The following is a 72,089-nucleotide window of genomic DNA, read 5'->3' as shown; positions in this document are numbered from 1 at the left end:
TGAAGGTGGAAAAATGTAAGCCCTCCAAGTTATCCTTCAGGTGTCTGCCCACGTACATTAAGAAGATGTCACTCAAGACCGGTTCAACGCTCGACCCAATGCATACTCCAGCCTTCTGCGTATACAGCTTGTTCTTCCAGCCTATGAAGGTGGACTCCAGGTAGAACCTCAAAATTTCAAAGAAACTTCCAACACTTAGACCTGAGGCGCCAATGAAGTCACATTCATTAATGTCTTCAGTAATGCACATTTGAACACGCTTAAGGAGGCAGTCATGGGGGAGGCTATAATACAAATCCTTGACGTCCATGCTGAAGCCAACACTTGTACTTTTGAGGTTCTACCTGGAGTCCACCTTCATAGGCTGGAAGAACAAGCTGTATACGCAGAAGGCTGGAGTATGCATTGGGTCGAGTGTTGCATCGGTCTTGAGTGACATATTCTTAATGTACGTGGACAGACACCTGAAGGATAACTTGGAGGGCTTACATTTTTCCACCTTCCGGTATGTGGACGACTTTTTAGTATCCACAGATCGTGAAGGATTCAATCAACGAATGAAGGACATTATGGATGTTTTTACTGAGTGTGGATCCGGGCTGGTATTTACTGTTGAAGAACCAGTGGACGATCGGTTACAGTATTTAGATCTATTGATTCAATTCGGTGATGATCATGTTTGTTGGGAATGCAACCCGAGATCGATGAAGCCGTTGCTAAGCTCCAATTCGGGGCATTCCAAATTAGTGAAGAATGGGATGATCAAAACATGCTTATTAACTGCGTTGAAGAAATCTTGTTACCACGACATGGGCAAGAGTTTTGAAAGACAAGTGACAAGAATTGCAAAGGCCGGTTATCGGGAGTCGGTTATTATTGAGGCCAGTTGCCGGGTACTGAAGAGCCTTAAAAGAACGCACAGACTGAAATCCCTGCCCAGCATGGGTGAGAGGAAGAGGAAGGTTGCAGTGGTACCGTATGTTCACAGAATTTCGCATGGCCTCAAAAATGTAGGCAAGAGGTATGGTGTTGACGTCGCATTGACCGCCCCGCTCAAGATGAAGAGGATCTGCCTGGCTATTCAAAGGGAAAGAGAAGCGAAGAAGCAAGAATGTGGAGTGAAACATAGAAACCCATATGTTGGATGCAAGACAGGTGTTGTGTACAGGCTTCCACGCTCTTGTGGAGCCACTTATATAGGACGAACAGGACGATGTATTAATAAGAGACTACAGGAACACCGGACCAACTTGGAAAGTGGAAAGGACAAAACGTTTCTGGTATCACATTGCCATTCATGTGAAATAATGAAGAAGGAGAAGAAGAAGTGCACTCCTAAGTTTGACGGAAGAAGTCAGGGAGCTGTCAGGCTGCCTGCTCGTCTCTGCGAAATCTGTTTGATTTTCCATTTAATACTCGATATATATGCCCCGATAGCCTATATTGCAAGATCCTGACATGTTATCAGCGCCGGGTGCGGCTCCACCGATGCCGCACCCTGGATCATCACCTGAGTGTTCTTCTGGCATCGCGTCAGGCCTACCTCTGCAGACTGTGCCAGCTCTGCAATCATCACCCGTCATCCCAACCTGTGTATCATGCGGTCACCTGTCATCACCAGGTACTTCAGGACTCTCACCCTCTGATGCTCATCTACAACACGCATCTGGTCCTTCCACCGCAAGCTGGGATCGGCTGATGCCTACAGGTCAGGATGATTTTCCTGATAGCTCAGATACTTCGTCTGCCATTACCTGTATAGATGCTGCGGCGAAGTCTGCTCAAGAGCCAGACAAATTTATTCAAGTGCCATCGAAGCGTCGCCGCAGCTCGAGGCGGTCGAATTTCAATGTCGACGCAACTAACGCTTCTAAAGCGCCCAAGTGCAACCTCACAGTAATCATAAAACCAGTAGATACCGGATATCGTATTACTCGCTTTAATCCGCTGGCAATGAGGCAAGCATTTGAATCTCTGGGTCCAGATGCCGTCCTTCAAGTTCGCCCCAACGAGCGGCTTAATCTTCTGGCAGTTGACACCCGAACCGCGGTCGCTACTGAACGCCTTTTACAAATACGATCAATAGCAGGAATTGCAGTGCAAGCATACGAGCCCCGACCAAACAACTCTGGCGTAGAAGTAATCAAGGGTGTACCCCTGGATCTTTCTCAAGAAGATATCTACTCGGCACTATTGCAGAGAGTTCCTATAAAATCGGTGCGCCGTCTGGGAAATTCCGAAAATATCCGCATTGTGTTTGTGACAGAATCTGCGCCAGAATACGTTATTCTTGGATATACAAGATACCGTGTGCATGAATACATCCAAAAACAACGAAAATGTGGTAGATGTCAGCGCTTCGGCCATGTGACTACTGCTTGCCGACTAGCCTTGCGCTGCCCACGCTGTGGGGAAAATCATGACCGTACCACGTGCCCAAGTGACATCCCCATTTGTCCCAACTGCGGAAAGCAGCATGAGGCAACGTTTTGAAAGTTGCTGGCACTCCTATACCGTACGTCAACCATCAAAAATTTCTAGGTGTGACCTTTGATAGGTCTCTTTGATGGTCACCACACGTTCAACAACTTAAGACCAAACTTTCTTCATACGTATCTATATTCCGTATGCTCTCAACGACCAGAAGAGGCTGCTCTACCGATTCCTTATTACGGCTTTATGGAGCACTTTGTCAAGGTGTTCTGCGTTATAGCCTCCCTGTTCTTCAAGGCCTCTCGCAGTCAAGCATTAAACTACTTGAAGCCATGCAGGCCAAAGCTTTGAGAGTGCGCCTTGGTCTTCCAAAAAACACTTCCACAGTGGGAACTCTGGCGGAGTGCAGACGTCTATCTGTAACCGTGCTGATACCGCAGGAGCTGCTTCGTGCCCAGCTGCGCTTTGCACGTGAACCTACCCACCCGTTTTCAGAGCAAAGCATGACATCACTCTCCAATCTACTGCCTGCGCAATATCAACGCGCAGTACCGTCATCTTTCCCACCATGGAGGTTTGCTTCATGGCAAATTTCGACAACTATACCTGGCATCAAAAGAAAAGCCCACACCCCAGGATCCGCACTTAAATACTTCGCCCTTGAGCACATCTGTGCACGCTACAGTCATCATTGCCACATCTATACTGATGGCTCTGTCACAGCTATTTCTTCATCCATCGGCGTGTGGATACCATCAATGCACACCACAATCTCGGCAACACTCAGTCATCGCACTTTAGCTGTGGCTACTGAGTTAACAGCTCTGAGAGAAGCAATTATATATATTCTACAACAAGGCCCTGCAGCATGGGTTATCTTCAGCGATTGTCGCGCTGCACTACAATTGCTTAAATCATCAAGAATTCAGGAAGAGCTCGTCATTGACATAAATAAGCTACACTCAGAGGCCTATGACCTGAGTCACAGCATTGTGCTACAGTGGTTACCTGCTCACTGCGGCATCGCGGGCAACGACCTCGCAGACGCCGCTGCAAAAGAACTAAAAGATTCCGCAAGGACAATTTCAATACCATTCTCACGAAGAGATGCAGCAAGACTTGTAGCAACTGAATCATGGCGATTGCAACGCTCTCTGTGGTGTGACCCGAACCATCAATATCGATCTCTACACCGAATAGATCCCACTTGCGTCTTTCGAATTCCTCACAATTTGAACAGGTGGCATCGAAACTGTCTACACAGAATCCGCTTAAATGTGTCATACACAAACTACTTCCTACATAAAATAGGCATAGCGAGCAGGCCTCTGTGCTCTACATGTGATGTGTGTGAAAATTTTGAACATTTGGTAACCTCCTGTCAACGGTTTACTGCACATCGCAGGACACTGCGCAATAATTTAAGCTTACCTAAAGAAACAACCTTGCGCCTTGAACATGTCCTGGGTCCTTGGTGCGACGGATCGTCTGCTGCGCGAGCTACCAAGGCCTTACTAACTTTTCTGAAGGACACAGGGTTGATTAATACCCTTTAAAACTCATCTGTGTGTGATTATGTGCGTGTGAAAGTTAACTTTTCTTAAGGACACAGGGTTGATCAATACCCTTTAAAACTCATCTGTGTGTGCTTATGTGCGTGTGAAAGTGTGCGACACCGATTCTCTTTTTTTCTCATTTATTTCCCCTTCCCCTCCCACACTCTGTCACCCTCATCCCTCAACCCTAATCAGGAGTAGCATGCTAGGCTTACCACCAGGCAGACATCTCCTGTTGCCATTAAAATATATATATCTCTCTCTCTCCTAAGTTTGACAGTATAAGGATTTTGTATCGCCACAAAGAGAAGATGACGAGAGAGATAGTGGAATCATATTTTATTTCAACGGACAATAAGTGTGTCAGCAAGACTTCTCTTGCTCTTTGAAGCAAATAGGTGTTTTTTTTTTTAAGTGATTTTGTGTGCAGCAGGTGAACCCAGGGGTTGTTTCACGTGACTGTTTCGTTTTCTTCATGTTTGTTTTTTCTGGACCTTGGAGTAAAGGGCTTAGGCATAGTTGTGAGTCAGCGCTTGTACTGTGGCTTTCTTTTATCTTGTCCGTTGTCTTCGTGTTCGCGCTGTTTATATTAATAATGAATAAGTACCAACTCGCCATACAAAGTATCTTGGTAAACAATTTTTTAAAGTTCTTTATTACTTGTTTTAGCAGGCCTTCCTTTACACTCATGCACACATTAGGAATGCAAGGCGTGCAGTGCAGGTTACTAAATACTCTGGAAAACATGAAGCCTAGTACGCACGAAATTGTTTAGCTTTGAAACAGATGAGAGCAGCTCGAAAAAATGTATAGAGCTAGGAGCAGACGACACTGACAAGAGCTCACTCACCGGTGAAAGACAGGCGGCAAGCGGTGTATAAAGACACCGACTGCATAATCCATGCTGCCGCAATGTGCCTCAGAGCCTCGCTTCCTCACTTAGCGCAGGCTCATCAAAGCGCTAAGCACTTCTAACGAAGACCGAAAAGCGTAATACAATGCTGCAAAAAGACTTCGCACTGGCCGCACGCCGAAGGAGACGAAACCAAGAAACCTCGGCTGCAGGGACATATTAATCTCACCAAACGGCGACAGAGCAGCCACCAGCAAGGGCTTCAAAATATTGGCAAAAGGAACATTTTCAGACTTGCGAGCTAAAGTTATACGATTTCGCGGCCGCACCACAGTAGACAGCGGTAAGAAACCGCTCCGTGGCTTCATCAGGTTCGTTGCATTGGTTACCTCCGTAATTGCCTACTTCGTAAGTTCGCAGGAACCTAACATGGTCTGAGAAAGTTTCACCAAGAGCGATGCAACATAAAGGGGGGCGCAATAAGAGTGTTGCATGATTTTTATAACTTGAATGTTTTAATAAAATACCTGATCTCATTCACGTGCAAAGTTATCAAAATATATATTCTTCTTATGCTGATTAATACTTTTTCAATTTGTAGTAATATATATTTTTTTAATTTCAGTGTTTGGCCTTCCCACCTGTGACTATGCTACGGTACCGCTAAACCACTTTCCCAGCCTTCGCCACTACTCTACTTCCGCCATGAAGCAGGGTGATACGTACTGCCCGTGCCGCTGCTCATGGATCGCTTCTGTGCCAGAGCACGCTCAACAAAACAGAGCCAGAATCGTCCTATGAAGGAACTACCGCACGACAGAGGAACTAAACAACATGAGAATGTTCACCTCGTTCTGATGATTCGATTCTGCGTCAACTAGAACTCTTTCTGCAATGAATAGAACTGGACACAGCTTAGTTTGCAAGGAAGGCGCTGAAAGTTAGAAAGATGTATCCTCTTTTAGACAATACAAAAAAGGATCCCAGTTCCAGAATGATTCGATTTCGTTGTACTGAGCACATGCCGCCATTTACCTGCCAGGTACTGCGCACTTCCAGCTATGGAGCAAATAAAAGATGGCTGTAACAAACAAAAAAGCGTCCTTGAAGTGATTCTAGTTCCTTAAAATGGGTGCACTGCCAATATATTGACGTTTTTGAATGGATTCAGTAAATTGTTTTAGCATGACGGGCGTTTGCTATTCCCGCCATTCATTGAGTTTTATATTATAAACGGCGAGCTTTCACAGAAGTAAATTTGCATCTTCCTTAAAAAAAAAAAAACAGTTACCCGGAATATCCGGTGGTTCTTGGCCTTAGGTTTTGGTTAGTGTTTTCACCGACATTTGGTTACTTGTGTTACGTGGCTCGCCTCTGGCAGCAATTATGGGCAAAACTGAATTCAAAACAGCACCCGGCACCCTACCAAAGCCCACGGACTCGATTCATTTCAAAGCTGCGTGGATAAGGCTTTCGTGATCTTAGCCACATTTCGGACACATGCGATCGTTCTCGCAGCTTCAATGCCACCTTGTTCGCACTCTAATTCTGCTCTTTTTGTAATAACGTATCTTACTACTGCTACTAAAAAGGAATGCTTCAGCAGCCTCACGGTAATATTTCCCGGGTCCCAGACGTCCAGTCCCGGGCCTCGGCAAGAGCTCAAGAGGTCGCTGACAGACTTAAACTGCCAGCCACCTTGAGCAGCTGAATGCAACCCAAGGCAGCAACCATCTAAATTCCTGACAAAGGAAGTTTTCTCTCTCCCTCTCCCCTGAGGCGCATTTATCTGCGTAAATTGCCGTTACACAGATAATTGCAATTGGCTTTGCAACAATCGTGCGAGCGGGCTAAGAGTGGAGGAAGCGCTACCACACAAGCGGGAGTGGAAAGGGTTCGCTTTTCGCCACGGAACCCCAGCAAAGTCTACAAACTGACCAGGTAATCTAGTAACGTTGCATTCAACGAACGCGAGCGCGCGCAAAGCGAGTTGGCTCCGCGTGCAGACAGCGCAAAAACACAAAAGTCTGCAGTCGAGCTATTCGCTCGGCCCGATGAAGTATGCGACATTACCCGGAGAGGGCGCTGTTCACTGGCGCCCGCGGTTTTGTGCCTAAAATCAGAGGTACAGTCCACATTAGAAATAAATCAGAGAGCCGTCGGACGATTAGCACTAGGGGCCCAAGGCAAGACCACAAATGAGGCGGTACAGGGAGATATGGGCTGGGCATCTTTCGAATTGCGGGAAACTCAGAGGAAAATATTATATGAGGAACGCCTGAGGAAATTGGACAGTAACAGATGGGCAGCTAAAGTATTTAAATACCTATACTTAAAAAGCGTTGACTCACAATGGAGGAAAAGAACTAGGAAACTAACCAGTAAGTATGCTAGTCACAAGGACGAAGAAATTAAGAGCGTTAAGCAACAGGTGAAAATCACAAAAGATAAAAATTTGATAAATTGGATAGAAAAAAAGCAGTGTGTGGAATTATACCCAAATTAGAAAAGGCAGATCAGGAAGGAAGCTTTCTTAGATAACTCAAGAGGCAGTGCCCTACTTTTTGAAGCTAGATCAGGGTGCCTTAGAACACGCAGCTACAAAAAGAAATTTAACAATGAAGATGACGCATGTGCTGTATGTGGTAACTCCAGCGAAACAATTGACCACGTTATACTCGAATGTAATGGTATCCATTCGGAAGTTGATGCAGGCGCAATCACTGTTCCTGAGGCTCCGGGCTTTAGAGATACCAGTGGCCGGGTGAATAAACCGGCGGTGGAAGCTAGCAAAAAACGACTGAAAGATTGGTGGCTTAAAAGCATAAAAGGGGCATAATGTTAATAATGTAGAACCAAAAATTCAATAAATAGAATGATGGTATAGTTAACCAAAACAATAGTTATAAGGTAGAGGGAGAAAAATGAGCATGATAGCTACTGCTACCACCCCGTTCCAAAGGGGACGCTCCTCTATTCCATCCATCCATCCGTCCATGCATCGCAGGGAATCTCAAGAAAACGCGTTTTGACTCTGTGGATGAAGCGGAAGGCAGTGACCTTTTCTGTCGGTATTGCGTGCTGAGTGCGTGCCTAGATAGATTTGAACGAGAAAAGGGCAGTTTAGTGTCTCGTGTCGACGATTTATTAAATGAAGTAGGTTTGTTAAGGGCAGAAAATCAGAAACTGCTAGGACAGCTTCCTCAAATGGAAAAACAACCGGCTGACTTTGTCCTTGGAACCAACGAGGACGGACGGGACCAGTGCTGGTCCCTGCGGGCTACGTGGCAGGGACCAGCACTGGCATGGAAGGCATAAGCAAAGTAGGTCAGGCGGATCCGAACCGACAGAGTTATTTACAAGCAGCTACTAAGAAGTCGGGAAAAAGGGAAGAAGTAAGGAAGAATGAAAATCCCAGATAGAAGGACACAGATAACCGAAAGCCGGAGCCAACAGTTGGGAGAAAGAAGGCCCAGGTGCTTATCGCAGGAGATTCTAACATGAACAGGTGCTAGCGAAATATCTTGAAACGTGTAAAGGGTGATAAGCGAGTGTTAGTTGGAACCTTCCCAGGGATGACAATGAGGGCAGTGCTGAGAATAAAAATAGGCTGTTGAAAACTTGAGCAGAGCGCAATATGGTGATAGTAGCCACGGAGCTAAACGATGTCCTAAATGGTGAAGCTGCAGGAGTGGTGGAAAGTTTAGCTAAGGGAGTTGACGATATCCGGGAGATAACACAGCAAGCGCAGATGTATGCACAGTGCCGGAGGCGCTAGGATCGAACGGAAAGCTGGAAAAGGACGTGGTGACAGTTAATCAGGACATAATAAAGTTAAGCCAGGAGAAGCGTTTCGAAGTGGTTGAGGTAAACAGGGAGGTGCATAAAGCAGGTTTTGGCAAGGCTTTTCAGTGCGATGTCATTCATTTTAACAGAAGGGTGGGAGCAGAGATCGGCTGGCGCCTGGCAGGCAGGGCTGTAGCTTTTTTAAGGGGTCCGCGAGGGCTCCATGCACAGAGGTAGTTAGTAGTGAAGCAAAAGAAAGCGTAATAACGGAGACTGAGCCCCCAAAAATGGCAAGGAGGAGGTCGAGAAAGAAAATAACGAAAGAGAGATTTAAAACTAGGATCAGTTACATAAACCTGCAAGGCGGCAGAAAAAGAGCGAGATGGCTAGAGATAGAACAGCAGTTGAAGGATGACAAAATAGATGTGTACGCTCTATGCGAGACTCATCTCGTGGATCTAGAAGATCCGCCGTTTATAGAAGGCTACGTCTGGGAAGGGTGCAACAGAACGAGAACGAAAAAAAAAAGAGTGGAGGGGTAGGGATGTTGATACACCAGGGAACAAATTAGCAAAAACTAAAATCATCTTGTAAAGAACGTATCTGGGTATCGGGAACAGTTGCCGGCATAAGGACACGACTAGGGGTAGTTTATTTAGGAACAGGACACCAATGCAGGCAAGAAAACAAGGATCGTGTTGAATGTCTCAGTGACGCTATAAGCCATTTTGAAGACGGGGCCGATATTATTCTGCCGGGGGTCATGAACGGCCAAGTCGACGATCTGAACGGTTACACAGATTGTAAAGGGAAACTAATGCTAGACTTCTGTGAGCGACACGATCTAGTTATAGTAAATAGAGAAACAAAATGCGAATCACAAATCACGTGGGAATTCCGCAACAGGCAGACGACCATTGACTATTGTCTAATGTCGCAGGAAATTTATAGCAAGTTCACAAAAATGGAAATAGACGAAGAAGGGGAGTGTAGTCTGGGTAGTGATCATAAACATATTAGTCTGCAGATGGGGCCCTTGATGAAAAGAGAAATGGAACTTAGACAAAAAGTAAACGCAAAATTAAACGACGATCAAATAGCGCCGATAGCAGCAGACATAGAGGAAGCAAGAGAGAAAAGCCCCATGGTAGACTGGGATTATGAACAGGTAGAACTACTCATAAGGAGTAAAATTAAGGAGGTTAAAGTAGCAAGCCGTTCGAATGGAAAGAGGAAGCCACGGAGGTGGTGGAATAAGGAAATCAGGGAAGGCATTGAACAACGACGGGCTGCTTCAAGGGAACACCGAGAGGCAAAGAAAGCACTGGTATCTCAGCAGGAAATCGACCAAAAATGGGAATCATATCGAGAAAAGAAACGATGTACAGGCCCTCGTGCAAAGTAAAATAAAGCAGTCTACCGATCGCTGGATGGCTGACATACACGATGCCCCTAGAGGCGGACCAAGAAAATTCTGGAACCAAATAAGCTGGCTAGGGAAGAAGAATCAAAGAAAGCAGGATCGGATTCAATATAACGAGGGAAATTGTTTAAAGGGAGCCAACGCAGTGAACTACATTACACCAATTATAGCCGAGTCATTTACGAGCGACGATAGTGTAATCTCCGCAAATCAGGAAGCAACACAAAATAGCAGAATACAAAGCAGCTCAGAACTGACCAATCTAAACTGGAAAAAGGGCAGAAAAAAAAATATTCCTAAAAGCACATCTACAGGAATACATGGACTTTCGATCAAGCTAAATAATGAACTTCGTCCAAGCAGTAAGGAAACGTTGTTAAAACCTTTGGAAACAGTCATAACAAATAAGCAAATTCCGGGCAGCTGGCGGCCCCATAATAAAATGAATTTGATCTATAAAGGCAAAGAAGAAAGGATGCACATAAAATCCTACAGGCCGATTACCATAACATCTGTTATGTACAGGTTAGCCATGCAGGCGGTGAAATTAAAGGTGCAAGCATGAGTAGAACGTAACAAGATACTCGGAGAACTTCAGAACGGCTTTAGAAATGGTAGATGCTTAATGATAACCTGTTCGTGGTTACCCAATGCATCGAAATATTTAGGGTGGAAAATAGACCTTTGTATTTGGCCTTGTTGGACATACACGAGGCGTACGACAACGTACACAGGGAACTCCTGTGGAACATATTAAAAGAAGAAGGTATCGGTTATGAGATAACAGAATTCCTGCAGGAAGTATACCGGGATAACAAAGCAGAAATTACATGGGAAGAGATAAGAAGTACGTAGCTGTCAAGGTATGCAAAGTATTAAGACAAGGTTGTCCTCTATCCCCGCTGCTGTTCATGCTTTATATGATAAACCTGGAACGGAGAATACAAGAAAGTAACCTAGGCTTTAACCTGTCATATAGATTAGGTGGAAAAGCGGTATAGCAGCGCCTCCCCGGTTTGATATATGCAGACGATATTGTGCTCAGGCTGAGAGTTTGGAAGAATTGTAAACTCTATTTGAGTATTGCGGAGACGAAGGGGAAGCTCTAGGCTCAAGTTTTAACGCAGTTAAGTCGGGTCTGATGATTTTCAACGCCTCAAGTGATCAGGGTCTTAAAATACAAAGCCATGAAATACCCAGAGTGGCAGAATATAAATATCTTGGGGTATGGGTAAACGAAGGATTGGCATACATTGGAAAGCATGCGCAATCACTTAAGGCCAAAGGGCGAAGAAACGCCGGGATAATGAAGCATAGGGCATTCTGGGGATACAACAGATATGAGGTTTTGAGGGGTATTTGGAACGGAATTATGGTGCCCGGGCTGACTTTCGGAAATGCAGTTTTGTGCCTAAAATGGTACGTACAGTCGACATTAGAAATAAATCAGATAGCTGTCGGACGATTAGCACTAGGGGCCCATGGCAAAACCACAAATGAGGCGGTACAGGGAGATATGGGCTGGGCATCTTTCGAAGTACGGGAAGCTCAGAGTAAAATATTATATGAGGAACGCCTGAGGAAATTGGACAGTAACAGATGGGCAGCTAAAGTATTTAAATACCTATACCTAAAAAGCGTTGACTCACAATGGGGGAAAAGAACTAGGAAACTAACTAGTAAGTATGCTAGTCACAAGGACGGAGAAATAAAGAGCATTAAGCAACAGGTGAAAAACACAGAAGGTAAAAATTGGATAAATTCGATGGAGAAGAAACATATACCGAAAGTGGAAAATGCAGATCAGGAAGGAAGCTTTCTTTGATAACTCAAGAGGCAGTGCCCTACTTTTTGAAGCTAGATCAGGGTGCCTTAGAACACGCAGCTACAAAAAGAAATTTAACAATGGAGATGACGCATGTGCTGTATGTAGTAACTGCAGTGAAACAGTTGACCATGTTATACTCGAATGTAATGGTATCCATCCAGAAGTTGATGCGGGCGCAGTCACTGTTCCTGACGCTCTGAGGGGTTTAGAAATGCCAGTGGCCGGGTGAATAAACCGGCGGTGGAAGCTAGCAAAAAACGACTGGAAGATTGGTGGCTTAAAAGCAGGGAAGTGACTTAATGTTAGTAATGTAGAAACAAAAATTCAATAAATAGAATGATAGTATAGTTAACCAATATAAAACAATAATTAAGATATAGGGAGAAAAATGAGCATGATAGGTGCTGCTACCGGGACAACGGCATCAAGGACACAGATTCTGTGCGAAGTGGGACCAACCACAGCAAGGGAAGAGGACCTTTCTATATGGCTCACCGACAAAGCTAAGAGCGAGAGCCTGCTCCGGTTCCGCACGGAAAACCATTTACATGAGTTTCTATAATATGCCTTATGGCGAGCTTGCGTACACACGCACAAAAAAAAAGGTACTGCTACCATCCCGTTTCAAAGTGGCCGCTCCTATAATCCATCCATCCATTCCGTCCATCCAACCATCGCAGCTCCACCCTGCGATGCTTGCGACCTCTATAGTGTTTGGATCCAATGTGCACGGATGCAGGTTGAAGAAGACGACTAGTTGGAATGCTCATAGCGAGGAACCAGCAGTTACACAAGCGAGGTGATCGGCTTCTTTTGTAGCTGTGGAGTTCCGCACTAGCCTCCCCCGAGAAAGTCCTGGGTCTCAACTCGCCCCACTGATTTTTATTTGAAGGTCGAAGGTCGACGATTCCCACATACCTTCTAGTTTTCCAATTTACCATGTAAAGAAATACGCTAAAAGTGAGCCAGGTGAAACCTCGGGGCAGGAATCGGCCGAAAAAGCCTAGCCGTTCGCATGCGGACTCAGGAAAGCCCGCCGGGCCGACTACATCTAATAGCGTACCTCGATGCTATAACTCCGACTACTAACAGCGCTACCGTCGAATGCATTATTGAGAGCGACTCCACATCTTCAGGCTTCACAGGCGAGTGCCTTATCCACTGAGCCGATACGGCGGGCTGCACAGGTGTAAATATTGTATATTCTTAGTGACATTAGTTTTCAAAACGATATGCAAGCTGCTTTCTAAAATTCATGCCTTTATGATGTCACAAACTGGCAAATGATAGCAAAAATAGCTTCTCTTAGTAAGCTCTTACTGTGCGAGCTAAAAACGGAGGACGTTTCTTGAAGTGCACTCCGTATTTTCATGGTTGGAACGCAAAAGACATGAACGGTTCAAAAGCGTGCATTCATTTTATTTACAAAAGGAACAATAAATAAGTAACTGCATGCCGCACCAACTGTTCTCTTTCACTCGCGCTGCAGCAGCTTCAGCAGCAAAACCGTCTACTCCGACGTTAATCGTTGTTTCACTGGTGGTCCCGAGCTCTTTGCTCCACTGGACATTACGCAGTCCCGCCATCAAGAAAGCGACCAGAGCTATCACGTACACTGTGGCGATGCGTGCAGACCACTACAAGATTTCACTGCATACTGCTTTTCGCTGCCCAGCGGGCAACACACTGGGCACATTCACATACTAAAGAGTATTTTATGTCGAATACAAAATTCTTTCCCCTGAAAAGTTTTACTCGCAAAGTGTAAGTTATCTATGAGCCGAAGAGCGTAATGCGCCCACAATAGTCGATGTGTTTTTATTACTCAAGTATTCCTTAAAAACTCCTTCCCCCAAACCATGGCAATAAAAGAGGCGAATAGTCCACATCGTCTATGGGCGCAACTAGCTACACGACGTTATGGTGAGGGTTCCATATTCAATGAGGGCGCATAGAATTTTTCAAATGCTCTAGTCTTTCGCGGCCGTTGAAGTACGGATTTAAGCAGCAGGGGAACCCTACCTGCTGCACCGGTACTTGGGGAGTAGGCCATGAGGCCCTTTCTGCTTGGTCCCAGTATCAAGTGGTGTAATAAATTTTCCTTGTCCACATTAGCATGGTATGCTAACTACTCGCAGTCGAGGGTGAGCGTCACAAGCTTTTTCCCTAAATATAAAGCTGAAAATTTTAAATAAACCCAAACTCAAGAACAGTGCGTGCTGATAAGCTACCGAGAAGGATATTTGCGAAAAATATGTGACTGAAGACCCATTATATGTTGGCATTCGCTAGCGAGCGTTCTCTCTGAATTGGACCCAAGCTGCTACTGCTAGCTTGTAAATGCGGCGTTAATACACTCTTCCGCGCCGTTCGCTCCGGTGTGCTAGTGACATGCAGAGACAAAAGCTATAAGGGGCCGACTCGTTAGGGAACTGTGAAATAAATGAATCGAGTTTTGAGTCGCATTATGCACCCTATGCTGGGGGAATTGTCAGGGATGGTCCTCAATATCATGAAGAGTAGTGAACGCCAAGAAAATTTTGGTTCGAGCAAATTGCTGTAGTGACTCTTAGTATCGAGGCTGCGTCCTCACTCAACGCTATAAATCCCCACTTTCCTAGCATTCGATGCTTTGAGCGGTGTATATTTGCGCGCAAGAGTGAGCGAATGAATTAGTAACGGTGAACCAGCTGCGATGTGTCGTTTCCATGTATTGGTCACCAAACAGTTTACGATGTATGTTGGACCCTTTACTAGAGTGTGATCATTGGTGCTCAGCGTATGTTGCCCGCCAGCTTGCGACCGCGCAAGGCAAACGGACGATGGCTGCTCTTCTTGGTGTCCCGGCGTTGGTGTGGATAGCTCATCGGCGCAGGCCGAGCCTTTCGTATATCCAGGTGACGTAGGGTGATACGCGTGTGAACACGGTCGGGTATTGCGCCGTGCCGCTGCACGATACGCCGAAGCTATACAGCCCGATGACGGTCCAGTGACTTCCATCCTTTACCATGAGAGGGCTTCCCGGGATGCCCTGTAAAAGAGGAGGATTGAATAAGTAAAAGCACTAACACCTAGCTATGGCAAAGCCTGACGCCTCGTTAATATAGCAGCACGCTCATCCCATTTTGTGCACAAACCTCCACAAAAGGACTGAACCACGAAAAGAAAAAGATATATAGCTCGTATATAAGCAATCTTATTGTTGCTAATCTATGTATTCCTATCTTTAGAGGTTCTGTTCATGTCTTTGCGATTTTTATCTAACGTTTTGGGCAAATTCACTTAACATTTTTACTCCGTCTTTCGAGAGCCAAGTTCTGTCAGCGATGTTTTCATTTGAAGCACATCGGATCTTATCACAATGCGCTATGAATATTCAGCGCATGGGGTTGCGTGCTTAATTAACAGTGCGTGTAAATTAAGACGCACAATATGATGGCGGCAATAAGGCTGAAATATGGCGTGAAATTGACTAGTGGCAAGCTCTGTCTTCATACGGTAAAAATGGAAAGGACTTGAGCTCACACTCACCACACACTCCTCACCGACGTTGGTGGTCAGCTGGGTGCAGATGAAGTCGTCATGGTTGATGCCTTGCGGGTACGGGGACAGGTCGACGCCGGCGTACGTGTTGTTGCAGCTCGACGCGGAGATCACCTGGTAGCGTTTCTCGCCCATCGAGCCAGGGTGGAAATCTGCGCGAAACAAGCAAAAGAATAGTGAGCAGCTCTTCAGTGTCCACAACTGGCTACCGACGCACGAAGGACAGGACGAACTGCTACGCCTACCAGTGCTGTTCTGAGTTTCATGCATTTAGTCCTGAAAAGCGACTGCGCGAGAAGTATTTAGTCTATTCAAGACAACTTTTTGCTGCCGTTCTGACTCCTCGATACCTATTGTATAGCTGTGGGCGCACGGGTGAGACTTCAAAGGGCTCCAGGGATGGCACACCCAGGACTCCTCGATACCTATTGTATAGCTGTGGGCGCACGGGTGAGACTTCAAAGGGCTCCAGGGATGGCACACCCAGCCTCGACAAAAACAAATTAGACAGCTGAGCTTAGCTCGCTATCACGGTATTCAGCGAAAGCTGATTTTCATCAGTGGATTGGCATCAGTGGGCATAACTTCTGGAACGTGGGAGGCTTGTTTTAGCAGTTCGCAGGCGACTGCCTGCTAGTCCGTCAGACTGGCACGTCTTAGCGTGTCTGCGCTCGCGTACACCGTAAGCTTTATTTTTTTTTTCATCGGTTGTGTCGTCTATTCAGCTCCGCTGGCCCGTTTATTTACGAAGCATCGTGCGATGCGTTCTTTTTCAATGTGCATCGGTGCCTATTCATCCTGGTAAGGAGAACCGCCTTTTGTCTGCACTTTGCAGCCTCGTGCGAAGCGGCAGCTTTTCTGGCGACGGCACTGATAACTTAAACATAGTGGTCCCGCGTGTTCTTCCACTCGTAGGTCACCGACTCCCAGTCGTGGCAACTTTCTGAGACAACGGCTTCTGTCACATCGGCATACAAGAATGCAAAAGCAAAATACACTACGTCAGCATGGTTGAGGTATTAGGCGTATATGCAGCTCGTTGGGTCGAAAAGACGTCGCCGTACCTCACGTTCAGCTCGGGTGTTGTCGGAGTTGTCGGAAGCGTTCGGAACGCGGCAGGGAAAATGGAGGCCTGTAGTTGATCATTAAATGCTAGGAAATGGATGGAAATTGTGTTGAGTAATTGTTGATGTTATATTGAAGCCATGATTGATTGAATAATTATCGATACTGAAAAAATATTTAAAGTGGATAAGAAATAAAATGAAAAAAGAATAGTACAAATAACAAACAACAACCGTAAAGGGATGAGTGGTCATCTTGTAGAAAATCGTAACTAAAAAATTGACTTTATTAGTCATTGTGCTGTACGCTGTTGTACTAAATGTGCTGAGTCATTGCGTCATATTCTTACCGTCGTAATAGAAAAAAAAATGTAGATGAAGTATAGCAACCGTGATTAGCTTTACTCTCTGTTTAGGTGGACGTGTTTCACCAGGATTTCATTATTCCCTAACTCTCAGCCTTCTTTCCAAGCATGATGCTCAGTGGTGTGAAATAGACCCTGGCCTTGTTACCTCTATATTTGTCTCCTAAAAGAGTTAATAAAGCTTTCCGTGTAAAATCTATTTTCTAGGTTATTTAAGTTATGCCTTTGCGGGAAAAAGGAAAGAAAAAACCAGCAGACGGGAATCGAAGGCACTCTTGCTGGAATACGCGCAGCTCACCTCTCTGTCGGTTGGACCAGCTGACGGCGTCGAGGACGCTGCCGTTTAACACGCGCCTGGCGTTGAGCACTGTGGGCAGGCATATGGGTGCCAGCTCTCCAGAAGCGAGTGCGGGCTCGAATCTCACAAGGGCCAGGTCGTGGTAGCCGTCCGGCACGCGAAACATGGGATGCGCCTCGACACTGACCACATGCCGGAGCGTCACTGGCAGGCCAGGTGTGTTCAGCATCACGGCGCTGTTCCTCCTGCAATGGCATTCGTGTATACCCGCCACGCATATTGGCTCGTTGTTTCCAAGCGAGAGTGTCATAAAGTGAGTGAACGTACTGAAGCCGCCGTAAACCCGAATGCTTTGCTTACTGCGGACGGAGCATGCCCCGCGATGAGAGGGAGAGCTCTTCTCGGAACGAAGTTCATATGATGCAAATATTTGGTAGTGTACGCAACACGATGTTGTACATTTGGCAGTGGCGCGAAAAAAAAAAAAAAACAAAGCACGCGAGTGGTGGTTGGAACTAGCCCACTGTGATTAGTGCTCTCTTCGTCTGTCTCCTATGCGATGCTGCCCCCACTCCATCCTTTCCCATCAAACTTGCGCATTTGAAGGCTTTGTTAGAGTACGAATTATTCGGTCACAATTTTCATAAGCTCTCAAGTCCCACAAACCTTTATCCCGTCCGCCTCCTAATGCCGTTCACATTTCATTAGTTGGCTATACATGTGAAAAGTATGAAGTAAAGTTTCTCTCTTCGTTAAAAGCCCTACTCAGGAACCACGTAGAATCATTTACTTATGCACAAACTTAGCAAATGCAAAGTGAGTAAAGTGAATTTTATTGTGACCCAGGCGTAGTAGATGTTCTGTGACGTCGTGTAATAACAAGCGGTTTATGGGCAGTCGAGCTCATGTCCGAACGACTCTCTTTACTTATAATTAGCATTGAGGTTTAACCACAGCTGGCCCAAAGAAAAACTATCACCACAGAAACGCGCACATCTGTACCCATCTAATCCTAATCCCGTCTAATCCACGCACTTAGTCGAATAACATTGCGCCGTCTCATTCTTATTTTCTGCTCTGTTGCAGCGCTTTATAGCCTCTTTGATAAGCCCATCTCGTAAAGATGGGCGCTTCTTTGAAAACAAGCATCTGACTTGGAATTGTTCTCACCCATTGTCTGGTCCGAAGCACTGTGCGGCTGTGAGCACGTGTTGTTGGTCTAATAGGACACCAGCGCATCGCCTAGCCGGGTTCACTTGGTCCACCACTGAAGCCTGCGCGGAAAGAAGGATATCATTGTTTTTCGAACATTTCTCTAAAGCCTGCTGTTCGTGAATACCGAGCCCTCTCCTATGGGGACATTAGCGGGTCGGTGTTTTCAATATACGGAAATTACAGCAGTCTTTTTTTTTCCCACTTAACTCTGTGTCTGTTTCGAGTGAGTTTTTAGGGAAAATGGACTGCGTTTAGTGACATTTTCTGGTGGCCTAGTAACCATCTGCTATATGTTCGTATGTCTCAACTATGCACTTGTGTACACCTCTAGGAAAATAGTTGTTATTTAGGCAGATTGCTGCACACCCACAAGTGGTTTTTCCACATGTAAAAATGGTCGGTTACACATTCTGGGGCTCACTGTCCTGAAGTGATATGCAAGCTTTGAGGGACGCTGCATTGGAGAGCTCAAGAATAATGTTGACCATTTGGGGACCATAATGTTTCGTTGTTATCGTACCACACTGGGATGTTTTTGTATTTCGCAACCACTGAAATACCGCTGCAGTGGCGTGAATCGAATGTGCGACCACGGGATCAGTTATCTATAAATATTTCCTAGTCTTCGCATAAAACGCATGTAGTCCAATGTTGCAATAATAACCGCAAAGGGGTAACAAATACTTGAAATCAGATTTCACTGTCAGTAGTAGAGCTCAGACCAATAACGAAATAGGTCTTTTGCGACAAATGGCCTGTTTCGCAGAACGGTAATTGGTGGATGACAATGTCGAAGCAGAGAATTCGATTCAGAGATTCGTTTATTCCAATCACTATGCTTCCGAAGACGTCAGTACCGCATTTACAGGGACGTCTCCAAGTCGATACATGATTTGTATAGAAGTGGTGTGACCCATACCTAAATATGGGAATTTTATGGCTGAATCAGAAGACGGAGCATCAGCCGGGCACAAATTTTTACCGCTGTTTCTACCGGTAGCGGTTACAAAGTGAGGGCAACAATTTCGAAGTGCTCTACTATGGTTCCATTTGAGAACCTGCACTTCCTTCCGGCTAGCAAGTCGCATCCTCCTGCGTAACAAACATCTTTACTACGAACTTTACCTGGCGAAGATTACAACTAGCGATGCTATTCAGTACCATGCGATGCGACTATTAGGCAGGGCGGAGAGCAACAGCCCAGACAAGGCTTACCATCCAGGGCCAAGTACTATCGGATGACGATGACTGCTGCTGCTGCCGCTGTTGCTGCTGCTGCGACTGGCCAGTGAGCTGTTGACGCGGCAGCAGTGACACCACGTTGAGCGGACGTCTCCGGCTCAGTCCAGGTCTTCGAACCCTGCGGGCGTCCAGAGAGTAGACGGGCTCATCCAAGAGCAGCCGCGCTGGTCGCTGTCGGGACTCGGTCGCCTCGGGTCGCAATCCGCAAGTCCTTACTGGGAGCGCTGTGGGGCCACGGCGGAAGTGTGATTAAGGCCCACGATAAAAGGTGGCACGCTTTTGCGCGACGTGCACCGACTGCGCGAGGCTTTGTTAATATGAACGCGGCGGGCAAGGCGTCAGCTGATCTCACGAGCGTGCTCCCAAGACTGTGTGTGCGACCTCACTCGAGACATTGGATCCACGAGTCACGGTACAATATGTGAATTGCTATCCATTTTCTACACTTTGACCACAAGGCCGTTATAAACGCAACAAAATAGAGTCGTTTCAGTCAGCCGCTAAGTGTGAAGACATAAGATAAGGAAAACCCCAATGAAATCGAGGCAGCACTCCAGAGTAAACCGGTCCTGCCTGTTATTCTAAAGGTGATGTCGCGACTGGAATACTTACACCAATACCTTATCTACAGGGCCTTAGCCACTCGGTCGATGGCCTAGTGCTATGAATGTTAGTAATAAATTTCTTCAGCCAAGCCCTATATTTAAGTTACTCAATATCGTTCTCGCTAGCATAATTTCCTGTACCGAGAATGGTCATGACGGAAACGCGTTTCGCCGGGTTTAAACACACCAAATGTTCCGTTGCTACAGAGACATGATACCGGCCACGCGACTACATGATGTGAATCGTCGTCTCGTCGGCAAGCGCTCGGGAGAAACCCACCCGCGTCGCTTAAATGCATGGGTGCCGAATCCTGACCCGAAGACATTGAGTCAGCGAAGCGTTATTCATCATCACCGACATCGAGGATGACAGAGGCATCAGGTTATCTGAGCGGCTACTGTTTACATGCGTTAATCACACCTTGACACTTGGAATGTACGACAAGCGCAAAAGTGAGTTCGTCGCGTCAAACTTGTGTCCCTGCAGCGCCGTTCTTTAATCGCTGTTTGTTTCTTTCATCATAACAAGTGCGTCTGTTCCTTATGTGCACTATACTAGAATGTCGATTATGTAAGCAGGTAAGTTCTGCATTCCATCTTGTGCAAAATTATCCTCTGGTCAGTAGAGTTTTGTTCTGTTGTGCTTTATGGTCGGGTACTATATTTACGTAAGCACGTTAACATTATTCAGGTTATAGCAGGTGCCGGTACATGCGACCTAGAAAATATTCTTCCCTAGACTAAACACACCGCGTTTACCCTTTTCTCTTCCTTTCTTTACTGTGGGGGGGGGGGGGGGGGCACTGTAATACAGATATACGGGCAAGATAAGCGTCCGCAAGAGCGCACCGTCGTCGCATTCGCAGTCTTCGTCTGCTGCTGTCGGTTCGCGGCCCTCCGAGGTTCCGTCGGGCTTGGTTCCGGACGAACCAGCGTTGCCCGTCAGATGATGGTCCTCTGGTTCCTGAAGCCCCTTGCTCGGTCGTCGTTCCGGTTCCCTGGTCTGTGGGCGGTTTTGGTTGAGGTTCAGGGGGAATGACTGGCGGAACAACAGTAGGAGGTTGGATGGGCGGTTCCAGAGGAGGTTCGACAGGTGGTCCAACAGGTGGTTCCACGGGCGGATTCGGTGACGGTACCTCTGTTGGAGGATCTAGGAAAAGAAAGGTGCAAGAAGTTTTGCTTTGCGCCAAGTCATACTCTGTAACGAAAAAAAAATCGAAACTAAGAAAACGGATAACCAATTTTTTTTTTCACATTTTAACACCATTCCTCGTCGGCGGCTTGCCTGCCGGCAACTTCATAGCCGTCAGTGTCAACTTATCGATAGCAACCAATTTTGAAGATAATGCACACTGTGGACGATAAACTAAAGCCTGCTGCGAAGAATGTGCACATTCAGTTACCGTAGCGTGAGCGGGATATGAGCAGAAAAGACAAACATAATTAAAGGTCAAATAAGTAAAGCAGGCTAAAAAGAGCCTTGCAGACTGCGTTCCTCGCTTCATTTTACTGCTGTGTGTCCACGGTGTTGTCGTGTTTATAAACGCTTTCTGCCGTTGAAGGTCGACGCTGGCTTTGTTTCCAACTCCGAGCAGTAGCTGGCACTAACCGGGTCATATTTTTACTTGTAATACCATTACGTGCATAATTTTCATCAATCAAGGGTCGAGCACAAGCGAGATTGTTGCTCGGCTCTGAGGATTATGTTCGTGCTACTGCACTAACGGTCTATCTCTCTAGTAGGTGGTGTATGCATACGAGCGCAAGTCGACCATCTACGAAAATGTGTTGTTCTCGAGCGGTCGCAGGTTGTACAGATTTTGGATTTGGAGGACTTCAGCTCTTCCGCTGCACAGCCACGAAAAGCTGCTACTAGCATGCTACGGGTGTAATTTTTAAATATGAAGGGAAGCTAGGTGGACCAGTGCGTCATCTGAGCGGCTTTATGCAGAAAAAGCGGGCACCCGTGGACCTTCACAGGAGATATAACGTGCAAGCTAGGAAGGAGCGCATTCCCCCATCACTTGCTGCTGTACTGCTACCCTGCCACGCTTGGAAAGCATGTCGCACATACGTACAAGGTTGGTTCGGTGTTACCGGCGGCAGTGCCGTGGGTTGCGCGCAGCAAACTAACGAAGTGGCTCCTTTCCAGTCGCAGATGGTGGGGTGTCTTCCACGGCGGATGTCCCTTTGTGCCTGCGGACACTGGGCTACAGTGACGCAGTGCGGCTCCGGGGCTGAACACTTCTTCTCCTCGTCTTCCTCGAACACCACTTCGCCTGCAGCGGATAAAAAGGGAACACACGTCAGCCACCGAGTTCGGCAACAGCACTTTTAATGAAACAGCTGTTAGTAGCACAGTGGATGGAAACCGCTTGGTAATGTGTACACACAGTTACAGACTGGAAGCGGGGAGCTGCAAGCGGCCACCGCCATGGGCGCTCTAGTGTCGCGTAAGTGTAGGCTATGTAATACATTTATCACAGGTAGAGATTTACCATAACGTCGCGGAAGAAACGGCATTTATTTGAGTTAATCTACTTGGAGAGAGACGAGGCGGCTCTGAATGCGAGTGTTGAGGGTGCGTGCGTGTCATACTATACATACTGCACACGCGCGGGCAGCCTGACTGCTAGCTCACGCCGGGTTTCGCCATATGGCGCGGCAAGCGGAAACGCTGTCTTTGTTTTGATGTCCCTAGGACTCTGATTAACTTTGCAAAAAAACGAGATTTGAATACGAGAGAAAAAGCAAGTCACACATGAAGGTGCGGGCAATTTTTCAGCTACCACCTTCTGTTGCTTCCTCGAGCACATATGCAACGCGCGATATGCTCGCTTTCCCCACGCGTGGGTTTCCTTGTTATAGACATTATGTCGCCATACATGTCAAGGACATGATAGATCAGCGGCGAAGAGTAAAAAAAAAAGAAAAGTCGATGCACTTTGACCTACATCGGTCGACGTTACTGCTATCTTATGACGCGTCGTCTGCCGTTTTCCTCATGACAACTCGATGCAAAATTAGCCACAATGCAATTAGTCCGTACGCCAGATAGTTACAAAAAAGCTCCATGCATGCTGAGGGATTATCGATGAGGAACAGCGCAGAATAGCCGCGGGCTAAAATAAAAATAATCCGCTTAACCTTAGGACTGCAACGACTGCAGCAGGGAACAGAACCCGTGAAATCAACGGACGATTATAGGATAGTAAAATTGCTGTTCCGCAACGTTCCGAGCCTTGATTCAACAGCTCCGATGCTGAGATGTTTAAATAAAGCGACCACCTCTAAGTGCAGTTCGTGCTTACCTCGCCTTTCGCAAGCTGAAGCTCCAGGAAGATTCAGCAACTGCAATGGACTTCATGTCATTGCTTGGCATTAAGTGGGAATTTAAGGTGCGAAGCCATCAAATGCTTTGAACGTAGATGCAGCTTGGGACTGTTACAGCGATTATCGCTCTCTCGCACGTAGCAAAAGGGCACAGGCAGGCTGCACTTTTGGCCACCTGGTACAAAGTACTGGTTTGAGGACAGGGCTTTGTGCATTAGTTAAGTTTTCGAATTTTGAAAGTAGCAAGCATGCAAAGCATTGCCGACGCCTTGTGCATGACTCTGCTCTGTTAACTTGCAGGGCCGTGAACAGAGTTTGATATATCATACGTTGAAGTGGTCGATGCTTGATGTGCGGAAAGAAAGTTCGGCGATATTTTGTGAGCCAAGAACCAATAGCCAAATGTTTCGCCGACGATACAGGCGTTCTGAAAATTTGACGCATCCTGGCAGAGGCCATGGCAGGCCGTTTGTAGGCAAAGAGTCAAATTGGTCCACTATCGATATATTTTGCCTGCTTGCCTCGGCAATGTCGGTTACGGGGTTCCACCTCTATGTCATTTTTTAGAGGAAGTGGCTTCCTTTTGAACGAAATCCTATGGCTTTCGTCTAAGCTACGCAGATCGCATCTGTCGTGTATAGGCCGAACTAGAAGAATGGTCAACGATGCGGGGAAACTGCTGGTAGAGAAGGCCTTGGGTTTCAAAAAGTCAAAACGATGATATGAGACGGCAGCGAATTAGTCGATCTGAATTTTTAATTGCAATCGTAGTAAAAACGGCACTGTAATAGGCTCAAAATCGGCAGAGACAAATGAAAATAAGTGTGATTATATTTTTTTACACAGGCGTTTCATTTCCTTACAGACGACCGCATGCGAGAAAGGACGAGTCGTTTTTAGCTTGCATGCACAGGAACTCATGCTTCATTATATTAAGTCGAAAGCAGATATATCGAACTAAACGCAGGTCGATAGGTCGACATACAGTTTAATTAGAATTTATCAAACTCGAAGGGGATCGCGAAATAGTTCGATACACCAATAACTTGATGTATACTCGCACATGCAAATAGATGAGCTGCTCTGTAACCCGTGCTATCAGCGCCGATGTTGCAGCGACATGGTGCCTATACCGGCATACTGGCAGCGCACCGCAATCCCCGCTTGGGCACTCACCAGTGCGCAGGGCGTCGAAAAGGGGGGCGCACTGGGCGCACTTCACGTGCCGCTCCGTGGACGCGAGCGCTCCCTCCGAAGATTTGGCAGAGACAGACCGGAGCAATGAGATCGCACTTTCCCCCCTCGCGTTTCGAGCCGTGTGGCAAACGTGCCTGGGGATTTAGGGCTTCCTTCAAAGCTCCTCCAGACCGTGCATTGAGAAAAGCCACCGCTTATCATGTGAGGTCTGTTTATCCTTACTGATGCGCTATAAACGCCATAATAACAAATGGAAATTGAAGCACGAGATCTCTCTGTCTTCATCAGAAGCGAAGCATGCCCGCAAAAGCCGCTGCAAGGCTTCGGTCACCTAGGCTGGCTTCACCACCCAATAACCATTGCAACAAACGGCGTTTTTTTGGCAGCAGGGTCCCGTTGAAAGAAAGAGGCCCTGGACAAGGCCTCTTTGGATCGGACTCGACTTTCACCTCGTTGCATGTCGTTAGTGCTGCCAGCACATCTCTAAGGCCGCGCAGCCGGACGAGGCTTTGCTCGAAAAGTGGTCATTAGGAGAGGGGGGGGGGGGAGGCACCAGTAGCAGAAGCGTCTTTTGTGGGGGCATCGCACGCAGCTTGATATAGCGAGTATTCTGTTGAACGGGAGTTAAACCGCGAACACCCCTGCTATACTTTTGCATGAGTTTCCATAGACTATTTCGAGTTCAATATAAGTAATTATTTTATATATCCGGGATCGACTACATCGGCAAGTTTACATAGTAAAATGCAATAGATATTCGTCTCTGAAGCCTACAAGAGAGAACATAGCATAGCTCTCGCAGTATCGATGCGTGCCGGCCAATGACGCGCCACGTGCTGGCAATGTGCACTAAGTGTTACTAGGCTTAATCTGCTTGGCATCAAAGAAGCAGCGGATGGTTCATTGCAGATAGCCATTGCTTATAAGATGTCTAATCATGTTACCCAGACACTAGAATTAGAATAATCTCTCATTAAAATTGCGGTTAGAGCGCAGTTTGTTTCCGCAACGGCTTTGGCAGCGAAGCACGCCAAGCGCGTGCCGCATCGTAAGGCATGTGTTGATTGGGTCGACTTCACCGCATGAAAGCAATGTATCTTGACAAATGCGTACAAGACACCGGAGGACTCCATATCAAACCCACTCCGCGCTCACCTCGTTCAGCGGTTTAGCGGCGCCAGCGTTGGCAGGAGATGGCCAACGCAGCGCAACCAACCCGATTCCACGCGCGAAGAGCGAACGCAGAACGCCGCTATGAGAATCTCTACTTGCACGAAATATACGAATATGTGTTGTACCTCTTCATGGCGTTATAAACGATGTTCTGATTGTGCAGTGTACGCAATAATTCTATTTCCACGTTCGATGTATTCACGCTAGTCTGTACCATAAATGAGTATAACTAAAGGTTGTTCAGAACCCAACACTATCGGTAGATTTCGACTGTTCCTGCACGCACGCGTCGAGACACATCGTCACAATTGCTGTATCGGTATGAGCACTATTAACTTTTTGTTCCAGAATTCTTTTCATGGACCGCACTAACCCTTGGCTGTTTCTTGGGTTGGTTGGTGGAGTTTACTCATTTTGGCGAAGCCTCAAGTGCCAAAAATCAGGGACGTGTCCCTATCTTTTTTTTTTTTCTGGAGGGGGGGGGGGGGGGAGGGAGGCTTCAGGCTTCGCCGAAAAGAGAGCACTGATCCGTTTCACCAGTACAGAGTGCGAATGGGCGAAGTTTCAAAGAGCGAATCGGAAATCCGCCTTTTGATTCGTCGCACGAATCAAACATTGCATGTTCAAACTCACGCGAAACAAATGAAATATGTTCACAAGTTTCCGAATATTTTGTCATAGTTGGCGCGAGGTTAGAATGATGCATGCCGTAGATTTTTTCTCCTGTACGAAAAACACCGCCCACTCTGACACCGCATAAAACCGTAGCTCGGTCAGTCTGCTCGGGAAGAAGAGCTCAGCCCTACGATGCGCTCTAGTCGCGTCAGGGCGCTTGTAAAGGTCTACGTGCTCTCCGATATGGGATGATGCGCCAGGGCTTAGGTAAGTTCAGCAAACCCTGTTTACCCGCAGGACCGCGACCCCACGAGAAAGCAAGGCCTTCTCATGGGCCTCAGAGGTCACTTCACGCGTTAAACGTAATGCTGGCCCTCACAAATATTCAGATATGGCGCTAGATTATTCCCTGTTGTCCTCACTAGCAAAATATAGGAATCCTATAGCTTGGCAATAATGTAATTATATATTGACTTCATGTTGCGTGGCCCGTACAGATCAGTGTTAAATTCTTTTCAAGCTAACCGTGTCCCGTCATCAGTTTTAAAGCTGTAGTGCCAGCGTGATGCTCACGCTTCCTTGCTTTCCGCCAATATTAATTTGCATTTGTTGTTGACATTCAATCTGTGCTCTGGTAGGCTTTATCTCTATTCGATTCGTATTTTCTAAAGAAATTCAATTCTGTCGTTATTCAGTACCTATTCGATTCGGCTTTCAGCAAAGCGAAACTACTCATATTCGACATTGTTCTTAAATATTATTCGTGCAAACCTCCGCATCGGACTGCAATTTCTTATTTATTCAGCACTTAGCACCTCTACCTTGCGACGGGGTCGGTTCGGCGTAAATGGCTAATGACCGGAACTTTCAAGCACTGGGACTAGGAGTAATTTCGTCCAAGATCGTCTTCGTTTCTTGATTTGTCTGCTTCCTTGCTAATTTTTGATACGATACACCGCTTAACAACGACTTTAAGTTTTATTTTTTTCTCTGTTTAGCTTTGTACAGAATTGACACCGGCAAGGTTTGCAATAGCGCAGTAAATAAACAACATGCTCAAGAAATAAGTGTTCGGAACTTTCCAAGAAATGTTTTATAGAAAATGCTTGACAGTTCGTTTCCAATGAGAACAACAAATTCAAGTGGCCTAATCTGTTTATTCCGCAGGGCAATCAACCGTAACCTTTATTCAAATTGGCATTTCTTCGGTGCAGGCAGGCTATTTATCGGAAGGTGAGGTACTATTTCTCCCCAGAAAGAAAGAAAAAGCGTTCTACTTAAAGAGGACAGGCAATATGTGTGACATGCCCGGAATCATAACTGTAGTCATTAGACTTGCATTTTGTTTTTGGCTAACGTCGCTCGTCTGTATCCGATGCCATTTTGGAAACACAGGACTGAATGATCAACACAAGAAGGCAAGAATGCTGTTGCCACGTTTTGCAGCAGACTTTAATGCGCTTCTGACAATTACTCGGCTGCAATTACGCGTTCTACGCTGCAATCATTACGCCAAGAGGGAAAGATTTCAAAGCCTTTCAAAAAGGAATTTTCGCGAGTAAAACTTTGCCTCGTCAGTGAGTGCCTCTCTTTAGTTCCTTACACAAAGCCTCGCCGCTAACATTATCGAAACGTTATGTGGGCTTTCAATTTCTGGGTGTTTTATTTGGAACTGCCTGTTTCGTTGGTTACGCGAGCGCCTGATTCCCCGCCAGTGCAAGTCGCCGTAATATAGCTTCCGCGGGTTCGCTTCACTTGAGATCTTTGATGTAATTCTTTCAAGACAGAAGACGTGCGGGTATGAAAACAATGCTTGACAGATGCTAATGACCCCGCTATCTCCCGCTTCACGCTTCACGTGGCGGAGCTTTCTTTTGTTGTCGGAGGCAGAAAGGGAAGAAGACGGGGAAGGGAGTCCTGCATTTTTTCTACGCCCACCAGCATTGCCACCGGTCCCACGTTGCCCGTATACGTATTGGCGTACGCCACCGACAGCTTCCTACTATCTAGCAATTAATCATGACGATCGCAGTTTGCAAGGAACATTTGCTTATATTCTCGTGGTAGTGTCTGATAACGGTGAGACGCAGATTTATTTCATCGCTTGGGTGGCGCAATCGCGAAGAAACTGCTTGATCGAAACAACGCTGCTCACGCGGTGCGATTAGGGGAAGATCGCAGCGCGGTCTTATATTCCATGTGTAGCGCAATACGATGCGGTGCACTATAGATAACAAAGCCTAATAAAATCGTAGGAGCAAATTTCTGAAGCTCCACGTGACTGACTGGTCGCTGAATCGGCACTGGCCGTTGTTTCCGCAACAAAGTAGAAATTAGAAAATCAATCGACCGGCGCGTTTGCGTGCCGACCAATCACAACGAGCATCCTTATATGTGAACTGCTGCTTTAATGCTAATCATGGATAGCTGAATGTCTGGAATTGTAGAAAAACGATAGAAACACGATAGAGAAGCGCAGTTCTGAGGGACAAAATAAAGATTGGTGCAGCAGGAATGGTAGCATTTCCAAAACGTCGAATGACGCCAGTTTTTTTTTTTTTTTTTTTTTTTTTTTTTTTTTTTTTTTTTTAACGCATGGGCTGCCTTTTAAAGGCGGTCCATAAAAGAGAGAGGTTACCTGATAAGTGATAAATAACAATAACGCAACGTCTGATCAATATAAAATATCCGCTACTACGCCTTGATGATTTCAGAAAATTCGCCGTTATGTATGGCACGCCAGGAAATCTTGCCGACTGATGCGCGCAGGTCAGAAATTACTACAATTACTTTGCAAAAAAAAAAAACATTAAAACTGCCACTGAAGGGATAGAACACTCGGAGCAGTGGATCATTTCAGACATATATTGATTTTTGAGAATCCAGGCGCAAGCCGCTAACCAAATTCTAGTTCCTGGCGGAGCTAATGCGGCTCATTTTGATCGTGCAAGAGCTCAAGCGGAAGTCAAACGGAAAGAGCAAAAGGTGAGCGTGCACAGAATAACGCCCAGCGTTGAAGGCAAGTGATTTCTGCCAGTCGAAATGATTGATTTCGCCACTGATAATGTCTTTGACGTAATTAACTGCAGTTATTAGATCAAATGAACTCCACAATCAAGTCACGGACTTCCAAGAAAGGAACCTGCAATCTTGGACGGCATCCCTGCCTTGTTACCTCCAAGCACGCACGCACGCACGCACACGCACACACACACACACACACACACACACACACACACACACACACACACACACACACACACACACACACACACACACACACACACACACACACACACGCACACGCACACACACACACACACACACACACACACACACACACGCACACACGCACGCACGCACGCACACACACAAAATATATACCAAGAGAAAGACATGTTTGTGACTGAGCTAAGACAGTTATCTTCACCATACGAGGTTGCATCGACGTCTGCCATGAGCGATGTTTTGTGCACACGAAAACATTCACTTGAGTACTGCATACCAATCACATTGACTCTCAAGCTAAAGGACTGGGCAGCAGGCTCGAAGGCCGAAAAATGACTGAGAGGCTATAAAAATGATCCTCGATGTTGCCAGAAATTCTGTATTTATACTCCCGGTTTATAAGCGTTCTCTATTGATTACAGTTTACTTATCGGATTGTGGGCCCATAAGCCGCCAAAATCTACCACATGAAGTGCGATCTCTCAGGAAAGACAGCGAGACAATGGTAGTCTTAGCAGAAATATTTACTGGCCAGAAGCTCCTAGTCCGCGACCGCGATAACTAGACTTTATAGAGATAACTTAGCGCCCAAAGGCCCAAAATAGGAGGGTCTAAAGCAGAGAGGGTTCTTACGCTTAAACTTGTGTAAACAATCCTGTGGGCGATGTCTTCAGGGAAGAACGCGTTGCGCAAAGCAAATCCATTATAATAGATATTTTATTTCTCGTTATGTTTTCATGCTGACGCCTGTATATATAATGCCATTCCATTGATTCCTTTCAGTAATCATTCTCATCATTATTCGCGTTGAATTAAACGCAGAAAAAACGGCTGTCTTTCTCCTTTAGTTATCCCTGTCGTGCGCAAGCGGTGATCAGTTTGTCATAATAAATTTCCTAATCTTATCGTTCCACCAATACTTTGGCGTTAAAACTTGCAAAAACGTCCTGCTTACTTTTTTTACTTCAGAGCGCTTTACAATATCGACGAGGCGTTCGTAAAGCTCATGTTATTGGCATGAAGGAACACAGTAAAAAGTGATATTCGAGTGTGAGTTCAATATTTATTGCATATTCGACTTCCTAGAACCTATCGCACGAAATGCATCAACAATTCTCAGTCGGCCTCTTAGCTTTTGTGAGAGCGAGGAAGTCACTTGGAGCGAGGTCAGCTGGATATGGACAGTGGGGCAATATTTTGTGTCCTAAGAGGGCCAAGTGTGCAACCGCCACCTGTGCTGGGTGAAGTGGCGCATGCGTTGTAGTGTTGCGGACGGATGTATTTTTCAAGCGCGGCAACCTCGTTATGTGCAAGCTGGTGTGAGGAAATTGCGTGCACTGAGCCGGTATATATTCACATTAACCCGTTCCAATATTTAATCGCCGGTAATCCGCCGGTCAGCAGCACAATCACCTCCCGTGCCGCAGCAAGTTATGCTTCATCATTAAACCACGGTCGGCCAATAAATCCGTCCTTGGTCGTACAGGCTTGTTTAACGGACTTAAAATTATCTGCGCTATTTAGCGATTTTCCTCTAAGCTGGGGCATTGTCGTTCTATACAGCGCCAGTAGTTCGGCATGAATCTTCCTTGAATGGAGACCCTTCAAATGGAGAAAGCGAATTTCGGAGACTGATTCTAAATTCCTCAATGAATGCCGCCATCCTTAGTTGGATGCTCTAACGGTGTGGCGCGATTCTATTAGAACGCAATTTTCGCATCCCGCTAAAAGCACAAAGATGTATGTCTATTTTGATGCATCTCGTGTACGCATGATACAAGTTTATAGTGTTGATGATACGAACTTTATTTATGAACGCCCCTCGTTTCGTTGAATTGTGTGTGTCTTAACATGGGCTCTGTATATTTTTTTTACCTGCTGCTTTAAACGCTGTTCCCGCCCAATTTTCCCGCCCAATAAGTTTCAATATGGCACCTCATTCACTATCTATCTTCTTGTCTGCCACCCTTCTCCTGCAGCACCCAGGCAGGGCCTTCCCTGCTACTCAGGACTGAAATGTATTATGCGAAACAAGGATGGAAACATCGAACCTAGTTATTATTCTATTTCTAGTAATTCGATTACTTCCCCTTCTTCGACACGTACAGGTTGCAGACTCGCAATTGAATCGCACGAAGGAGAAATTACAGACATTAAAGTGGCAGCCAAAGTGCACGCACGAAGCACCGTGTTTCCCATGGGCCTCCCCCGTAAAAACTTCGCCATGGGCGCCGGGTATAGCACAAAAACAAAGCGCAAGAAGAAGCGCCATCGCGGCGGAGCCCAGAACACGCCTAGCTCATCGAATGCGTCATGGTTGGGCTCCGATTAGATGGAGATGAGCAGAGGGCAAGCTTAATACGACCGAGGTTTGTGAGCACGCACAGTGTACTTGCCTCGTGGGTCTGGGAAGTATAGTTGCAGGGGAATTACCGCGATTATAGGACAAGTCCCTTGTGGAGACTTGTAGAACAGGCTATGCATAACGAGGCATCTGTAATCGCTAAGAAAGAGTAACGACCACCGTAGGGGTTTAAAAAACACATACCGAATACCACGAGCCTACCCAATGTGATATAGGAAAGAATGGACAGAACCAAAGCTGCGCGTATTTAACGCGGAATTTTCTGTTCATTTTGTTAGTTGCAGGGCTGATATGCGATGCTCGGGTGAGGAAAAATGACCGCTTACTGCCCTCAGGGGCCAAAAATGTTGGAGGCTTTAGAGGTGGTCACGACTGCGTATCGTTCTCAAGCAGACCACAAAGCGAAAGTGGAGAAAACGGACAAGAACCCCGTGGGGTGGTGCCTCAGCTCCTATAGTTAGAACAGCCTCGGTGCGGTCTGGAAATCGACATATTCGACCCCTCAGAACGTTTTCCGGGACGAGCACCGGCTTTGGGTATCTCTTCCAACTGCGCTGTTGCGGCATTTCTGGGCGGGTGTGTCTGGGTGCGCCGTATTACCGGCCCGAAGGCAACCACTCGGCTCTGCGAGGGCAAATGGCATCGTAGCGCGTCGCGGACGCCGTCGAGAGCAGGGGAAAGTCACGGCCATCGCACCACTTGCGCCAACATAAATATCCTACAGTAACTACCTCCAAAAAGAGACGATACAGAAATGTATCTTTTATTTTTTTTTACGTGCGCTTGAGGCAAGAAAGGCACCAATAATTGCCTGGGCAATGAGAAATGTCGCAGTACAAAAATGGAATACATTTTGACGCTCAAGCGTAACTGCATTTTTTCTTTCCTTTGCTTTCTCAGCGTGCACCCCAACTTAAGAAAACCATTGCAGGAGGAATTGCGGCGTCTGCTTTCAACTCGGAGCAGCTATGTGAGTGGGTGCTAAGGCTGGACTCACTCAAGCAATTTTTTTTTGTGTTGTGTTTTGCGTTGCCGGAAAGGTGCGGCGCCTAACCCTAGCGTAGGTTAACTGCTTACAGGGCCATTCATTTATTTCCCAGCCCCAGCACTTCAGTCGGAAGTTATTCCATGGGAAGAGAATAAAAAATTGCAGCTTTAAATGAGTCTAAACCTAGTATAAAGTGAGAAAGTAAGCGTTCCGGATATTTATTTTGCTAGACGGTATAGATGTAAATGTATACAACAGTTGCATCTTACCTGTACTCACCTATGGGGCTGAAACGTGCAGGCTAACCAAGAGGGTTCTATTTAAATTGAGGACAACGCAGAGAGCTATGGAACGAAAAATGGTAGGGGTAACATTAAGAGATAGGAAGCGTGCAGAGTGGGTCAGAGAAATAACTCAAGTTACCGACATTGTAGTGGAAATCAAGAAGAAATGGGCATGGGCAGGGCATGTAGCGCGAAGGGAGGATAACCGATGGTCGCTTAGGGTAACCAACTGGATTCCAAGGGAAGAAAAGCGTAGCAGAGGGCGGCAGAAAGTTAGGTGAGCGGATGAGGTTAAGAAGTTCGCAGGGGTCAAGTGGATGCAGCTAGCACAGAACCGGGCTAATTGGAAAAACATGGGAGAGGCCTTCACCCTGCAGTGGGTATGGTCAGGATGATGATGATGATGATGATGATGATGAGATGTAATTGACATTGTCGCTGTCTTCTTGCCAAAAGCACGATTTCGAGGAGGAGCGTAAGATGTCCAAGTTGGCAAAGGCAGCATATATTTAAAGCCCTGCTGTAATCCTGCTGTGAGGACGTGCATGTGTGGCCTAGAGAAATGTGTCTTTCTAGTGTCACGGGAGGCCGGATTCTGGTCCCACTCTCTCATTTCAGTGGCGAATCTCGAGTTGGCAGCGCTTACCAGTTCGACGACGTAGAGTATACTGAGCCGGTTAGAACTCGCGAAGCACTGTTTTTACATATTTCATGCTTATACAATATCATGTCTCGAGGTATGAAGTTGAATGATTACTGGGAGCAGTGATGATTATGAGCAATGAAGTTCAAATAACAAAGTGCACAGCAGCATTATAAAGCGCTAGAAGAGAGAAATAGAGACAAGTAATCCTTGAGGAGGTTAATAAGACGAAACCAACCAAGGTTAGCGCCGCACCAGTCTATCTGATTGTTCCGATTGTAAGCACTTTCTGTTACGCTGTGTAATGTCCTGTTGACACGGAATATTGGCCCATGTCAATAAATTATCGTCTCTTTTGAGTTACTTAGTCATGCGTGACAAGCGTGTGTGGAGATCGGAGCGCTCAGAGGTCCCTACCTTGACCGTCGAAGGAGGGCCAACAGGTTACGCCGGACATCGGGAGGTGCTTAATGCGGTCCAATGCCTAATTTTGTGTGTGTGTGTGTGTGTGTGTGTGTGTGTGTGTGTGTGTGTGTGTGTGTGTGTGTGTGTGTGTGTGTGTGTGTGTGTGTGTGTGTGTGTGTGTGTGTGTGTGTGTGTGTGTGTGTGTGTGTGTGTGTGTGTGTGTGTGTGTGTGTGTGTGTGTGTGTGTGTGTGTGTGTGTGTGTGTGTGTGTGTGTGTGTGTGTGTGTGTGTGTGTGTGTGTGTGTGTGTGTGTGTGTGTGTGTGTGTGTGTGTGTGTGTGTGTGTGTGTGTGTGTGTGTGTGTGTGTGTGTGTCACACAGTAATACCTTAAAGAGTTCTGTGAAAGACGGAACAGGAAGAGCTATTGAAGATATTATTTTTGGTGTCATAATGTAACCAATGAAACTGAAAAAAAAAACGCACGTTCTATGGACGCTTAAAATTCGTACGCTTAAAAGAACGATAAATTTCATAGAGACACTCAAGACTGTTCACGTATTGGAATTCAAAAGCATTAATCCTTGTGGTCGCAATGTGGCCTCCAACATGCAGTACAATCTTTTTGTACGAATTTCTGTGCCTGCGTATTTGCTGCGCACCTGAGCGAAAAGATATTCTTTCTTTGCCGCTGTAAGGCGACTGCGTCTGAGACGACACATTTGAGAGGCCTAACCGTAGGGGAATTAGCAGTAGACGTAGACGGTTCACTGTTCATTGCACACACGTTCACGCACAACCGGCCGATATTACCCCCGCGGTGATATTGGGTCTCATGTTAGCAACTCCTTCAAATTCGGAGATCACACGTGGTCTGGTCACGCCAGAGACACCACTGATAAATCAGTGCCTGGCCACATCACCTGCTAACTAACATCTGCCAGAGGCACACTCGTGATTTTTGTTTATACAGACAGACAAACGGCCGGCCGGCCAGCCAGCCAGCCAGCTGGACTGACGGGACTGACGGGAACGGACGAACGGACGGGCAGACGGACGAACACACTGAAGGATGGACAGACAGACAGATAGACAGACAGTTTTCGCTCAATTTGGTTAGCAACGTTTTGGCAATAATGATGAGCCGTGAGTGAATACAATACAACAAATTTGCACCCACTGCATTAAACTTCAAATTATTATAACCATCTTTCTATCGGCTGCGCATTACAAAGTGAAAGAAAATGTCGGGTTGTGAGGCGAGAGTATGTCGAGGCGCTTTTGTGCATTTTGTTGGTTATTTTCCGGGTACCATTTTGATCTAAATTTCAGTTTCACTGCTTAAATTATGTAAAAGTAACTGCGCTGCTTTGGCTCAGGACATCTTGGAATAAGCAGTTCTGCGTTTAGAGAAAGGCAGAAGGTATCCTCGAATTACATGTATGACTCGAAACGGAGACTCTAGTCTTAGTATGTACTTCGTCATGCAAGCAGCCGCTTGCATGGCGTACAAGTTGCTTGACCATGGCATTCTTGAGCGGAAGACGCAAAGGCTTTCCTGCGCATGAAACGTATGCATCTGGCGTGTTGCGTCCCATTTCAGCCTCCCACGAGCCCAGTGAATGACAGGAGGCGTTAGGCGGCACGAAGGAAATCACAAGCACGTGGCCTTGTGACGACGCGTCAGGCTAGCTTGTTTCGGAGTGCTTCCATCGGCTTGACAGCCTCTCTTTTTTGGATGTCGTCAAAGAAGTGTCGATGTTGCTTTTCTTTCTTTATATACTTTAGGAGACTGGTAAAAACATAAAAAGTGGGCATGCTGCCGACGCAAGTGCATTGGACGTGATAAAGCGCCTCTATGAAGAATCTTCTGCAACAATAAGACACGAGTCACACGACCACATGAATGTGCGAAAAATTTCTTTCCACTACACACGGGAAAAGAAAAAAAAAGCATGAGGTTGCCGTTAACTAATAATTTATTAAAGCCGCCCTGTCATCAGCTTTCGTGGTAAGAGGTTGGGTGCAAGGCTAGGCACAGATGGGGGTTAAAAATAAATTGAAGGCAACTCCATTGAACATTTTTAATTTCTTTGAATCCAACGACTAATGGCCGGGATAGCTTAGTCCGCTGTGTAATTCGCACAACCACAACTAGGTGCGTATATTCACGATTGCGTCAAGTGAGAAGAGTGAAATTTATTTTAGGCTAACATGGCCCTCCGTATAGTTTTGACAGCACCTGTACCCACCATTGTTGAGTTTAAAAATAAGTTAATGGGTCGAAGTGAGTCTTCTCAAAGGATATTGTACTATCGATCATATCCATATTATCAACCAGATTACAGAAAAATGCTCGGAATGTATCCAATCCCTGCACACAGCACTCATTGACTACGAAAAAGCATTTGACTCAGTCAAAACCTGTGCAGTCATGCGAACATTTTGAAATCAGGATGCAGATGCGCCGGATGTGAAAGTGCTGGAAGATATATATGGTGGCTGTAATGCAACCATAACTAATTTCTATAAAGAAAGTAATAAAATTACATAAGGAAGGGCGTTAGGCAAGGAGACGCGATCTCCCCAGTACTATTCACAGTTTGCTTAAAGGAAGTTATTCAGCGACTTAGAATATGAGCAGTTAAAGGTAAGGGTTGGTGAAGAATGCCTCGGTAATCTGCGATTCACAGATGACATTGCCTCGCTAACTCAAGGGATGAATTGCAAAGAATGATTGATGACCTCGAAAATAAAATCAGAAATGTATAGCCTAGAAATTAATAGGCAGAAGACCGAGTTAGTGTTCAAAAGCCTAGGGATGCAACAGTAATTTACGTTAGGTAGCGAAACACTGGAAGTGGTAGGCGAATATGCATCCTTAGGACAGGTAGTAACCGCAGATCCAGGTCATATGAAAGGGAAATAATCAGGAGAATAAGATTAGGCTGGAGCGCATTTTGCAAGTCCTTACAAATTATGGCTAGCAGCGCACCTGTATCGCTGAAGAGGAAAGTACATAATAGTTTCATCTTACCTGTACTCACCGGGGGGCTGAAACATGGAGGCTAACGAAAAGGGTTCTACTTTAGCTCAGTACAACGAAGGGAGTTATGGAACGGGAAATGGCAAGCGTAACGTTGATCGATAGGAAGCGTGCAGAATGTGCCAGAGAAATAACTCGAGTTAATGACATTCTAGTGGAAATTAGCAAGAAGAAATGGGCATCGGAAAGGCATGTAGTGCGAAGGGAGGATAACCGATGGTCACGAAGGGTAACAAATTGGACTCCATAGGAAAGATCGCGTAGCAGAAGGATGGGCGGGGCAGAAAGTTATGTGGGCGGATGAGGTTAAGAAGTTCGTAATTGTCAGATGGATACAACTGCCACTCAACCGGATCAGTCGTAATATTATGGGAGGACCCCTTGCCCTGAAGTTGGTATAAACTGGCAGATGATGATGGTAATGATGAACGGACAAAACACGTACGTCCAGCATTGGCTTCTGTAGCCAAGCGCAATGATTACCAAAGTAGCCAGGAACCAATTGTGTTTGTCTAGGATTAAAACACAATCTGTTCTTCGAGGAGTGAAGACAAAAATGCATAAAAACGGCATTTTTGGCCAGCATAAAACGAGCACAAAGAATAAGAGGCCGCGTTAACCATTACTTCTTGTTGCAGTGCTGAAAGCAAAACACTTCTGCAGCAAAAGGTAAAAACTTACAATCACCCGCAAACTAACGGCGTCAAACTAATAAACAATGGGTCGAAAAGACAGCTAAAATAAAGAAGTAAGCGTGCCAGCAGTCACTGTTGCGTGTATCAACAAAAATAAATTATTTACACGGAGTCCAGCATAACACCACAGTAGATTTGTACACCAATAACGTCGCAGTGAATAAGAAATTCTAAAAAAAAATCTTTCGGTATTCGGCATTCTTTTTGGAAGGAGGCGAGCGCCACAATAGCTTAATCTCACGCTTCCGATTTGATCGATCAAATGAGCATCGGTGGCGCTGACATTATTTTAGCGCTGTTTATTTTTATGCTTTCACACACTCTCTCTATTGCACATGTACAGAGAAAGTTCCTAGAAAATCTAACGCACGGGTGGTGACAACCTGCAGCGCCGTGTTGTAACAACGCTAGCTGTACGCAAGCGGTTTGTTTTTGAGACTCGGCCAGCGCCAATCTCGTCACTAGATGACGTCACTCTGACTTTATCCCGGAGCATTTTTCCGGGCGCAGAGGCCAGCTGGGAGGCTGAGGGTCAACACATCGTGTCACGAGGAGTGAACCGACTCATGGAGCTTACATTAGTCTTCTTTCTCCACATGGTGAAAAGACCTGGATCCTCGCTGCGGCCGCAACGCGTGACTAGGAGATAACATTAAATAGGAAGAACGAGAAGAAAAAAACAACGGAATTGAAGGCGTTCCTTTACGGCAAGGTGCGTGCAGTGCGGAAAACTACGGTGTTGCAAATGGACGGCGCCGCACGGTGTTTTCGCTGCTCGTCGGGGAGTCCAAGGCGACGCCACGCTCGCACACTCCACGTGCCCGGGCAACCAATCGCCGTGGGAGGAGGGACCGCGAAACCGCGCTCGACATCGATGCGGAACAGCTGCACGGCATAGCGCGTTTAGTCGTCGCACTCCTGGACGACCCTTTGACGCGCTTTGGTCACCTCGCCAGCAGGCGTTTCGCATTACTGCTGCCATGTCCACAGTGACGAAAGTGTGCGGATAGCGTCGCATGTTTTAGACGACGAACTGCAGGCACGTGACGCTTGTCCTGGGGCCGTTCCGTTCGTTCCGCGTCCCTGAAGCCGAAGGCCACGAGCGACAGGGCGAATGATACGCAATCTATTTGAGGAGGGACGTGGAGTATGCTAGATTTGAATCTTCCACAAAAGTAAACAAGCAAGGATGGAATATAAAGAAGAACTCCTGTGTTTACCTACTCTTCTACAGCTACCAAGGACAAACTCTGAGGGGGTCAAGGAAAGCTGCGTTCGAGCGGCGGGCAGTCACCACAGTCAGTAGAGAAGTGCAGAGAAGGGCTGCAGCCTGCGAGAACGGCAGCACGATATTTAGTCGCTCAAAGCCACCTTTCCATGCGAAAAAAAAAATGCTAAAATCGCAGCGCACCGCAACCTCGTCAGATTAACGGTAAAGATGCAATCGCAATTGTCTAGAGCTCTCAAGCGGTGTTGCTCGGAGGAAGTAAAGCGAAATTGTAAAATATTTACTGCTTTTTACTAATAGGATTTGACCTCTAGCTCAGCCACAAAGCTCTACGAATTTTATCAACACAAGAGCATTGCCACAAAAGAATGTAGCTGAATTAAAGTTTAACTTTATTTTGTGCGTAGCATACCACTCGCGCACTGTAGATAAGTGGGATCGACTCTACTGAAAATACCACGGAGCAGCGCAAATTACTACTTTTAATCGGCCGCACAAAGGCAATCGATAGTGCATTTGGGTGTGTATGGTCAAGGTTGTTTTCGCGCAGTCATTAACCATGTACGCTGAATCGGGTTGGCGTCTCGCAATTTTTCGGTTGCGACAGCCATGCTGTTCATTTTGTAATTTCCATTTCGGTATGTGCCTGTGCTCGTTATCACGCCAATTAGCGGTAATATCGAGAATTTGCGGGCGCTCTTCACTTCATTCTTTCTATCGAAGCTGCCGGGCAAATCCGCTGCTCGAGAGAGAGAGAGTGCTTACGATAGCAGATTAGAATCAAAAGTAAACGAATCTGATATGCTCGGGCACCTGACGTCAGTTTACGCGTCAAGAACGGTCGTTATGGCGCGCGGAGCAAGCGCCCACGTCTTCTGTCTCGCCTGCAGGGAACATCACGAGGTTCACCGGGTTGCATAACGCAAGCAGCACACCACTCTTGTCTGCCGCGGTCGCGTCATAGTCGATGCCAATTTGTGGCTTCAGATTTACACGCGCTTGTCGCAAGTGGTGAGCACATCTGACAGTTTAATGGAGCTACGAGGAATCTCAAGCGTGCTTTCGAGAAGTGCTAAAAAAAGCGGATCTTCAGTCAACACCGAACGAAGACGCCTTTAGAGTGTTTGTTCATTGTGAATCTTTTTGTGTTCTGTGCTTCGCCTTACAGCTATAAAGACGGGATAGAGAGCTTTTGTTGGGACTCAATGTAGTACAACATGCTTTGTAGGCGCATGCGTAAAGAGTGATACAAATCTTAATTACGTCAACAGCGACACCTGGTGTAAGGCTATTAAGACGAATAGGGAGAAAAATTATCTTTATTCAACACATAATCCATACACCAAAAACAGTTGAACCCATAGCCAAAGCTAGTTTGGGATATTAGTCATACAGGCTTGGCAGCACAGAACAGACTGGTAATGTAAAACTAAGAAAATACTGCATGTATCTACAGCATATTATCAAGAAAAAACCTTTTTTACAGAAAATACAAAGTTATATATTTTGACCTCAAGCGGAAGATCATTCCAGATTTTTGCACCGTAAAACCGCAGCAGTTGCTGGCCATAAATGCTGTGTGTTAATGGAAGATCAAAGTTGAGAAGACTTGCATTCTAGTGTTTCTGGTAGTCATAGCAAAAACATGGATTGTCAGTGAGTAGTTGTAGGATAAAATGTTATAAATTGCTACTGACACCTTGACCTGAAACACAAGCATGAATTGAAGTATTTTAAGTTCTTGATAAAGTTGACGGCTTGGTTGGTATCTGTTAGAGAAGGTCATACTACGTATAACGCCCGTTTTTAGAGGCGTATTATAGGATCCAAATATGTCTTGAAGGTGGAAAGAAGCCCGTGAGGTGCAACAAATTAGTCGAAGTGGCAATGAAAAATGGCGTAGTAAATGATTTTCAAAACGTATACAGTTGAATCCGGCCACAACGAATACCGCCACAACGAAATTTCCGCGACAACGAATAATTTTTTATTCCCCGCGAGTATCCTATAAGAATTAATGGCCTAAATTTCTCTGCACAACGAACCATTTTTGCAGAGCGTTTCCGCTTCAACGAAATTTTCGCGTTCAAAATAGAAACCGAAACTAGTTTTATTGGCGAGAAGTCCAAGTCAAATCCAAAGCCACATTAAGCATGAAATCACGTCATTGCAGTTCCGCCATTTTGGCTTTGTGTCGTGGTCGCGTTGTTCACTCGCTGCCTTTCTCTTCGACAACGACGAGTTTTCATCCGCAGGACACGATGGCAACGCAAGTGACAAAACGCAAAACTCTTTCCCTTGAGCAAAAAGCTCAAATAATCGCCCAAGCAGAAAGCGGAAGGAAGAAAGCGGCAATTGCTGAAGACTTCGGAATTCCTGCAAGTTCGCTGTCAACGATTCTAGGCAATAAGGACAGCGTGAGAATGGCACTTGCTTCAGGCACATCCTCGAAGCACAAAAAGGTGACGCGGCCCCTCCATGAAGAGTTGGACAAAGCAGTGCATGCGTGGTTTGTGGAAGCACGAGCCAGCAACGTCCCCCTGTCCGGAAGCATCGTCCAGCAGAAAGCCTTGAACTATGCATGCCTACTTGGCATTGATGATTTTAAAGCCAGCATTGGCTGGCTAAACCGTTTCAAGGCCCGCCATAACATCGTTGGAAAAGTGTTGTGCGGCGAGTCAATGTCAGCAGACGTGGACGGAGCAGCTGCTTGGAAGGCGAGTAACATGGCCGGAATTTTAAGCAACTTCGCGCCTGCAGACATTTACAACGCCGACGAGACCGGGCTATTCTACGAGATGTTGCCGCCTAGGACGCTCGACTTCAAGGGGCAGCGCTGTCACGGCGGCAAACACAGCAAAAAACGCATCACAGTGCTGCTTTGCACAAACATGGATGGCTCGGACAAGCGTCCGCCGTTAGTCATAGGCAAAAGTGCCAAGCCGCGCTGTTTTAAGGGAACTCGTAGCCTACCTGTGCAGTACAAGGCGAACAACAAGTCATGGATGACCCGCGCTATTTTCACCGAGTGGATGATGGCATTCGACCGCGACATGAAGCGGCAGGGCCGTAAAGTTTGCTTGCTTTTGGACAATTGTTCAGCGCATCACTCCGACGAAGTCAAGCTCACTAACACGGAGCTGAGGTTTTTCCCTCCCAATTGCACGTCTGTCTTACAGCCTCTCGATCAGGGCGTGATTCTTAGCCTGAAGCGCGCTTACCGCGGGAGGTTAATTCAGCGGCTGCTTTTTAACACTGAAACCGGCCGAGACACGAAGGTGGACTTGTACGTGGCACTGCAGATTATATCTGCTGCCTGGAGCACACTGGGGCGCTCAGTAATTGTGAACTGTTTCAGGCACGCCGGATTTGCCGAAGGTCGACCCGTACACTCTGCTGGCCTAACACCAGGCGTTACAGACGACGACGAAGAGGCGTCACCGGCTCCGGGGATCGCGGCCGCCTGGAAAACGCTGGGAGAAATAGGAACCGTGCCGCCTAATCTCGAGCTCGACGAATACATCGGCGCTGACGCTTGTGTTGTTGTTCACGAAGATGTGAGTGATGAGCAGATCATAAAAGCTGCCCGGAATGATAAGGACTCTTCCGATGAAGAAGACGACGACGTACAGGAAGCGCCGGCTGCGGCAACCGCCGTACAGGTGATGGACGCTTTTGATGTCATCAGGAATTTCGTTGCTGTCCGAGACGACGATGTTGCAATGGGTTTGCTGACCGAGTGCGAAAATCGCGTGACGGCGTTGCTCGCCGTGAAGCGTAAGCAAAGCAAGCTTACAGATTTTTGGCATTAAACGCCTTTGCTGCTGCTTGGGCAATTCTTTCTGCGTGTCACGTCAAATTTTTGCGATAACGAAGTTCCGCGAGAACGAATTTTTTTTCGTGCACCGTGAATTTCGTTATAGCGGGATTCAACTGTATATCAAAATGCGCTCTACTTTTAAGCAAAGAATAAATAACACGATAAAGCTAATTTTGAGCATACATGCTCAATGTGTGGTTTCCAGTTCAGGCTACAGTCCAACACAACACCTAGATATTTGATTGCGTAAACTTCCTTCAGGAAACAGTTGTTGCAATGAATTTTTCGTAAATGCGTGTCAATATGCCTGTATGCAGAGCGAAACACAATGTACTTGGCTTTGGAGGCGTTAAGTGTTTTTTTTTTTCAATTTTTCCTTAACCAGACAGACAAGTTTGCCAGTTTAGTGTTCACGACATAGCCTATTTTGCCCAATGTATTCACCGAAAAAAAGTAGTTCAGTATCTTCCGCATACATGACGGTTTTAGATACCCGCGTGAGTGAGGGTCATTCCTCAACATAAAGCGAAAACAGAATTGGCCCTAAAACGGATGTCGATGTCGACGTTAAAGATCCCCAGATGTCAAAATTACTCCGTAGCCCTCCACTACGGCTCCCCTTTCTCTCTATCCATTTTAACTCCCACCTTCATCCCTTCCCTTACGGCGCGGTTCAGGTGTCCACAGAGCAAGTGTGACAGATACTGCGCCTTTCCCTTCCTGTGAACCAATCAACCAACCAACCTAAAACGGACCCCTGAGGCACTCCTGTTAAAACTGTTAGGCGTGAGGATGAAAATGCGTTTATACAAACGCCCTGTTGCCTGTTACTTAGATAGCTAGTGAAAAGTTCCAGAGTTCTTGCTCTACACCTGTGCTGCTGTAATTTGCGCAACGAATTACCACTGTGCAACGAAGAGCAAACAGACTGCGTTAGTTCCATCACCACTGTCGCGGTTAACCTTTCACGCCTAAAACCATGCTGTGAACGAGTAATTATATTGTTACCGGGAAATGGGTTTAATATTTACAAAATATACGGGGAATGCATGAAAGCTACGTACAGTAAGTCTCAAGCACAGTCTCAGTAAAGCTTGCCCCGAATGAGTCTACGCGCCACCACTTCGTCCTTCTCTTTCACATGCGCAGCACCGCGCAGCGCAGCGTAATTGACGTAACAATATCACAGTCATGCAAAAATGTTTGTAGCCGAACTGATATTACTTTCTCAAGCCCAGCGTTGACAATGCAGTAAATTTCTAACCGCCGTTCCGCTCAACCAGGGGTTTGCGCGAACTGGTTCCTTTTCCAGGCGGGGGCCCGTTGCACTAGCGGTGCTTCTCCGTCAGGGACGGATGTCTTGAGCGAGACAGAAGGGTCTTGACTGATGAAGTTATGATTGTTATGAACAAAATATTTACACTGTACGTTTATACAGGATTGCAAAAGCCACAGCAAACACTGGAACTAGTTGGCCTGTCTTCTCGGGAGAGACTCCCAAATTCGGTGGTGGTAGTAAAAACTTTCATTTCCAACAGGTACAGGGTAGGCGTCAACCTACCCGCCTACACGACGGCCTGGAGCCCTTGGACCCGGGCGGCGTGTTCGGCCAGTCGGATTACACCTAGCTGAGTCTCAGGGTGTTAGCACAATAGTAGTGTCCCAAAATTCTTCTGTTTTTGTCTGTTCATTTATATTTTTTATTTCTGGGCACGTCCATATCATATATATCACATCCGACTTATCGTGACATAGTTTGCACCTATCTGAGAATTGCTCCGGGTACCACTGACTTAAAGTAGCTGGGTTCGGAAAAGTCCCTGTTTGTAAGCGCCTCCAAATGCTTTCTTGGATCTTATTCAGTGTCCTATCTTTCGGCAGAGCCGATGGTGCAGGCCACCGACCAAAGACACGACCCAAGCCAGAAAAAGCTACTCTCATTCGGTACCTTCCGTTTATAGCTCGGGCTCACATTCCTTTGCCTGAACTATCCAATCACTGGCTATAAGCGGCGTTATCGGGCCAAGAATATTCACCCTCTCCCCGTGCCCGGTCACCGCTGTCCACATCGCTAAAAACAATACAGGCAGGTGACCCCCTCCCCCCCCCCCCATGTGTCTTTTTTTCTCTCTTTATTTAAATTGTGGAAACTAACCCCGGTGGGAACTCGCAAAGATGTCCCCGCCCACGCATCTTCGCTCCTAACCCGTCTGACCATCCGCCGACGATAGCTGCCTTAGCCTTAGGCTATCCAATACAAGGTCCCGACACGGGAGTGATAAGGGTCGGTACCATTTCTTCGCGGCGCCTTTCTTGGAACGTGACACGGAGGGCACCCCCTTTCCATTCAAGGACTCGAGAGGGATTAACCAAACAATGACCCTCTGTCTGGGCGCTAGGTGCCGCCTTACCCCTCAGTCGCTTCTTGCTGGCTTCTGGTCGTCGGGGCAATGGACGCCCCCGCGCGCATCTTGACGATTCCCTACAAATACTTAGCACCGATATGGGTCGATTACTACATGGGTCGTTAGGATCTCCATCTTTATATGCGGGTGTAACTTTGGCTAATTTTAAAGTATCCGGATGTACACCCTGTAACATAGCCTTTTTTAACAAATTCGCCATTATCGGTGGCAGAACGTCAACACTGTCGTTGAGAACCTTTACGCATATGCCATCATAATCTGGTGCTTTGCGCTTGGCCATGCTGGAGGCTATAGCGGTGACTTTCAAAGTATCTGTATCATCGAGCTAGAAATTGTACTCAGCCGTCTTTGTCTAAGGCAAGGGAGGTAGCTAGTTGCGTTCCCATATTCAATAAGTGGGTATTAAAATTATCTACTGACTTGGCATCACTAATCTCAGGAGCTTTGGTTTTTTGTAGCTGTTTTCCTATTATTTTATTAACAACCTCCCACATTTGTTTTTAGTATTTTATTGGGCCAGTTGCGCAAGTGCAGTATTAAATTCTTTTTTCCTTTGTCTTATCGGGGCAACCACTCCTACCCGCACGAAACCTTTTCAGGTAGAAACCGTTGTTTCTGTGCGCCTTCCACTTCTGGTACCAGGCGTCTTTCTCTTTTATTGCATTAAATATGATTGTAGTCAACCATAGGCGTAATGGCTCGCTATACCTGCGGTTAGGATGCGTGGAAGACCGTGTTATTAAGTCACTTAAAACTGTAATCAGCTTTGAAAATTCAGCACGAACATCATCGCTAAAGTCGCAGCTGTATTTCATGTGCAGTATTCCATTAGCTGTAGCTGTAGTAGCAGTAGTTGATTCTGGGCTTTTGTGAAGCCTTTTCACGACGGTCATCGATAGCTTTTGATGTGAAGGAATGCAAATACTATTAAATAGTCTGATATGGGTACGCTATAGACTCCTGAGGATATATCGGCATTGTTGCATTAGACATGATCTAAAATTGTGGTAGATGTAGTAGTGATTAGGGTTGGCTCACATGTAGAATTAGGAAGACTGTAAGATCGAAGAAGCAATATATACTCGGGCGCAGTGCCTACAGAGTTATCGATGTTGAAGCCTCCTGTTATTAAAAGAAAGCCTTTGTGTTTAGCATGTTTTGATTCAAGAATTCCCTCCATTTCCTCTAGAAAACGATGTAAGCTAGAACCTGGTGGTCTGTACACCACGCCCACGATTATGCCATTGAAAACTCAACAATAAGGCATTCTAATGTTTGGTAATGGACAGATATGCCTGTAATTATCGTGTGTCGCAACGAGGGCTTAATTAAGAGAGCTACTCATCCTCCTCTAGATAGTGAGTTCCTGCAATTAGTTAGAACTGTATATACCCAGGCTCATATATCGCTTCGCCGCTTTTCAACCAGGTTTCCGTTAAAGCGATTACATCGAACTGGAATTCAAGTTCACATACCAGGGCTGTCAATTATTTATTCAAGTCACTTTTCTGGAACACAAAAACAACCGCATTCTTAAAATGGAGATTTCTTTAGATCTTCTACGAGCAGCATTCTGTCGCCAATAATGCACACTTAAATGAATATACGGCACTTATACAGTCTTCCTTTTTACTGTTTGAAGAATTCTTGTTAATGCTCAAACTTTAGTTAAATGCCTCCTACGAATTCGTTTTTACCTCCTACACAGTGCAGAATTTCTTTGCGGTCATGTTTTTTTTCCTGATTGCCAGGAATAAAAGAAAATCGCAGGAACCGAGACCTGGTGAATGTGGAAAGTGAGAAAGAACAGTATCCTAGATAAGTCATGCACTGTTTCACAGAGGAACCTTTGTAAGCCTGGAAATTGCGTGGGTGGAGAAACTAGACACAGGATCTTCAAAGTATCGGACGTTTTCATCATGCGTTATCCCTCAATCACCTAAAAGGATTTTAGTGAAATTTCTTATTATTTGCCGTTTCGAAAAAAAACTGATTGTCAGTGCACGATTCCTTCACATCAAGAAACTATCGGCACCGTATTCAGATTTGCCCTCCCTTGCAGTGTAGTGTATTTTCCAGTTTGATTAATTGACCGTCTTTCATTCTTATACTAGATGGAAGCTTGTTTGCGTCCACAGTCGTAACCAGAGCACCGCCATCCCTTCCGCGTGATGACCTTAAGAAGAAAACTTAGGTAACCTACTAGTTGTATTTTCAGGTATTTGTGAGAGTTCAAACGCTTCATTTTTGTTCCTGTGTGAGCAGTCGGATAAGAAATTTCTCCGCAGAGCATGTTATGCTAAAATAAACGCTAAAATCTGGTGACGTGAGAAGCAGTTCGGAAATTACCGCGAATTCCGCCCCGACAAATCCTGTATTCTTCATCGAACTTTTTTGCATACTCCTTGGTACAACTTGCTGAAAGGCACCAAGAATGAGGATTGCCTTCAATGCTTACATCTCTTCTTTTAATTCATGATGAAAAAGATGAGATACGGGCATGATATTTTTCATCCTTTCAAAACCTTCAACAACTTGCCTCCAACTCAGTGCTTCTTCCCTGAAGGCCATCTAGAGCATTTCGTGCACTTTTAAGGCGTTTTTTTCTATCTAGGCGAAAGCAAAATAGTATGCAGATTCTCAATTTGATACGATATATAAGACATCTCGACCTGGCAGCAGGTGTTTGACAGTGCTCAGAACAAGTGACAATACAAGGCGGACAGCTTTCCCTAACGATCGTCTGGCTACTGACTAGCTGGATAGATGGATGTTAGGATTGTTAGAAGCGTCCCCATTGAAACGGGATGGTGATAGTCATCACCATGCTAAACCTTTTTTTTTTAACTTGAATAATCTGTCAACATTAACGACTTTCTTTTTTAGTCCCGGGTTATCTTTAAATACCTGTGTTTATTATTATAGGTGGGTTGCAGTAACCTAGAAGTCAGCTTTATGCAGGGCAAAAACCCCTTCACCATGGCAGCCAAACCTGTTTTGGGGGCAGAAGTTGGGTGCAGCGCAGAATACTTCTATGTCCAGCTTGATGTCATGCACAAACCTGTTGAGCAGAATTCCTTCACTATTGAGAGCCTGGAGGAGGTAGGGGCGGGGGAGGCATTATGAATGGCACTCACAAACGGAGGGGCTCTTAATCCCATAATTACGACAACAAGAAGAGGGGTGCAGGAAATGGACATGACCATTATTGCCACTATAGACGTCTCCTGCACTGCACCTAATTTCTGCCCCCAAAACAAGTTTGGCCGCCATGGTGAAGGGGTTTTTGCTCTGCAGAAGAGCTGACTTCTAGGTTTCTGCAACCCACCTATTTCGCTTCCATATATCCCCTCCCTGCCATTTATCCACCAATTTTCCAAACGTCTCTTGCTTACAACACTGGCAGCCAGGGCCATCTGACGGCTGAAGACCACAGTGCAATTAGAAACAGCTGCCTGAAGTGTTAGTCCATTTATTTTCCTTTTTTGTGTGTTTAGGTGGAGTTATTAGATAGACACTAAAAAAACAAAAAAAAAAAAAAAACAGCGCAACGTGTCGCTCGGTACATTTCAAATCATGGTCGCGTCTTTTTCGCTCTGCTTACAACGATGTTTTAGTAAAACTAGCTGAAGATGGCAAATGACGGCACGACATCATTCGCCTCGTATATGACTGATTTTGTTGGTGGTGAAAACTCGGCCATTTCCATTCGTAATCGACGATACAGTTAAAGCGGATAAAATTTGCTAGGAGGGTAAATACGTTTTTTGATTGGGCTCTACTCAGCATCCCACGAATCCTTCACAGCAAATGGTAACGGTTAAGGAAAGCTATAAAGTGCACAAATGCTCCACACCGATCTGCACGCAAAATTTATTTGCTTATGCACACGGAAGAGGCTGTGGAATTTCCGCGGGCGAGGAAGTGATCGTTACTTATGGTATGAGTGAAATTATGGAAAGTACCAGTGTGTCTTCAAGCTTCAGGGTGCGCAACGGCTAGATTATTTGCCGAAACCGTCAGTGGATTCTACAGAAAAGCGGATGTTTAAGAAGGTTGTTTTTTGAATTTGCTTTTCCCGTATCGGTTATCCATCGTCCGACATTTGCACACTGTCGGACAATGGATATACGGAGTCAGTGGATGGAAAAACCTGGACTGTATAAACAACAAGCAAGATAAATAAAGAAACAAAAACAAGGAGAAAACGCGTACCAGTGCACAAAAGCAACTGAAAGTGCAGGGATGTAACGGCGTCTTTCCAGAGGTCAAAAGAGCGCGTGAAGACAGCACTTTTTCAAGAGTGCCAGTCACGTAAATATCACGCAGTGTATTGCGACTGTGTTAGAATAACGAGTCGAGAGCGCATTCTTGGCCAGCAGCTATGAGCCTGCGCCGCATGCTTGTCACGTGCACCGCATGTTCGTCACATCGGCGGAGAAACGGCCGCCTCTTTGAAATTCGCATCGCCGTCAGCGCACGTACAGACACTCGGTTTCCTTCTTCGATACTTTCATCTGCGACTGCACCAGAAAAGTTCAGACTCTAAAGAAAAGTTATTACACGATCATTACAACCAGTGCATATACTACATTGAGAGCACTGATCAACAACGGTGCGGTGCGTTCGCTGACTTACATCGAGTATCCCGAAGGAAATGAGTGCACAGTGCTAGAGACGCAAATGAAAAAATGACTGCGTCATTTTTTTTTTCTCGAAAGGTGCTTTATTAACAAACGAAATCATCACTGTGATAACAAAATGAACAAATGAATAAACGAGGAAACCTGAAAAATTCAACCCCTCTCCTCTCCATTCGCGCTCTTTCCTTTTTTGAATGAATGCATTGGAATAGGTTCGATTATGTTACTACACAAGCGACATCGTCGAGAGTTCCTTCTCTCAGGACTCTGCGTATTGGAGCGGAAGACTGCCTGAAAACCAACTGGAAGAGAGGCGGGTGACACAAATAGGTTAATTTCCGTAAAGCGGACACTAGCGTCTGAGTCAGGCGTCGAGTTGAGTAAGGCTGCCCTAGGTAACCGTCTGTGCATTTAGAAGGACAGGGCACCAGCGAGTAAATTGGAACATGTATAAAGCCGCCATTATATATCGCTTCGTCTCCATTTAGTTAGTGGCATGAGCTGAGGCATATTATTTTTCTTTACCTTTGGCCTGCCTCTCCATAATATATGTCTCCATATAGTTAAGACAGCCGCGGTGCTCCGTCAGAGGCCTGCGACGCGTTCTAACAATGTAAGCCAGCTGCTGCTCTCGCTCTTGGCTGCAGAGTCACATTTTCAGGTGTGAAGGGGACTGAGTGTCTACTAAAGGAGAAGGCTATGCGAATCAGTATATTTCCTGTTGTCGCCTCAACCCAGTCGCTCATCCCGACCTGTCAGCATATGAGTAAATCCCACACGAACATTTTAATGCAATCAGCCAACTTGAGCCAGCGTTGTCGAGATCATGTAAGTCCCCGGTGTGACGCCAATGGCTAAGTTTGCTACCATAGCTATTCTTGTAACACATAATATGGATGTCAGAGAAAGCAATACAAAAGTCTCCCGCACTCTCTCCCCTCTGTCGATTGTTTAGAACCTACGCTGCCAAGACATCCTCCGTCTCCCCTCCCCCTCATACATAGGCGCAGTGGAAAGCGCGCGAAGACGCGGGGATGAGTCAGTGCAGCCGTCTCCCTGTGGTTCGCACAGGGAAGCGAAGCAGTGGGGGTCTTCCCCGCTGCTTCGCAAACAAAGACGGAAATGGGCACGAGAAGAAAAGCCAAGGTCAAGGTACCGCCCCCAGGACTAAGTACGGCAAACAGAAAATGACAAATGAAAGAAGGCAGGGGCAGGAAAATGAGCTTCACGCGCCCACGACAATCCGGATTGCGGAAGTACGGGAAAGGGTTCACTGAACTCTTCTGGTTGGCACTGCTCTTGCAGTGAAAGAGATGTTGCGACTCGTTGTCCTTCTTCGACCTTTGTCCATTGAAAGAAACTTCCGCGTCAGGTGACCTGGAAAATCGTATTCTTCCTTCCTCGAACGAATTTCCCTGTATCGTGTAACTCTCTAGCCTGCTGGTAAGCTGTACTCCTCGTCGGGCAAACAAAGGAAAAAAATAATGATGACCTTGCTGGACAAGGTTTTGACTGAAAGCTCTGAAGTTATGTCAGTAGAGGATCCCGTGTGTGGCTCTGATAACATCTGCGATCACGGAAAGGAAGAGGCCGACTTAGGAAAGAGGCATTCGAAGGGGTTAGGTACCGGCTTCATTCTGCAGACACGTAATCTTAGTACCATGTTTTGTTGTTGGTTAGGGTGCTTCAGGAATTATTAAACATGGATTACCATGCTGTATTAGGCTACTAACGCAAAATAGTTCATAGCTGATTTCTTTTCTCGTTCTTTCGGTTTCGGTGTTACCAATCGAACGATGACCGAGGCATGTAAGTTGTGCTTTCCTCAAGAGAGGCATGAAAGAAAAAACGCAATGTCCTATGTCATTGATTGACATTAAAGCACCGAAGCAGCCTTGCCTAAATGTTAGAGCGAACAAAATTTACATTTGTTGTGTTGTGCAGCGAAGCTTTTATTTTTCGTCAGCCATCGTCAACCATCGTTCGGTTCCTGGGGCATCAAGAATTTCTAATACAGGTTATATAGAGACCTCAAGGGAACACTATAGGGTTATCTGTGCATGCTGATACCTGACGAAAGACATGAGACAAAAAAAAAAAATACCGAGAAATATTTGTTGTCAATAATCCTCTAACATTTATAGTTAGGGGCGGTATAGTTGTGGAGTCCATTTTCTGAAAAACGGAGCACTTTTTTCACTCTTCATTTCACAGCACAATTTTCATAATTTTCTGGCGAAGATTATTTTATAGCTGTGAATTTTTGTCTCTTTTTTCGACGAAATAAACGATTCGCCCTCTCGATACTAGGTGACTTATAGTTTAGCGTGGCCTTTACTTACGGGCAGCTAATGCAGGAATAATTAGCGCACAGATGTTCGTATTGAGCGCTATCTTTGTAGCAAGAAGTAGTACAGTCATAAGAAAAAGTAAAGCAAAAAAGTGAAATCTAATTTATCGCTCCCTGTGACTAAAACGCAAGTAGAACGTTGAGTCATTTTTCTGGCTGTACTCTGCGTCAAAGAAGTGGACTGGGAATCATGGGGATTCATGGGGCTCGCGTGGTGACGGTAGATATGGAACTGGCTCTTAACTGTTTATTTGAAGTCTGGCACTGAGAATTTCAATACCTGTGAGTGTTCTCAGACGCAGTACAAAAACGTATCAAGAGATGATCCCCAGGCGATCTCAGCTAAAGACCCTAAGCGAGCCGAGAGCGCTTGGCTCGGGCGCAGAACCTTCAAATGGGCAACGGCAGGTCTGTGTGCACGGAACAATTCGTCGAAACCCACAATCTCGGCATAAAATGAGGAAACTTCGGCTCTTTCACAGCGTTTCTGGTTCTCGCACTTTCTTAATATTCTCCTGCGATGTACGGTCATAGGTCCTGAAAATGAGTTTTTGTTTTGAGAATTGGTAGCTGTTCATTCTAACGATTTCAAAGCGCCGAGAAAAAAAAAAAAACTAAAAGCGCACATTAATTAAGAAAACAGAGCAGAGCGCCCTCCATTCTATCCTGTTTTTTGTATTGCTGCTTTATTTTCGATCTTTAAGTCTTCTAATCTCGTTGCTGCCTGTTTTGTACAAACGTAAAAGGCCAAACCTACATATGGCTACACGTAATGAGGGTTAGGTTAACCTTCTGAAAGCCATGTTGAACTAAACGGTCTGAGAGTAAATTGTTCGAGTCGTCGCAAGATTGCATTTCTGCTGCTTCATGACAAACTAAGAGGAAATATTTGATGATAACGGTCAAATTCAAGCCATGATACATTTAACATGTGGGAATTTTGTAGCCGTATCAGAGCTGTGGGTAATGCCGATTGAAACCTAGCACAAATGCTAAAATTGGAAGCACAGTTGGATTTGTCGTGAACAAGCAACGTTTGCGGTAAGAAATTGCTGTGGCCATCTGAGGTTAGTCCTCAATTACAAAGCCACCGTAATTGATTGACCACTCAGATGAGAAATAGCAAAATGTATCGACGTAACTTACTTTTCCTGCCCCACACTGTGATTCATTGGTTAGGGCTCTCACCTACAGAGACGAAACTCAGAGATGGGAGATATGGCTTGGATCCTAACTGGGGTGTCATAGTTTCCATGGGGGTGAACGCCAGGCGCCCGTGTGGTCTCATCATTTATCAGCCTGACTATACCCACTGCAGGGCGAATGCCTCTCCCATATTTCACCAATTAACCCGGTCCTGTGCTAGCTGCATCCACTTGACCCCTGTGAACTTCTTAATGTCATCCACCCAACTAACTTTCTGCCGCCCTCTGCTACGCTTTTCTTCCCTTGGAATCCAGTTTGTTACCTTAAGCGAATATTGGTTATCCTCTCTTCGCACTACATGTCTTGTTCATGCCCAATTCTTCGTCTTGTTTTCCACTGAATGTCAGTAACGTGTACTCGCAGCGCACAATAAAGAACTCCAGATGGCCGAAATGATCTTAAGCCCTCCCTTACAGCTTCCTCCATAGCTTGAGCCCCTTAAAGTGAACCAGTATTCTGGCAGGAGATTAAAAATAATTCGGGAAGCAGACCACACTATAACGCTGTGCCAGGGAGCTCGACCCCTCGTCATCGTCGCTGTAAGTGATAAGTAGTCACATTTTCACATTCGCATCCGTAATGCTCGCGCAAAGATGCGTGAAGTTATTGCCGCTATTATTGATGGAACGCACGTCCTTAGCAAGGGGGCTCGCAAACGTCGAAGGGGGAAAAGCCCAGAGGAATTTTCGGACCGCCCGGGAAAGACAGAAAGTTGTGAAACTGCCCTTCCAGGTGTAAACAGGCTTCAGTAGCCTCAAGACAGTCGCAGACGCATGCAGGCATGCATGCGTGCTGATTCAGATATCATTTTATTTATTGTGGTTGGTGTTGTAGCCAGCCACCGAGGTAGGGAGGGGGGGGGGGGGGGGAGGTTGTCCAATTCTTCAGTCCATCACAGAGTGAATACAATGTTGCACCCTTATCGGCAACAAGTGAATTTTAATACTGTGGCTTATGCCACGATGCGCACAAGTAAAAATTAAACGAGGCTACTTCTTTTTCTATCAGGAACACAGCCTCCAAGAAGAGCGAAGGGACGCCTGAAGTCATAGGTGACTGTTTTTGTAACAATCTCTTCGTTCTTGTATATCGCACAAGAAAAAAAAAAACATACGTGTCCATGGTCTCGAACCACCTGTTAATGGCAGAAATGTCGGCCTCGATCACCGTTCTTGTACCACGTAGTGCTCCAGCAGTAGTGTTTAGAAGGGTTGAGGCCTCAAATACCTATACTGCCGTTGAAAAAAAAAAAAGAACACGTGTAGAAAGAAGGAACATCGCAATCCGAATTTTAAACTGTTGAAGCTGCAACTGCTGTTGCGGTTAATTTTGGGTTTGTGGCAGCGGCAGTGTTGATGGAACTGTGCCGCCCAAATGCACTGAGAGATCCCGGCGCGGGCGGTAGAAAATGAAAATAACGAGAAGATGAGGAGATTTTGGTTGCGTTAGTCGCAAGAAATATGCCTGCAGCTGCGCACTTGCTATGTCAAGTAGAGCCGAACTAAAGAGTCTGCCATCTCCAGCTAATAAATTGCTCAATTTTTATTTCGCTCTTGAAATTCTGCTTGTATTCGCAATGGCACAATCACGTGCCATAGCATGACGAAGGTATTCCTGAACCGTGCAATGTGCATCAAAACATGATTTTGACTTTCTAGCATTTTTATTTCTTGTCGATAATGAGTGAAAATGATTTGGTTGAAAGCGACTTTCATTAACACATACTCGCCTTCATCGTTTTTTGAAGACAGAGTAAGCAATCAGAGGGTGACGATCATGTATTGCCAAACATACTACTTGACAAGTGTAAAACGTGGGTGTTGAGTAAATACGCAATGTGTGCGTTCAGTCATAAAAATGAAGGTCTATAAATGCTCTGCAGACTGACTTCGAGGAGGGACCAACTACCAAGACGCTGTACGTTGATTACTCTGCCGCAAGGAAATAAGATAAGCTTGCAGCACAGACTGACACAGTAGCAAAAAACAAAAACGCAATTAAACAATCTCTTTCGAGTACCGATGACCTTGCGATGATATCGATGGGCAGCAGCTGCTTATGGTGCAGTAAGGACGACCGTTAATGTGAAATACTCCCGCTTATATATGGAACACCGAGGAGTGCATGCACATTCCAGTTTATAATTATTTTTCGCTTTTTCTGCGCACATCAATAGCACCAACGCAGCTGCAGAAGCTTTAGATAACTCATGTTGATAGCTGAGCGACGCTGGCTAGTAATGGATGGATGCCGCATGCCCAACACGCTTTTTGGCCAAAATGTGATGATGGTTTGGAACGCGCATTTTACTGGGCTCGCATCAAGCGTGCTGGGTGTGCCGTCAGTGCCGTGCTCGCAATGTGGCGTTTCTATTGAGAAGGCAGCCGTTTAATTGCACTGCTTCAACTGCCGAAAAGACCGTAATCGGGTAGCGCACTGCCATGTTGCGTGCATCGGCTCGTGTATTTGAGGTTTCTTTTCATTCGCTGCTCCCTTGGTCTCACAAAACCAGCTCGCGTACTCATCACTAAGATAGGCCGCTCACTTTTAACATCCGTTGTGTTATGCTTTTTTGAGACAACGCCTAGGTCTAGATGAGAAAACGAGACACGTAGATGTCGCTTCATGCGCAGCTCGTGACGAAAACGAAACAAATGATGTGAAACTGTAATCGCCACCGTAGTTGCGCGAACTATAGCTCGCATCAACACGGGACACTGTGCAGTCAGACAACGCAACGAGTGCAGGCAAATGAGAAATCGTACGACCGTTAATGCCGCCACTATTGCTATTCCTGGGTCGTAGCCCTGACCCTGACGCTCACAGAAAATTGGCCTCCCACCGCAAGGTCGCGCTGCGAGTGGCTACTGCGGCACGTGGAGAAGGAGACCTTCAGCGCCGGCAATGTGGATGCAGTGACCGCGAGAGTAGCTTCGAGCCAATTCTAGGAGCCGTAGGTGACGTAACTTTTTGATCGCGGTATTTTACACGCGCAGTACCCAAACAGGCAGCTCAGCGAACAGGCAGCACAGTACGCAAATAGGCAACACTGCTTTTACCACTTAGCAAAATCGCAAAATAAAGCATTCCATGTTTATTTGACGGAATAAAATAATGAATAAAATTTTGCAACTAAACGTAACCGTGCGAAGTTCTGATAGCCGAAAGGAAAAAGAAGCCTAAAACTAATTATATTAAGCAAGCAATGTTCACTATTGGTTATTTATCCGCTCTCAGCAACCTCTAAACTTTCCTTCTTTTGCTCTGCCGATCCCTTCTTAATCGATTTTTTAAAGACTGAAACTTCAATTTAAAGGTATGGCAAATTTAAAGAATGCAGGAACGTTCTACCTATTGTATTACCAAGCTACATTTAATTCAAAGTACATGGTAAATACTTGTTTGGCGTCTGAGACTAGTGTCAAGCACCTCTCGCCAATGTCGAGAGGGTCGCATGAGATATATGTAAATACTGCCTCTCTGTTTATATAATCAAAGATAGTGTGTTACTGGCCGAGCTCACTCGTGGCACCCGGCGCTCAATTTTCGTTGATCATGCTCCGACAGTGCACAAGCACATGATCGAGAAGGTCGGTCGCCCGCGCACGCACGCATTGGCAACTGTCATGGCAGAATGTGAAGAGCAAGGATCGCCGAGTCGATGCTGAACCTTATAATAGCATGGCAAAGTGAAGCCAGCGCGATGTCAAAGCGAATCAGCGAGGTCATTTCATCGCCGACAGCCAATGCCACTGCGAAGGGAAACGCTTTTATTTCCCGTCCAGTAGAATAGGCCGTCAGTGAGCACCAATCCACTAACAGTCTTAACCAACCTCCGCAATAAGCCATGTTGCCATAAATAATAAGTAATAAGACGCGTGCAGCTTTGGGCGGCCACGGATAACAAACATCTCAGCGGCAGCCGTAACTCTCAGCGCCGCTCGCCGCGACGTCTTACCTGGATAAGAGGCGACGCGGCCGGTCTGCGCCAGAAGTAAGAAGAGCGCGAGGAACACGACGGGGCCTGTAGTGAAGCGGGCCGCTGTCGCCTTCGTCGACGTCAGTGCCGTTACCATGATTCGCTCTGAGCGCTGCTTGTCGCTCGCCAGCACATACACGACTTGAGGGCCGGATGAGGAATGCGCATCCGCGCCTTCTTGTGCCGAGACGTCCACACCGCTGAGGGGCGAGGAAGCGAATGGCTCGCTGGACTTGCTGCCTAGCCAGGCTACTTCTGCCGCGGCGACGATACGCCGCCTCCGGCGGTGGTGCCGTCCCCACGACCGGCGCGTGCGCTTGTTTCGCGTGCCCTTGCCTCTCCTCTCCCTCGCGTCAGCCTTCCGTTTCTTTGGTCTTTGTGCCGTTGTTCTTGGCTCCGCCGTCACAGACGCCGTGGCGAGGTGTCGCAAATGACTGCAATAGCAGGATAAAAGAAACAAACGTGAAGGAGGGGCCCGCGCGCGCGGGGAGACGCTCCCGTTGCCGGGCTCTCACATGAGGGCCCATTGCGCATGCAAGTACAGTTGTAAACATCGAGGACTTCTGTCAAAGCTAAAAGCAAACGGTTCACTAAGGAATCCTTGCTGTCCCGCATAGAACCGGGAATTACACCTAATCGATACCTGTCATGTACTATTGGCGGCCAAGAAATCAAAGAAATGAAGGTGGTGGGGCCATGTTGTTACGAAAACAAAGAAGCATGTTCACTAAATTTCGAGGATCAAAACAGTTGGGGGGGGGGGGGGGGGGCATAGAGAACACGCCATACTGAGTGAAAGTATGAGCAAGTGACCCAGTTTTGTCAGTGGTTACGATCTTAACAGACGTCTAGGTTTTTTTTTATTTTCACGTCGCGATGCAGTCTATCTGCAAGACCTCCATTCTACACGCAAGACTGGGTGGAAAACCTGGATCATATGTCTCTCAGGGATGCGGCCAGATCAGAACGTATGCGTCACAACTCCAGAATAGATCGCTGCAAGTGGAAAAACGTTTAATGAAGCTCGTCAAGGGAGGAATGCTATGAGTGTTGTCTACATGTCGCAGAAAAAAAAAGGCACATGGTCCTGCCACGAATCGCAGACAGCGATGACAGCTGGCAGGCATGAAACAGAATCCCTCGAACACTCTTATAAGCGCTTTGTTGCACACGCAGAACGCGCACAGAATGGCAAATTTATAGTTGAAAGAAACAAAATGGCGAATATGGAAGTTCGACACCGCAAAGCTGCACGTGGGTACCGGAAGACGCCGTAGTATAGTGCCATCACATAGCACACTGGCGTTCGAATTTCGCCCCCATAGAAACGCGTCGACTGCAGTTTAGTTTCCGTGACCTCGGGTCAGCAGCGTATAGACATACATTAAATCACCGCGGCTCAGTATAGCCAGGGCCTCACTTGAGGCACTTGAAAGCTGTCGACACCATTCTTACCTGTAACCCTAAAAAGGAATGTACAAATACGATGCCTCCTGCGTGGACTCACATACGGTGGTAATCGTTCGAGTGCAGTAAAGCTATCAAAATGACACACTGTAAGGAATACACAGCGAGCGATTGCAGCTAAAATATACACTGTTAGTTGGGCGCGCACTTTAAACCTGTAACCTAAGCATCGCTAACGGAGTTGCGCCGAGCGCAAACCGCGCGACTACGACATTTTGTCGTGTCGCGACCACCAAGAAGTGGACGAGCTCACGTCATAGGTCACAAAACATCAAAACTCATTAGCACTTTGCAGCAGAAATGTCTAAACATATTGATAACACAGGGGATTCCTTACCAGCTTGTTTTAAAAAGAACCACTACGAAAATAGAGAAAGTAAAGTCAAACTGGCCACAAGGTGCACTTTATGTGTAGTCTTGACACAATGAAAATCGTTATCATTACCCTCACAATCGTTGCACATGTCCAACTTAAACAATCTAATTATCGGTAGAAAGTCATAAGAACAAAAGTGAACAAACGGGGTTGGGGCTGGGGTAATTAATAAACGAACGCGATGATGTCTTTGGTGAAATTATAATTGGATACAGAGATGTGAAAAGAATGCAACTGAAGTAGCGTATAGCCAGCTGTCGTTTAGCGTGACAGAGTAAATGCCAAGCTGCCGTGTTCCATGTAACGTAGAATTCTGTTAAGCAGACCCAAGAATTCCTACGTTTCGCCTTTTTCCTGGCTTGTCTTTGAACAGGCTCTTTCTTATGTGAACATTCAAAACGGTCGTCGGGACCGTGCGTGCTTTTCGATGCACAAATGTGGCCATGTCCTGAGCGGAAACGGAACTTCTGTGCGGTAAATAGTTATGTATTCCCCAAAATAATTGTAATAAAGAAAAGAAAAGAAAAACAAATCGATATTTTCGCGAACATTTTTTTTTTTTTTTTTTTGCCGCTGCTTCCATTTGCATATTGTATGCGAAACTACCATATACACTCACATAAGGGCCCCACTGTCAATCCAGATATAGGCTGGGTGTGAAAGAAAAATTTTCAGGAAGAATTTCGCCAGTAGATTATGGAAAAACTACCTTAATATAGCATGCATTCATCTATAGCAATGCATACTCAATTCGAAGATACCGCAGCTCTTGCGAATGAGAAGGATGTTCATAAATAAAAGCCATGCGATGTCTTTTTTTTTTCTTTTTACATTTTGTATCAGAGTCTTGAAGAAAAAGATGCATCCGGGGAACAATATGTTGGTTGGGGAGCGCGCGCCCACGGTAGCATACTAGCGAAGTGGTCATCTGGGGAAGCCCGATCAGTCATCATGAACCGATACGTCCGCATTCTTTGTCGGTGCGTGCACTTGCGCAAGCAACCCTTCGGTGTTCGCCCCAGTTTGCCCTCCTTCCGCGAACAGTGCGTGACTACTGGTCGGTGCCAACTATCAACCACCGAAGGGTTCTCTCGCAAAGGACTGCTCCGGGAAACCCCCGATTAGAACAAACACTCAGGAGACGAGAATGCGGGCTTCGAAGATTACGTCATTGTTACATATGTAAAAAAAAATTACAGACGGGTATAATTAAGATAAAAAAACGAAGGTGGCATTGTACTGGGGCTAGCAACGTAAAAGAGAACATGAGGACGCATCGAACTGTTATTCCGAAAGCACGTCTAGGAAGCGCGTTGTTGTTTCATGAGCAGTTTACTTCTGGGCTCATAATGGCCTTAATGAATTCCCAAAGTTCGATCTTTTGTTCTTGAGTTGAGAATGTTCTCCACGATGACAGTATCATAGGCTGGAAGTGCTGTCACTCGTATAAACCGTAGGCGGCTATGAAAAATTCCCATAGAAAACAAGCTAGGATAAGCCTCGTTTTAACCCATGCTTTAATTTGTAAGCAGCTCCTAGAGGTGGCTGTCAAGGATTGTCCCCCTCCCCTCCTTCTTTTGCATTAGCTCCATTATCAAGAGCTGGTAGCAAAAGGTGCTGTTAGGTAACACTATAGCTTAACCATTCCCTGCTTAGCCGTCATGCGTGAGCCTAACGGCTGATATAATTTCGAGTACACTCCGGTTTTCAGCAGCTGTAAGCTACTACAAAGAAAAGCTTTCATATTACAATTTATATACCCCAGGCAGATCTCGGTGGTTTCCTTGGAACCAATGCACCTGTACAACGTACGGTCATCAGTTTTGTTCCCGGTTTTATATCACACTAATCTTCGCAGTGCTATTAAAGCGGCGCTTATTTCTTTGAAAAATGTTCAATTTCGAAAAATTATTGACATTTTTTTAATGATAACTTAAGAAAGAGATGTGAGAACTATGCTGAAATATCTGCTCCTGAGTAGTGATTCTCGCCTGCTGATATTATTTTATTGACCAGTTATACTAAGCCTTCTTTATACCGGTGAGCGTGTATGTCAAGCAGCCCTTAATAACTATTGAAGGCGTATCTGCCAGCCGAACCTGTTCCGATGTAACAAGGCTTTACTCTTTGCATCTGTCTTTCTTTTCTTTTTTTAAATCGAGCATGCACAGTACCATACCTTGGCATTTCCGCATAAAACTTGGAAGAGGAATTGGGAATGCCTTGGCTCAAACAACGCCTCCACAGCACCCCCCCCCCCCTCCCCCATGCATTTTTTGTCAAATTGTTTGATATATTGAATATTTTCATAAACGAAAGTTGTTGTCTGTGCTCCGGATGGAAAGCAAGACCAGTTCTAGCCTCCCGCCCCTAGGCGGAATTTCTGATCTACCGCGATGGTAAATCAGCCTGGGGTAATGACTAAGAAGAGGCGAAACGAAATTGCTGATTCTAAATTATCAAAGTTTTCGCTATTAATAGTGCCTTTTTCACTCCTTTGGGTTGACAGCGGCGCTCCACTGCCTACGCTCATTGAATGTATACATATATTAAGCCAGCATGTTGCTTCTTCCTTTCTTTTTTTTTTTTTTTGCTTTCAGTTATATACTGCTTCACGTCAGCTTCGCCCCATTGAGCATATTTAAGCATATTTATTTTTATTTTTATTTAAAAATAGTGCCAATCCCTTCAGGGATTTTTACAGGAGTGAGTTTGTTTTTTCTTGCATACATGTAGTCGACATGCATCACATTGTGAAAAAAACATAAGAACACTGGAAAATATTCAGACGATGTGACAATGCACTAGGAAAAGGAATACAAAGAATACAAAAACGCATCAAACATCATCACCCTTTCACATTATACATGTTTATGAGATTGCAAAAATACACAAAGCTCCCGGAATGGAAAAAAAAAAAAGAACATTAGGTCTTGTGTTCTGACAACACACTTTTGACAAACATTTCTAAGAATTTCTCGACTGTTGGCTGTGCAGTCACTGCACCGCCTAGGGAGTTCCACTCTCGTACAGCTCGCGGGAAAAAGGAAAACATAAACATGTTATTTTCACAGAAATATTCTTCTAGTGTGAGTTTATTTTTGTGACGCGTTTCTGTGGCAGTGTTGAAGGTAATGTAAGTGTCAAAACCAACTTTATATTTGTTATGCAAGAGCATATACAGAAACTTCAGCCTGTGAAAAGTCGCACGACTAGCTAGCGTATCAAGCCCGATATCAGACAGCATCTGCGTTGGTGAGTCAGTGCGCTTATATCTGTTGTAGATAAAGCGCACACCTTTTCGCTGGACAGCCTCAAGCGTGGCTATGTGATCTTGCGTGTGCGGGAACCATGCAACGCTTGCGTATTCTAAAATTGGGCGAATGATTGTTATGTAGATAAAAACCTTGACTTCCTTTGTGCAATACCGCAGGGCTCGTTTCAAAAACATCAGTTTTCGCATTGCTTTATTTGCCACGTGCTCCACGTGAGCATTCCACCCCAGGTTGGCTGAAATAATGACGCCTAAGTATTTATGTTCGATGACGGTCTTCAGTGTGGAGCTGCCATTGCCATAATGAAAATTCAGTTTAGATTTCTTTTTCGTTACAGTCATAGAGACTGTTTTGTCGAAGTTAAGGGCCATTTGCCATTCCGAACACCATTCAGGTATCTTTCCTACATCATTGTTTAAGATTATTTGATCTTTTCTACTTTTTATTTCTCTGTATAGGACGCAATCATCAGCGAACAGCCATAGTTTGGATTTTGTCTGGTTGGCAATGTCATTAATAAAGAGAAGGAACAGAATTGGGGCTAGAACAGAGCCCTGCGGTACACCAGAAAGGACCGGCACAGTATCTGAAATGTGGTCACCGAGTTGTACAAACTGGCGACGGTCAGTTAAATAGTTCTGAGGCTCTCTTTCATCATCATCATCAGAAGGACTATATCTCCTAATATATAATTTAGTTTCTGTAACAGTTTAGCATGGCACACTCGATCGAAGGCCTTGGTGAAGTCTAGAAAGATTGCATCTATTTGTGTTTGGTCATTTATTGCTTTAGCAAAATCGTGTAAAATCTCGACAAGTTGTGTGACAGTAGACAGGCCGCGCCTGAAGCCGTGTTGGTGAGGATGAAGGATACTGTTTGACTCAATGAACTCTCTAATTGATTTTAGTATAATCTGTTCTAACAGTTTACAGTAAGTACAAGTGAGAGAAATGGGTCTCTAATTTGATTGGCAAGATTTATCACTTTATTTATGAACTGGTATTATTTTTGCAACTTTCCATTCCATGGGGAGGCAGCGCTCGCGGATAGACTTATTGAACACAAGGCATAAGTACTTGCTCAAATATGCTTAAATATGCCTAATTATTTAGGCATATTTAAGCATATTCTGCATATTTAAGCAGGCCAAAGGTAACGTATACTGATTCGGGGACAAAGAACCAACATGTCTCCTGAGACACGGTCTTTACGATCTTAAATATAATCTTAAACGTGTTTCCACACTGAAGTGATCATTGAGAGTATTCTCGCACGAATGCCTAGCTGTATATTTGGAACCATCGGCAAGAAAAAAAAAATGGCGCCGGCATATCTATTACGTGGTAGTCTGCGGAATCGCTAAAGTGAAACTGCGGCGTCACGTCCGCTGTCTCGGCGTCGATTGCTATCTTTCCCACAGAAGAAGGTGGAAAGCACGAAGCTTGGAGTCACTCAAAAGTTACAAGACCCATGTTCCTGGGACGCCGGAGATAAGGGTAATAGGGCTTGGTGTGCAGCATGCCCAGGCAGCGACGAAGCGCGGCCGGCGCGGCCAACACCGCGAAAGGTAGCCCCCGCCCGGCTTCTAAGCACTTTCTAATCTAATGAAGCTGTCAAACTGAACAGTCTTCTGCATTTCTCAACAAAACTTCGCCGACGGCCTAACCGCCTCTCGCCCTTGGCTCCTTTCACTTTTGTTTATTTCATGGGGTGTAAGGAGCTTTCCTGAGGACGCAGCTGGCAGAAAAGTGACACTGAGCGGTCCTTTCCTACACCCTCCACCCCCTTTGTTATGCTCTTTCCCTCAGAGCTCTTCATACGGCGTCATTTAAGTCTTTTATCAGCGTTTTTAAGCGGTAATGAGCGGTATCGATACGGCTGCAAACCACTACAAGGTCGTTGTTGTACGATACAGTATAGGCAGTGCAGCATCAATGGCTTCCTGTCCAGTAAAAGAAGGGGGAAAAAAAACGCACACTACAGCTTTGTGTTCTATTTCTCGTACTCTGTGCCTGTTCTCACACTCTAGTTAGTGGGTCCTTATGCATCGTCGTCACCCTTATAAGCCGGACTATACCCAGTGCAAGGGGAAGACCTCTTCAAATTTTATTTATTTATTTATTTATTTATTTCACCAGCATCACTGGAGGGAACTTGGCAAAAAGCTGCTTTTGCAGCTTGACGGGGCCCAGAGAACCCTAACAAAGTGTAACACAAAGCAATGGCATCGACATGTAAGACAATTGCTACAGGAGAATAATGCATGTAAAGCAGAGAGGAAAGTACACACTACAGGATACACTAAGTTATTACGCTCGATAAATGCGATTATATGATGTAAAATATGCCGGATTTAGGGTCAGCTACGACAAAAATTAGAAGTATGCGTAAGGACCTGTAGAAAATTCACCCAGTCATGCTGACTGTACACTAGTGTACCGTTTAAAAAGATGTACATTCATAACAAGCAAAATGGACATATCAAATAGTAAGACAAAATCAAAACTTTATAGAGGGTATTTGCTCTGTACATCAGTGTGCACCTACAAGATCAGAAGCAACAAAAATGCAAATGCCTCACCGCTCAACAAAATACTTCCGCATTTCTTTGAATTTGAAATTTGCAGTGCATATATATTTACTGAGTATATTGAGTATATGAGGAAGGTTGTGCTTTAGTGTTTAGAGTTTATAATTCGTTCTAAAATGAGGGACAAATCCAGTATCGGCGCTGCGAGTATTAGCAAAAGTATTTTTACTCATTAACGACGTCGTTTCGCTAATAAAAGCCTTGTAAGAGCAGAGCAGTTAGAAAGAAAGAAAACAAACGTAGCACGCGGAAGTCATACATGCGGTAAATTCTGACAATTTAATACATTTGAAACAAAATTTTTGTTTGCGATAAGTAATGTACATTTGCGATGTGACGCAGAGCTTTCTTCTGGAAGCGGAGAAACTTCGCGATATTTGGTTTGGTAGTGGCTTCACAAATTAAACTACAATATTTAATGTGAGAGTTAAATAGTGCATAATAAACTATTGCAATTAGCATGGTCCTGTGCTAGCTGCATCCACATGACCCCTGAGAATTTCTTAATCTCATCTACCCACCTAATTTTCTGCCGCCCCCTGCTACGTTTACCTTCCCTTGGATTTTAATTGGTTACTTAGAGACGATCGGTTATCCTTTCTTTCGAACTATATGTACTGCCCATGCCCATTTTTCTTCTTAATTACCACTAGAATGTCAGTAAGTTGAGTTTTTTCTCTGACCCACTCTGCACGCTTCCTATCTTCCCTGCGTTGTATTCAACTTAACTAGAAGCCTTTTCGTTAACCTCCATGTTTCAGCCCCATAGATCAGTACCGGTAAGATGCATCTGTTATACACTTTCCTCTTCAGCGATACCGGTAAGCTGCTAGTCATAATGTTTGAGTGCCTCCTAAATGCACTCCATCCCAATTTTATTCTCCTAGTCATTTCCATTTTGTGGTCAGGATCTGCGGTTTCTACCTGTCCTAAGTTGACATATTCGCCTACACCTTCCAACGCTTCGCTACCTATTTTAAACTGATGTTCCTTTCCTAGGCTGTTGGACATTACCTTAGTCTTCAGCATATTGATTTTCAAGCCTACCTTTCTACTTTTCCTGTCCCGGTCATCAATAACTTTTTGAAGTTTATCCCCCAAGTTACTTAGCAAAGCAGTGTCACCAGTGAATCGCAGATTACTGAGGTATTCTCCAACAATTCTTTATCCCTAACTACTCTTTTTCCAAGTCTGCATATTTCCTCTAAGTAAGCTCTGAATAGATTTGAAATATTTTACGCACGACTACGTGACCAGCTGGTGAAAGTTTTATTGATTTCGCAATTTATTTCCAGGCTTCATATTATTATATCATATTTATTGCTGTACCACGTCTCGAGTGTTGACAGGTGCGTGGGGGTCTATGAAACAACGGTAAATAAGCTTTCATTTTTCTGCGATTTATTTCGCCCTGCGACGTCCGAAGAAAACAGAAAAATAATTTAGTTTTTCACCAGCAGTGCTGTTGGGAGCTAGCTGCGTTTTACCTTGGACCTCTCGGAAATTGCAAGCAGAAATTAATTAGCTACAAGAGTTACGCAACAAGGCGAGCGACGGATGATCGTTTGAGGTCTCGGTTTCAAGGTATTTAGTAAAAAGAGCCGTTGCAGCGTCAGATTCTCTTAAGAACGTTCGCAGAACACAGAGGTGCCACCCTCCAATCTACAGCTCAAACTTGGCCGCCGTAGGGGGTGCAGTCCCGCAGGGAACAGGCACGCACGTTAAGACGTGCCGCCGCAATTTGGCGCGCAGACGATGATGTGGATTCCGCTCCCTCTAGCTGCTTCCTCGGACGGTGGACGATTTGGCTCGGCGAGCGGAAGGGTTGAACGTCCCCCTCCCGTCGATGTCTCTCCTCTCGAAAGATGAAAGAAGGGCCGCAGCCGGTCCTGCATGCAGACGTGGGATGTGTTCGGCCCCGATGCGTGATGAATGCGTCCCGGAAGGCGGCTATCGCCGGACAAATGACGAGAGCAGCAGGTGACTAACTCGCTTTGCTCGGGTCCCCTATCGCTACGCGTCCGGGGGCGGCGAAAATCAGCGGCAACCATTAGTCAAGACTGAGTGTCGAGGATTTACCCAGTGCTAGCGGCGACGGTGGCGGCTGCGATCGTCCCGTGGGATGCGGAGGGATGGAAAGGAAGCCTAATGAGCCATGTAGGTGGCTAATTAGAGGCGTTTGTATCTGTTTCCGTGCAGCCTGGATAATCCGAAGGGAGAAGAGAATATTGTACTGCAGCTGATAAAGGTAGATCGCAAGTTAACTTTTTTTTTTCTTGCTGCATTGACGAGTTCTACTGACGTAAAATGCCTTTAAAGCGAGCTTAGAAAGACGAGGTTAAAAGAAGAGGCCCCGCGTTACGGAGCATGGATGGTCAAGGGGGCGTAAGAAGAAAACGTCCCAGAAAGAGAGGTTCTCGTCAATACGGCCCCAAGCAAAAAGAAGCCCCGAATTGGAATTCATCCAAAGCGTAAATTCTCCGTGGACTAGTTCGGCAACAAAAAAAATAAAAAATAAAAATTAAAAAAAAACAACATCATTATGCACCCTCCCAGGCAGCACAAAGCATTGGGCCAATGTTGTAAGTACGACGGCAAGCAGTGGCCCTACATTGGGCCAGCCTAACCAGCATGCTCCCAACATAGGCCATGCCAGTCAACACAATGTCCAACAATGGCCCAGTCTAGCCAGTGCTCTCCCAGTGTTGGCGCTGCCAGTAGCCAACACTGGCTAGCTTGGGCCAAGATGTACAGTGAGTTCCCGATATTGGCGCTGCCGTACATACAGAATGTCTATGTTGGACCAAGATTGCCGTTGTTCCTCCAATAATGGTCGCACGGGATTTAAAACTGGCTATAATGGGCCAAGCTGTCCTGCCTTCCTCCGTCATTGGGTTTTCCGTTTTTTAAAACTGGATACAATGGACCAAGTTGTCCTGTGTTCTTCCGGCATTGGATGTTCCGGTTTTTAAACATGGCTACAATGGACAATGTTATCCTCTGTTCTTCCAGTATTGGATGTTCAGTTTTTTAAAGATGGCTACAATGGACCAAGTTGTCCTGTGTTCCGCCGTTGTTGGCCGTTCCTTTTTTAAAACTGGCTACAATGGACCATGTTGCCCCGTGTTCTTCCGGCGTTGCCCGTTCAGTTTTTAAAACTGGCTACAATGGACCCAGGTGTCCTGTGTTCTTCCGACGTTGACCGTTCCGTTGTTTTAAACTGGCTGTAATGGACCATTGCAATTTGTCTTGTGTTTTTCCAGTATTAGCTATCCCTGTATGAAAACTGCCCACGATGGACCACTTTTTCCCCTGATCTCGCAAATGTCATTGCCATCCTAAAAACGCAGCTTTAATGGGCTGCCGAAGTGAATATTTTCCGTTGACCATTCAATCAAAACAAATTCTCCATTTTTATGGTTGAATACACGTGCGCTGGACGCCAAACCGCGGCATTTAATTCCGACAACATTTCAGCCGATCGTTCGGACCTCACCAAGTACCACGTACGGGACGACAATTACTATAACGCATTCAAGCACGTACCGCTGCAACTGTCTGGATTCGACTTTTCGGTGCGCTCATATGCGGCGCACCTTTGGGGGTCAGCTATATGTGTTTATGGTTTTAGCCTATTGGCATGCATGCAGATTTCGTCGCAGGCGCATACGTTTGTCGCACAATTATATCTAATGATAGCACGACCGTGCGACCACATATGTATACCCCAGACCGGCTAGCACTCACGACCCAATATACCTGTATTGGACGCCGATTACATCCCTGCATCTATACGTAACCTATAGTACAAATCCAGTTGTCAGTGAGAACGCGCATAAAAACGAAATCGTGTCGCCATAGCATGATCATGTGACATTAAATTAGTGATTAGAAGGTAGCTTTTTCATTGCCGAGAAGGAAAACGTTGCCTCAAGTTGAAGGAACAAATGACCATTTTCTCAGCGATGTTTTTGTTCTAGTGCTTTTGTATTATCCATAAGGAACTACGCGCAGCATCGTCTGTTTACCTGGAGAAAGGACCGAATACGATGTGTGTACTTTCTAGACGCAATCACTGGAAAATGAAAAGCCGGAAGACTCGCGAGGTTACCATTTTAGTTTTGGGCATTCACACGGTGGTAAAAAAAATGACAGTTTTTCGTGCAGACTGCGAGCATGAAGGCCCCGGTACATTTATATGGCGCACAACATATATATCGCCAATAAACAAAAAAAAAAATAGTTTTTTCCGCCTATTAGTTTAGAGTTTGACCATTCCAACCGCGCTAGGCGGTGGCAAAGGAATAAAAAAAAACTGTACAGGAATGAAAATAATGTGCGCTGTCGAGTCATTCGAAAAAACGAATGCAGCCTACAAACACTGCTTTAATGAGGCAGTTTTCCATGCCCTTTCCAATTCTTTCATTCTACTAAAATGATTTGGAATACGTTGCTTGCTCATTGAACGTTATCGTCTTTTTGTGCAATCCGCGTTAAGGTGAAGGGGATTGCGAAAAACGTCTGTGTATTGCCTGATGCCACAGCGCTTCAGGACCTCGACGCGCACAAAATTGATTCTGAATCATTCATTGCTGTGTCTGTCACCGTCGATTTGCGAAGTCGAGACAAAACATGAGCGAAGAAATATTGTTACAGTTGGAGAATGATGAGGACGAAGTGGCGCGCTCGTTTGTGGAAGATTAAGAAAAAGAAGTGTGTCGAATGGGCGGCCCTCGTAGCCTGGCTCCTTGGATGTTCCTCAATGTATATATCTTTAATCCTCTTTTGTAAATATATTTCTCCCTGTTACAAAATTATATGCCAAAATTTAAAAACCTTGAACAATTCACAAATTCCGTAGAATGTTCAGAACAGCGCGGTGCGCTATAATTGGACAAAGGCTTTATCGATGTGGCCATAATTACTTGCGCAACAAAATTATGCAAGGTGTTTTAATGGTTTTGAAAGCTGAGGTAGTGTAGAATAGGTGGAAAAAGTTTAAACAATGTGAAAACTGTTTTTGTTTTCCTAAAAATTTTCAATGTTCGCTGTTTTCTGTAAATTAGCGCGATCGTATCTCTGTATCCAAATGTCATAAAAATATGAGCGTTAGCTGTTTGCGGATAATTATGCTGAGAACATATTGTGGAATTATTGCTGCTCTACCATGAACCTTTTCTGAAATAAAGGCCTGCAAATTAGGAAAATTTTCGTTTCCTGGGCCGAAGTTTAGAATTTTTATAAAAACATCTACTCATACCCGAAAAGCGAACATTAACTGAATACAAATAAAAACATGTATATATTTAGTCGGATAATTTTCAGCTAGCTAACTTGAGCATAATTTGTATAATCTATAACCAAAGTTGGCCAGAATAGAAGAGAAGCTCGGAACTCCGCCTCTTTGACATTATTAATCAGTCATCACGCAACAGCATATAATATTTTGAAGTAAATATAAAAGGTCGAACGACCATCCTTTGTTCGATCATAGGTGGCGAAAGGGAGGGGACGCGCGCATTTGTCGATGCACCAGCTGTATGGATTTACGCAACAATGTGGATGGTAGATGGGGAGGCTTTCTATTTTTTTAGAAAATGTTCGTCCGTGGTTGGCTTGAAGAAACAATGCGTTTGCGAACACACAAAACAAAACTATTTATTAGAAGTCGACTCGAGCGGTGCGCGCTGGCGGCCGCTCATCGGCACGGTCCGAAGTCACGGCTGGCCGGTGCAAGCAGAAGAGGGCTGGGTACAGGAGGAATGGAATGTTGAGAGGGTCGTTGGTCCTTCGTTCCCACGCGCAGCCCTTGCGAACACAACACCGCGGCGGGAATCACGCGCTGGTTGAGCGGGTCGTTGTTCCCCCTCGCCTACGCGTCTACGTGCAAGACACAACAGACAGCATCCCCAGCTGCGCTGCTGTGCGGCCTCCTCCCGATGCGTTCATTTCAGAGCTTGTTGGAGACGCTACAAGACTTGTGACAGCTTCTTAAACCTTTCTTTAATTTCTTCCCTCATTAATTTTCTTTTTCATCGTGCTGTGCATAATTTTCTCTTGCGCCTATACATGTCCATGTGCTCCGGTTGGTGCTTGCTACATATCAGTGAATAGCTGAGCTGTGAAATGTCGCCGGAGTACGGATTACAGCAACGCCGGGATACCATCGGCATTATCAGACTCAGTGAACGCCGTCATCTTAGACCGTGAGTATATATCTTTGCAGCATGCCATTGCTTCATAATTGGTTCTATATAATCTCCTACCAGTCCCAAATGTTCTCTTTCCGTATTCTCCTTGAAACAACTGCGCGAAGCATGACTTCAAGAACTAAGCGAATTTTCCTCCGGGTTACATGCAAGCAAGTGCGTGGACTTATTTGCTGGCTGCGATATGAATAGCATTTGCGCCGAAAATAGAGGAGCCGTGCGTAACAGGTGTGTATGCCACCAACACGTGACAGAACACTGCAGGCAGCCATTTGCGCAGTTTTCTGACTGTGCAGCGCGCCGCAATCAATTAGTAACCAGATACTATGCGCCCGGCTTT

General features: G+C 45.7%; 1 long non-coding RNA gene and 1 pseudogene across 2 annotated transcripts in view; one reads left to right on the top strand and one right to left on the bottom strand.

Moving 5' to 3' along the window:
- Window positions 1-13,277: 13,277 nt before the first annotated feature.
- LOC146184896 (uncharacterized) lies at window positions 13,278-59,281 on the bottom strand (annotated as a pseudogene). Its single transcript, XR_014708432.1, has 9 exons — window positions 59,253-59,281; window positions 57,812-58,266; window positions 22,290-22,490; window positions 21,061-21,361; window positions 19,580-19,830; window positions 18,320-18,423; window positions 17,150-17,394; window positions 15,411-15,574; window positions 13,278-14,910 (listed from the first exon to the last, which is right to left on the bottom strand). The product of XR_014708432.1 is annotated as an uncharacterized LOC146184896 (transcript).
- Window positions 59,282-71,510: 12,229 nt separating this feature from the next.
- LOC146184895 (uncharacterized) overlaps window positions 71,511-72,089 on the top strand; it is a 7,242-nt gene continuing 6,663 nt past the window's right edge. The window contains exon 1 of the long non-coding RNA XR_014708609.1: window positions 71,511-71,746. This is a non-coding gene — a long non-coding RNA (uncharacterized LOC146184895). The remainder of the gene's footprint in view (window positions 71,747-72,089) is intronic.

The sequence above is a fragment of the Amblyomma maculatum genome, chromosome 7, assembly GCF_055883805.1.
Source record: "Amblyomma maculatum isolate TAMU_Amacu chromosome 7, ASM5588380v1, whole genome shotgun sequence".
Taxonomy (NCBI): Eukaryota; Metazoa; Arthropoda; class Arachnida; order Ixodida; family Ixodidae; genus Amblyomma; species Amblyomma maculatum.
This window is presented reverse-complemented; position numbering and strand designations above follow the sequence as displayed.